Below are 72089 nucleotides of genomic sequence, written 5' to 3'. Positions count from 1 at the left end.
TAGGAGCACAGTATACTGCAGATAGGAGAACAATATACTGCAGATAGGAGCACGGTCACAGTTCAGTATAATGCAGATAGGAGCACAGTCACAGTTCAGTATACCGTAGATAGGAACACAGTCACAGTTCAGTATACTGCAGATAGGAGCACAGTCACAGTTCAGTATACTGCAGATAGGAGCACAGTATACTGCAGATAGGAGCACAGTATACTGCAGATAGGAGCACGGTCACAGTTCAGTGTACTGCAGATAGGAGCACGGACACAGTTCAGTGTACTGCAGATAGGAGCACGGTATACTGCAGATAGGAGCACAGTATACTGCAGATAGGAGCACAGTCACAGTTCAGTGTACTGCAGATAGGAGCACGGTCACAGTTCAGTGTACTGCAGATAGGAGCACGGTATACTGCAGATAGGGGCACGGTATACTGCAGATAGGAGCACGGTCACAGTTCAGTATACTGCAGATAGGGGCACGGTATACTGCAGATAGGGGCACGGTATACTGCAGATAGGAGCACAGTATACTGCAGATAGGAGCACAGTATACTGCAGATAGGAGCACGGTCACAGTTCAGTGTACTGCAGATAGGAGCACGGTCACAGTTCAGTATACTGTAGATAGGAGCACAGTCACAGTTCAGTATACTGCAGATAGGAGCACGGTATACTGCAGATAGGAGCACAGTATACTGCAGATAGGAGCACGGTCACAGTTCAGTGTACTGCAGATAGGAGCACGGTCACAGTTCAGTGTACTGCAGATAGGAGCACGGTCACAGTTCAGTATACTGCAGATAGGAGCACGGTCACAGTTCAGTATACTGCAGATAGGAGCACGGTCACAGTTCAGGGTACTGCAGATAGGAGCACGGTCACAGTTCAGTATACTGCAGATAGGGGCACGGTCACAGTTCAGTATACCGCAGATAGGAGCACAGTATACTGCAGATAGGAGCACAGTATACTGCAGATAGGAGCACAGTATACTGCAGATAGGAGCACGGTCACAGTTCAGTGTACTGCAGATAGGAGCAGGGTATACTGCAGATAGGAGCACGGTCACAGTTCAGTATACTGTAGATAGGAGTAGGGTATACTGCAGATAGGAGCACAGTATACTGCAGATAGGAGCACGGTCACAGTTCAGTGTACTGCAGATAGGAGCACGGTCACAGTTCAGTGTACTGCAGATAGGCGCACGGTATACTGCAGATAGGGGCACGGTATACTGCAGATAGGAGCACGGTCACAGTTCAGTATACTGCAGATAGGAGCACGGTCACAGTTCAGTATACTGCAGATAGGAGCACGGTCACAGTTCAGTGTACTGCAGATAGGAGCAGGGTATACTGCAGATAGGAGCACGGTCACAGTTCAGTGTATTGCAGATAGGAGCAACGGTATACTGCAGATAGGAGCACGGTCACAGTTCAGGATACTGCAGATAGGAGCACAGTATACTGCAGATAGGAGCACAGTCACAGTTCAGTATACTGCAGATAGGAGCACAGTCACAGTTCAGTATACTGCAGATAGGAGCACGGTCACAGTTCAGTATACTGCACATAGGAGCACGGTATACTGCAGATAGGGGCACGGTCACAGTTCAGTGTACTGCAGATAGGAGCACGGTCACAGTTCAGTATACAGCAGATAGGAGCACAGTATACTGCAGATAGGAGAACGGTCACTGTTCAGTATACTGCAGATAGGAGCACGGTCACAGTTCAGTATACCGCAGATAGGAGCACGGTCACAGTTCAGTGTACTGCAGATAGGAGCACGGTATACTGCAGATAGGAGCACGGACACAGTTCAGTGTACTGCAGATAGGAGCACAGTCACAGTTCAGTGTACTGCAGATAGGAGCACGGTCACAGTTCAGTGTACTGCAGATAGGAGCACGGTATACTGCAGATAGGGACACGGTATACTGCAGATAGGAGCACGGTCACAGTTCAGTATACTGCAGATAGGAGTAGGGTATACTGCAGATAGGAGTAGGGTATACTGCAGATAGGAGCACAGTATACTGCAGATAGGAGCACGGTCACAGTTCAGTATACTGTAGATAGGAGCAGGGTATACCGTAGATAGGAGCACAGTATACTGCAGATAGGAGCACGGTATACTGCAGATAGGAGCACAGTATACTGCAGATAGGAGCACAGTATACTGCAGATAGGAGCACGGACACAGTTCAGTGTACTGCAGATAGGAGCACGGTATACTGCAGATAGGAGCACAGTCACAGTTCAGTGTACTGCAGATAGGAGCATGGTCACAGTTCAGTGTACTGCAGATAGGAGCACAGTCACAGTTCAGTGTATTGCAGATAGGAGCACGGTATACTGCAGATAGGAGCACGGTCACAGTTCAGTATACCGCAGATAGGAGCACAGTATACTGCAGATAGGAGCACGGTCACTGTTCAGTATACTGCAGATAGGAGCACGGACACAGTTCAGTGTACCGCAGAAAGAATGTGGCTGTCTGTTTATTGGTATATGGCATCACCAGCTGTAAATGTTTCAGATTGTTTAACTCACTGTATGGAGAAACTCACTGTATGGAGAAACTCACTGTATGGAGAAACTCACTGTATGGAGAAACTCCCTGTATGGTCCTGTATGGTGAAACACACTGTATGATCCTGTATGGAGAAACTCACTGTATGGAGAAACTCACTGTATGGAGAAATTCACTGTATGGTCCTGTATGGAGAAACTCACTGTATGGAGAAACTCACTGTATGGAGAAACTCACTGTATGGTCCTGTATGGAGAAACTCACTGTATGGAGAAACTCACTGTATGGTCCTGTATGGAGAAACTCACTGTATGGAGAAACTCACTGTATGGTCCTGTATGGAGAAACTCACTGTATGGAGCAACTCACTGTATTGTCCTGTATGGAGAAACTCACTGTATGGTCCTGTATGGAGAAACTCACTGTATGGAGAAACTCACTGTATGGAAAAATTCACTGTATGGTCCTGTATGGAGAAACTCACTGTATGGAGAAACTCACTGTATGGAGAAACTCACTGTATGGTCCTGTATGGAGAAACTCACTGTATGGTCCTGTATGGAGAAACTCACTGTATGGAGAAATTCACTGTATGGTCCTGTATGGAGAAACTCACTTTATGGAGAAACTCACTGTATGGAGAAACTCACTGTATGGTCCTGTAAGGAGAAACTCACTGTATGGAGAAACTCACTGTATGGTCCTGTATGGAGAAACTCACTGTATGGAGAAACTCACTGTATGGAGAAACTCACTGTATGGAGAAACTCACTGTATGGAGAAACTCACTGTATGGAGAAACTCACTGTATGGTGAAACTCACTGTATAGCTTTTGACTCAATGTGGCATATAAATTGATGGAAATATGTGTTTGTGGAAAACATACAACATTATAAAAATCCATGTATACAAACAAAGTGTGTGGTTAAAATGGGGCAAACCACACATGTATTTCCTCAGAGCTGTGGGGTGAGACAGGGATGCAGCTTGAGCCCCACACTCTTCAATATTTATATATATATCAATGAATTGGCGAGGGCACAAGAACAGTCTGCAACACCCGGCCTCACACTACTAGAATCTGAAGTCAAATCAAATCAAATTTTATTAGTCACATGCATGTGTTTAGCATATGTTATTGTGAGTGTAGTGAACTGCTTGTGCTTCTAGTTCTGACAGTGCAGCAATATCTAACAAATGTCTACTGTTTTCAGGTGATCTGGCGCTTCTGTCCCCAATCAAGGAGGGTCTACAGCAGCACCTAGATCTTCTGCACAGATTCTGTCAGACCTGGACCCTGACAGTAAATCTCAGTAAGACCAAAATAATGGTGTTCCAAAACAGATCCAGTTGCCAGGACCACAAACACAAATTCCATCCGGACACTGTTGCCCTAGAGCGCACAAAACACTATACATACCTCGGCCTAAACATCAGCGCCACAGGTTAACTTCCACAAAGCTGTGAACGATCTGAGAGACAAGGCAAGAAGGGCGTTCTATGCCATCAAAAGAAACATACAATTTCAACATACCAATTAGGATTTGGCTAAAAATACTTGAATCAGTCATAGAGCCCATTGCCCTTTATGGTTGTGAGGTCTGGGGTCCGCTCACCAACCAAGACTTCACAAAATGGGACAAACACCAAATTGCATGAAGAATTCTGCTAAAATATCCTCACTGTACAACATAAAACACCTAATAATATATGCAGAGCAGAATTCGGAAGATTCCCGCTAATTATCAAAATCCAGAAAATAACGGTTAAATTCTACAACTACCCAATTATTATTCTGAAACCCTCCATAACAAAGCCCTCACCTCCAGAGAGATGAACCTGGAGAAGAGTCCCCTCTGCCAGCTGGTCCTGGGGCTCTGTTCACAAACACAAACAGACCCCACAGAGCCCAAGGACAGCAACACAATTAGACCCAACCAAATCATGAGAAAACAAAAAGATAATTAATTGACACACTGAAAAGAATTAACAAAAAAACAGAGCAAACTAGAATGCTATTTGGCACTAAACAGAGAGTACACAGCGGCAGAATACCTGACCACTGTAACTGACCCAAACTTAAGGAAAGCTTTGACTATGTACAGACTCAGTGAGCATAGCCTGGCTATTGAGAAAAGCCGCCATCTGCCTGGCTCTCAGGAGAAGACAGACTATGTGCTCACTGCCCACCAAATGTGGTGGAAACTGAGCTGCACGTCCTAACCTACTGCCAAACTGGAGACACATATTTCCCTCAGATTACACAGATCCACAAATAATTTGAAAACAAATCCAATTTGGATAAACTCCCATATCTACTGGGTGAAATACCACAGTGTGCCATCATCACAGAAGCAGGATGTGTGACCTGTTGCCACCAGAAAAGGGCAACCAGTGGAGCATAAACATTGTAAATACAACTTACAACTGTTTATTTATTTTCCCTTTCATACTTCCAATTATTTACACATTGTTACAACACTGTACATGGCCTCTATATGTGACCCGTGTCAAGAGACTAGGCGTATGTCACACATCACTAATTGACATGGGAAGCCTCTTATCAAAATATATTTTGGGGGGGCTGAAATACCTTTTTAATAACAAAACTTGTACGCCATCTGCAAATACAAATACAAATGTTAAATAACAAAACCTAGTTAGTTTAGCCATGGAAAAAAATAAAGGAACCTTCTCGTGTAGCAATGATTGGCTAAGATAATTGATGGGGCTGGGCATGCTGAGCGATGAGTTCGGATTGGTCTGCCATGTAAGCATGTTTCTGTCTATAACATGAGCTGCTACGTACTGTATGTTTGGATAATCCTGTCTACCGTAACGCTTTTAGAAAGATATAAAGAACTGAAATAGTTTTGCTACTGTTCTCAACATTGCTGCCCTGAAGTTAATAGCTCTATCGACAAATCTTAGTGAGAAAACTTTGTGCCGATGAAAATGAATCCGAGAATGAGGAAATCCCTGATTTAGTTGTCTTCTTGGTGACTGGGGGGCAGTATTGAGTATCTTGGATGAATAAGGTGCCCAGAGTAAACTGCCTGCTACTCAGCCATTAAAGATAGAATATGCATATTAGTATATTTTGATAGAAAACACTCTGAAGTTTCTAAAACTGATTGAATGATGTCTGTGAGTATAACAGAACTCATATGGCAGGCAAAAACATGAGAAATATCCAACCAGGAAGTGGGAAATCTGAGGTTTGTAGTTTTTCAACTCATTGCCATTCCAATAAACAGTGTCTGTGGGGTCAATTGCACTTCCTAAGGCTTCCACTAGATGTCAACAGTCTTTAGAACGTTGTTTCAGGCTTCTACTGTGAAGGGGGGGGGGGGGGGGGGGGGGGGGTGAGAGGGGATTGAGCCAGGTGTCTGGCAGAGTGCCATGGGCTCGTGACGCGCGTTCACGTGAAAGTTACCTTGCGTTCCATTGCTTTTCTACAGACAAAGGAATTCTCCGGTTGGAACATTATTGAAGATTTATGATAAAAACATCCTAAAGATTGATTCTATACTTCATTTGACATGTTTCTACGGACTGTAACGGAACTTTTTGGACTTTTCGTCCGACCTTTCCGCTGGACTTGCACACGCGTCGTTCAACGCGCTAACAAAAGGAGGTGTTTGGACATAAATGATGATAAATGATGAACAAATCAAACATTTATTGTGGAACTGGGATTCCTGGGAGTGCATTCTGATGAAGATCATCTAAGGTAAGTGCATATTTATAATGCTATTTCTGACTAATGTTGACACCACAACATGGCAGATATCTTTTTGGCTGTTTTGGGCTCGGAGCGGCGTACTCAGATTATTGCATGGTTTGCTTTTTCCGTAAAGTGTTTTTAAAATCTAACACAGCGGTTGCATTAAGGAGAAGTTTATCTAAAGTTCCATGTATAACAGTTGTATCTCTTATCAATGTTTATTATGAGTATTTCTGTGAATTGATGTGGCTCTCTGCAAAATCACTGCATGTTTTGGAACTACTGAACATAACACGCCAAAGTAAAATTGGATTTTTGGATATAAATATGCACTTAAACAAAACATACATGTATTGTGTAACATGAAGTCCTATGAGTGTCATCTGATGAAGAGCATCAAAGGTTAGTGATTCATTTTATCTATATTTCTGCTTTTTGTGACTCCTCTCTTTGATTGGAAAAATGGCTGTGTTTTTCTGTGACTTGATGGTGACCTAACATAATCGTTTGTGGTGCTTTCGCTGTAAAGCCTTTTTGAAAATCAGACACTGTGGCTGGATTAACGAGAATTTTATCTTTAAAATAGTGTAAAATACTTGTATGCTTAAGGAATTTTAATTTTGAGATTTTCGTTGTTTTGAATTTGGCGTCCTGCACTTTCACTGGCTGCTGGCGTTACCATCACACAATCCCAGAGAGGTTAAAAAACATTAACATTTTCCAGACATTGTAGAGTCTTCCGATGACAACGGGTGGGGGACGAAAACAGATTACATCTTCAAACTGAGGGCAACCAATGCATCCATGACAGAAGAGAGGAGAAGCGTCCAAGTATAAATGGGTAAGAGTCAAGCAAAATGTCCTGACAGTTTCTAATTATTATTATTATTATATAACCAAAAGAAGAGAGGTGTAATATAGTGAAAGTATTATATTAAGTATTTAGTAAACGTTGTAAGTGAAGTAAGTAGAACTGGGAATTGACAGGCACCTCGAGATATGACATCATCGCCGTACTCAGGTGCTGACGCGATATGAATTGGGATTCTCACCATTCTATAAGCACTTAGTTTTCGATGATTTTTATTGTGATTTGATGTTCCGAACGTATTAGTCTCTGAGCGGACAAAACATTAGGAACACCTGCTGTTTCCGTGACAGACTGACCAGGTGAATTCAGGTGAAAACCGTGATCCTTTAATGATGTAATTTGTTACATCCACTCCTCTTCCCTTCCCTTCATTCCCATCCCATCCCCTTCCTCTCCTCTCCCCTCCCTTCATTCCCATCCCCTCCCCTTCCTCTCCTCTCCCCTCCCCTCCTCCTTCCTCTCCTTTCCCCATCTCTCCTCTTCTCTCCCCTCCCCCTTCCTCTTCTCTCCCCTCCCCCTGCCTCTCCTCTCCCCTTCCTCTCCTCTTCTCTCCCCTCCCCCTGCCTCTCCTCTCCCCTTCCTCTCCTCTCCTCTCCCCTCCCCCTCCTCTCCCATCTCCTCTCATCTCATCTCCCTCCCTCTCATCTCCTCTCATCTCCCCTCCTCTCCCCTCCCCCTCCTCTCCCATCTCCTCTCATCTCATCTCCTCTCCCTCCCATCTCATCTCCTCTTATCTCCCCTCCTCTCCCCTCCAGAATGACATAAAATGTCTTCTAGTTTTTAACTTCCAGATAGATTTTTTTTTTATATCCATGTTTCATCTGTGTAGTGACCACCCATTACTCCACTGAGAGAAGAACAGAAAGCACAATGGACAGATCAAATTGATTTATAACGTCCATTACTATAACAATAACCTGTGTCCCCCTGTTTTATCCACTAACAGCTACATTACTATAACATTAACCTGTTTTATCCACTAACAGCTACATTACTATAACATTAACCTGTTTTATCCACTAACAGCTACATTACTATAACATTAACCTGTTTTATCCACTAACAGCTACATTACTATAACAATAACCTGTTTTATCCACTAACAGCTACATTACTATAACATTAACCTGTTTTATCCACTAACAGCTACATTACTATAACATTAACCTGTTTTATCCACTAACAGCTACATTACTATAACATTAACCTGTTTTATCCACTAACAGCTACATTACTATAACATTAACCTGTTTTATCCACTAACAGCTACATTACTATAACATTAACCTGTTTTATCCACTAACAGCTACATTACTATAACATTAACCTGTTTTATCCACTAACAGCTACATTACTATAACATTAACCTGTTTTATCCACTAACAGCTACATTACTATAACATGAACCTGTTTTATCCACTAACAGCTACATTACTATAACAATAACCTGTTTTATCCACTAACAGCTACATTACTATAACATGAACCTGTTTTATCCACTAACAGCTACATTACTATAACATTAACCTGTTTTATCCACTAACAGCTACATTACTATAACAATAACCTGTTTTATCCACTAACAGCTACATTAGAGTACAGTACACACACAGTACACATACAGTACACACACAGTACACACACAGTACACACAGTACACACACAGTACACATACACAGTACACACACAGTACACATACACAGTACACACACACAGTACACACACAGTACACACACAGTGCACACACAGTACACATACAGTACACACACAGTACACATAGAGTACACACACAGTACACACACAGTACACATACAGTACACACACAGTACACACACACAGTACACGTACAGTACACACACAGTGCACACACAGTACACACACAGTACACGTACAGTACACATACAGTACACATACAAAACACATACAGTACACACACAGTACACATACAGTACACACTCAGTACACAAACAGTGCACACACAGTACACACACAGTACACATACAGTACACACACAGTACACACACAGTAAACACGCAGTACACACACAGTACACACACAGTACACACACAGTACACACACACAGTAAACACACAGTACACGTACAGTGCACACACAGTGCACACACAGTACATACAGTACACACACAGTACACATACAGTACGTACAGTACACACACAGTACACACACAGTACACACACAGTACACATACAGTACATACACAGTACACACACAGTACACACACAGTAGACATACAGTACACATACAGTACGTACAGTACACACACACAGTAGACATACAGTACACATACAGTACACACACAGTACACACACAATACACATACACAGTACATACACAGTACACATACAGTACACATACAGTACACACACAGTACACACACAGTACACATACAGTACATACACAGTACACACACAGTACACACACAGTACACATACAGTACATACACACAGTAGACATACAGTACACATACAGTACACACACAGTACACACACAGTCCACACACAGTACACATACAGTACATACACAGTACACACACAGTACACACACAGTACACATACAGTACATACACACAGTAGACATACAGTACACACACAGTACACATACAGTACATACACACAGTAGACATACAGTACACACACAGTACACACACAGTACACACACAGTACACATACAGTACATACACAGTACACACACAGTACACACACAGTACACATACAGTACATACACACAGTAGACATACAGTACATACACAGTACACATACAGTAAAGCCCTCCCACAAAATTGATGTCAAAAGTGACTAAATAATATGAACAACATTGAATCATTTAAATGACTGTAAGACATTATTTAAAAAACGAATTGAAGTCAGTATGAACGTCTTGGGATGTGCAGTTCTCCTGCCCGGCTTCCTGTACAACACATTTCATTTCCTCTCTCCGTTCAACTGCCCTCGTCATGTGAAGCCCAATCTGAGCCTCCTGACAAGAGAAGTCATTTCAACTGATGAACTACTGAAAATATTCATTATTTTCCACCACCCCGACCGACCGACAGAACAGGAGAGGGTCAACAATATCTTTCTACGAAGAGTTAATGATTTCAAAGCTGAGCTGAGAACAGAGCCGGACGAGACTTCGGGATGAGGGTTATCGAGATTCTCAACTCAACTAGATGTTCCACTCCTACTGGTCTTCATTCACCTCCTCCACTACACCCCACCGCCCCCTGCCTCTGGGAAGAAAACCCCTCCACTACACCCCAAAGCCCCCTGCCATCTGGGAAGAAAACCAACGCTAAGCTAAACAAACCTCTCCTCTCTTTTCTCTCTCAGTTCTCTCTCTCTCTCTCTCTCTCTGTGTGTGTGTGTTGTACCAGGTAGTCCATCCATATCAATGATAGTACGCAGTAGTGGCTGTACTCTATACATTTGAACTCAGAAAGAGAGAGAGAGAGAGAGAGAGAGAGAGAGAGAGAGAGAGAGAGAGAGAGAGAGAGAGAGAGAGAGAGAGAGAGAGAGAGAGAGAGAGAGAGAGAGAGAGGGAGGGAGAGAGAGAGGGAGAGAGAGAGAGAGAGAGAGAGAGGGAGAGAGAGAGCGAGGGAGAGGGAGAGAGAGAGCGAGGGAGAGAGAGAGAGAGAGAGAGAGAAGCCTGCAGTATGAAGCTGGAGCCCTGGAGGGTTCTATAGACCATCTCATATCCTCTCTCCACCTCTCCTCTCAGCCCTGTAGGGTTTCTATAGACCATCTCATATCCTCTCTCCACCTCTCCTCTCAGCCCTGGAGGGTTCTATAGACCGTCTCATATCCTCTCTCCACCTCTCCTCTCAGCCCTGTAGGGTTTCTATAGACCATCTCATATCCTCTCTCCACCTCTCCTCTCAGCCCTGGAGGGTTCTATAGACCATCTCATATCCTCTCTCCACCTCTCCTCTCAGCCCTGGAGGGTTCTATAGACGTGCATCTCATATCCTCTCTCCACCTCTCCTCTCAGCCCTGTAGGGTTTCTATAGACCATCTCATATCCTCTCTCCACCTCTCCTCTCAACCCTGTAGGGTTTCTATAGACCATCTCATATCCTCTCTCCACCTCTCCTCTCAGCCCTGTAGGGTTTCTATAGACCATCTCATATCCTCTCTCCACCTCTCCTCTCAGCCCTGGAGGGTTTCTATAGACCATCTCATATCCTCTCTCCACCTCTCCTCTCAGCCCTGTAGGGTTTCTATAGACCATCTCATATCCTCTCTCCACCTCTCCTCTCAGCACTGGAGGGTTCTATAGATCATCTCATATCCTCTCTCCACCTCTCCTCTCAGCCCTGGAGGGTTCTATAGACCATCTCATATCCTCTCTCCACCTCTCCTCTCAGCCCTGTAGGGTTTGTATAGACCATCTCATATCCTCTCTCCACCTCTCCTCTCAGCCCTGTAGGGGTTCTATAGACCATCTCATATCCTCTCTCCACCTCTCCTCTCAGCCCTGGAGGGTTCTATAGACCATCTCATATCCTCTCTCCACCTCTCCTCTCAGCCCTGGAGGGTTCTATAGACCATCTCATATCCTCTCTCCACCTCTCCTCTCAGCCCTGTAGGGTTTCTATAGACCATCTCATATCCTCTCTCCACCTCTCCTCTCAGCCCTGTAGGGTTTCTATAGACCATCTCATATCCTCTCTCCACCTCTCCTCTCAGCCCTGGAGGGTTCTATAGACCATCTCATATCTTCTCTCCACCTCTCCTCTCAGCCCTGGAGGGTTTCTATAGACCATCTCATATCCTCTCTCCACCTCTCCTCTCAGCCCTGTAGGGTTTCTATAGACCATTGCATATCCTCTCTTCACCTCTCCTCTCAGCCCTGTAGGGTTTCTATAGACCATTGCATATCCTCTCTCCACCTCTCCTCTCAGCCCTGGAGGGTTCTATAGACCATCTCATATCCTCTCTTCACCTCTCCTCTCAGCCCTGTAGGGTTTCTATAGACCATCGCATATCCTCTCTCCACCTCTCCTCTCAGCCCTGGAGGGTTCTATAGACGTGCATCTCATATCCTCTCTCCACCTCTCCTCTCAGCCCTGTAGGGTTTCTATAGACCATCTCATATCCTCTCTCCACCTCTCCTCTCAGCCCTGTAGGGTTTCTATAGACCATCTCATATCCTCTCTCCACCTCTCCTCTCAGCCCTGTAGGGTTTCTATAGACCATCGCATATCCTCTCTCCACCTCTCCTCTCAGCCCTGGCGGGTTCTATAGACGTGCATCTCATATCCTCTCTCCACCTCTCCTCTCAGCCCTGGAGGGTGTCAGTGGGGCTCTATGAGCATGCAGACATCCTCTCCCCTATAGAGATGTTCACAGCACTACACACTTACAACCATAGAGGTGTTCACAGCACTACACACTACACAGTCAGAGATGTTCACAGCACTACACACTACACAGCCATAGAGATGTTCACAGTACTACACACTACATGGTCATATAGATGTTCACAGCACTACACAGTTACACTCACAGCCAAATAGATGTTCACAGCACTACACAGTTACACTCACAGCCAAATAGATGTTCACAGCACTACACAGTTACACTCACAGCCAAATAGATGTTCACAGCACTACACACTCACAACCATAGAGGTGTTCACAGCACTACACAGTTACACTCACAGCCAAATAGATGTTCACAGCACTACACAGTTACACTCACAGCCAAATAGATGTTCACAGCACTACACACTACACAGCCATAGAGGTGTTCACAGCACTACACAGTCACAACCATAGAGATGTTCACAGTACTACACACTACACAGCCATAGAGGTGTTCACAGCACTACACAGTCACAGCCATAGAGATGTTCACAGCACTACACAGTTACACTCACAGCCAAATAGATGTTCACAGCACTACACACTACACAGTCAGAGATGTTCACAGTACTACACAGTTACAGCCATAGAGGTGTTCACAGTACCCCACAACAGGAGACATACAGTAGGGGAGTGGTTCATTGGTTCAGCTAACAACCCTGATGTAACGTGTTGTAGACTCAAACACCACAACCCCCCCACGCCAAGCTCCGTGCTATTTCTGTCACACCAAGAAAAACAAAGACCTTTTCAACAAGAGGAATTTTGTTGCCCCATAATCTCATAACGCACTTCGATCTAGTTTGAAGGTTACAAACATTCAGCTACAAATACTGGTATACAATGAAAGCCTCTAGAAACATGAAGTCAGTCAGCAGTACACTCCATCTATAAACCTGAAGTCAGCAGAACACTCCATCTATAAACCTGAAGTCAGTCAGCAGTACACTCCATCTATAAACCTGAAGTCAGTCAGCAGTACACTCCATCTCCCTCTCCCTCCCTCCTCCCCCCTCCCTCTCTCTCTCCCTCCCTCTCTCCCTCCCTCTCCCCCTCCCTCTCCCCCTCCCCCCCCCTCCCCCCTCCCCCCTCCCCCTCTCCCTCCCTCCCTCCCCTCTCCCCCTCCCCCTCCCCCTCCCTCTCTCCCTCCCTCTCCCCCTCCCTCCCTCTCCCCCTCCCTCCCTATCACCCTGACAACATTCACAGCTCGTGTCATGTCTTACAACATCAAGGTTATATCATTTTTAAGATGAATGGTCCTCGTTATTTAATCATTAAGGCCTGAGCCCAGAGTCCAGACAGGATATATCCGGGAAGAGGACCAACATTCTAATAGCCAGCTTCCTTTTCCACAACATTATGTTTGCCTTTTCGTTTGTAAGGTCGCCATCATGATTCAACTTAGCAAAATAAGTCATTTTATAGCAGAAAAATACAAAAAAATAAGTTACAGGCCGTGAAGGCTCAATATCTAGCCTTAGAAACGAGTTACAGTAGGTGAAGGCTCAATATCTAGCCTTAGAAACGAGTTACAGTAGGTGAAGGCTCAATATCCAGCCTTAGAAACGAGTTACAGTAGGTGATGGCTCAATATCCAGCCTTAGAAACGAGTTACAGTAGGTGATGGCTCAATATCCAGCCTTAGAAACAAGTTACAGTAGGTGATGGCTCAATATCCAGCCTTAGAAACGAGTTACAGTAGGTGAAGGCTCAATATCCAGCCTTAGAAACGAGTTACAGTAGGTGATGGCTCAATATCCAGCCTTAGAAACGAGTTACAGTAGGTGATGGCTCAATATCCAGCCTTAGAAACGAGTTACAGTAGGTGATGGCTCAATATCCAGCCTTAGAAACGAGTTACAGTAGGTGAAGGTTCAATATCCAGCCTTAGAAACGAGTTACAGTAGGTGATGGCTCAATATCCAGCCTTAGAAACGAGTTACAGTAGGTGAAGGCTCAATATCCAGCCTTAGAAACGAGTTACAGTAGGTGATGGCTCAATATCTAGCCTTAGAAACGAGTTACAGTAGGTGAAGGCTCAATATCTAGCCTTAGAAACGAGTTACAGTAGGTGAAGGTTCAATATCTAGCCTTAGAAACGAGTTACAGTAGGTGAAGGCTCAATATCTAGCCTTAGAAACGAGTTACAGTAGGTGAAGGCTCAATATCTACGCTTAGAAATGAGTTACAGTAGGTGAAGGCTGAATATCCAGCCTTAGAAACAAGTTACAGTAGGTGAAGGCTCAATATCCAGCTTTAGAAACGAGTTACAGTAGGTGAAGGCTGAATATCCAGCCTTAGAAACGAGTTACAGTAGGTGAAGGCTCAATAACTAGCCTTAGATACGAGTTACAGGCCGTGAAGGCTCAATATCTAGCTTTAGAAACGAGTTACAGTAGGTGAAGGTTCAATATCCAGCCTTAGAAACGAGTTACAGTAGGTGAAGGTTTAATATCTAGCCTTAGAAACGAGTTACAGTACGTGAAGATCAGGCGTTCTTAATGTTTTGTACACTCAGTGTATATGGTGGAGTTGAGTTCTCTCAGCTTGGTCCCTTGGGGATCTCTGGCCCCGTCTAATGAAACAGAGAAAGATGAAAGATGGATGGAAATAGAGAGTCACTGATGTAATGGAGGAAATGCTATACCTTCAGCAATTAAAAGGCACAAGGGCTGTTCTTAGGCACGACGCAACGCAGAGTGCCTGGATTCCGGCCCTCAGCCGTGGTATATTGGCCGTTATATCACAAACTCTCGAGGTGCCTTGTTGCTATTATAACCTGGTTACCAACGTAAATAGAACAGGAAGAACAATATGTTGTGTCATACCTGTGGTATACGGTCTGATATACCACGGCTTTCAGACAATCAGAATGCAGGGCTCGCAACCACCCAGTTTATAATATGGAATATTCCAGTAGTTTTCGTCATTCTCTGAACCTAACCCACTAAAACCCCAACATTTGGCTCTGAAGTCTCTCGCTTGCCACTGACCACTAGGACTATGTTGTGGTGAATCTTCCACAGTACGTCCTGTGGATAGACCAGGTATACCCAGGGGTCCTTGTACCCCAGGTGAGGACTACTGGAGTAAGATACAGTACGTCCTGTGGATAGACCAGGTACACCCAGGGGTCCTTGTACCCCAGGTGAGGACTACTGGAGTAAGATGCTGTACTATACAGTATTACACATGTAGTGTTTACAGTATACTGTATGGAGTAAGATACTGTACTATACAGTATTACACATGTAGGATTTACAGTATACTGTATGAAGTAATATACTGTACAGTATTACACATGTAGGGGTTACAGTATACTGTATGGAGTAAGATACAGTACTATACAGTATTACACATGTAGGGGTTACAGTATACTGTATGGAGTAAGATACAGTACTATACAGTATTACATATGTAGGATTTACAGTATACTGTATGGAGTAAGATACAGTACAGTATTACACATGTAGGATTTACAGTATATTGTATGGAGTAAGATACAGTACTATACAGTATTACACATGTAGGGTTTACATAGTATAATAGTATACTAGTATAGTGTAGTATAATAGTTTATAGTACAGTATAATAGTTTATAGTATAGCAGTATAGTATAATAGTATAGTATACTACGTTATACTATAGTATAATAGTTTATAGTATCGTATAATAGTAAAGTGTAGTATACTAGTATAATGTAGTATAATATAATAGTATAATAGTATAGTGCAGTATACTACTTTATACTACTTTATAAAGTATACTGCTTTATACTACTTTATAGTATACTACTTTATACTACTTTATAGTATACTAGTTTATACTACTTTATAGTATACTACTTTATACTACTTTATAGTATACTACTTTATACTACTTTATAGTATACTGGTTTATACTACTTTATAGTATACTACTTTATACTACTTTATAGTATACTACTTTATAGTATACTACTTTATACTACTTTATAGTATACTACTTTATACTACTTTATAGTATACTACTTTATACTACTTTATAGTATACTAGTTTATACTACTTTATAGTATACTACTTTATACTACTTTATAGTATACTACTTTATACTACTTTATAGTATACTAGTTTATACTACTTTATAGTATACTACTTTATACTACTTTATAGTATACTACGTTATACTACTTTATAGTATACTACTTTATACTACTTTATAGTATACTAGTTTATACTACTTTATAGTATACTACTTTATACTACTTTATAGTATACTAGTTTATACTACTTTATAGTATACTAGTTTATACTACTTTATAGTATACTACTTTATACTACTTTATAGTATACTAGTTTATAGTGTAGTATAATAGTATAGTGTAGTATAATAGTTTATAGTATAGTATAGTATACTAGTATGGTGTAGTATAGTGTAGTATAATACGTTATACTATAGTATACTAGTTTATAGTAGTACGGGAAGTCACATTACATAACATCTAACATCCAAAGAGAGTCTATGTTACTGGATGAGGCCTTATATAGAACCATCACTGACATGAAGCCATCCAGTCACGACAGTGGTCTTTATTCCTGACAGTACACTGCTACTATAAGGTCACCCTAAAGCCCCACAGCCCCTCGACCTACCCATGTAGACCTCTTCATCTACTAGGCAGAACTACAGAGTACAGTGATCTTCCTGTCTGGGTTGGCGCCCCCCCCTCTTGGGTTGTGCTGTGGCGGAGATCTTTGTGGGCTATACTCGGCCTTGTCTCAGGATGGTAAGTTGGTGGTTGAAGATATCCCTCTAGTGGTGTGGGGCTGTGCTTTGGCAAAGTGGGTGGGGTTATATCCTTCCTGTGTGGCCCTGTCCGGGGGTATCATCGGATGGGGCCACAGTGTCTCCTGACACCTCCTGTCTCAGCCTCCAGAATTTATGCTGCAGTAGTTTATGTGTCGGGGGGCTAGGGTCAGTCTGTTATATTTGGAGTACTTCTCCTGTCCTATCCGGTGTCCTGTGTGAATTTAAGTATGCTCTCTCTAATTCTCTCTTTCTTTCTCTCTCTCGGAGGACCTGAGCCCTAGGACCATGCCTCAGGACTACCTGACATGATGACTCCTTGCTGTCCCCAGTCCACCTGACTGTGCTGCTGCTCAAGTTTCAACTGTTCTGCCTTATTATTATTCGACCATGCTGGTCATTTATGAACATTTGAACATCTTGGCCATGTTCTGTTATAATCTCCACCCGGCACAGCCAGAAGAGGACTGGCCACCCCACATAGCCTGGTTCCTCTCTAGGTTTCTTCCTAGGTTTTGGCCTTTCTAGGGAGTTTTTCCTAGCCACCGTGCTTCTACACCTGCATTGCTTGATGTTTGGTGTTTTAGGCTGGGTTTCTGTATAGCACTTTGAGATATCAGATGATGTACGAAGGGCTATATAAATACATTTGATTTGATTTACAGTAAAGAGCCTATTTTACTATCCTGAACGGTCAATTTCATTCACAGTTCACACTCTAAATAAAACCTCATTGAACCAAACTGCAGTCTATTCCCTTTCAGATAAAACTAACATCATTTATCAGTGACTCCTCTGCTGACCTCTATAGCTTCTACCAGCTGCAGCCCACTGGGTTCCTCTCCTCTCCTCCCCTCCCCTCCTCTCCTCCCCTCTCCAGCCTCTCCTCTCCTCTCCTCATCTCCTCTCTTCTCCTCCTCTCCTCTCCCCTCCCCTCTTCTCTTCTTTTCTCTTCTCCCCTCTTCTCCTCTCCTCTCCTCTCTTCTCCCCTATTCTCCTCTCCTCTCTCCCCTCACATCTCGCTGCCGTACCCTTCCCCTCCCCCTGTATCTCCATCCACTCCTCTCCGATCTCTCCCACGTATCTCCCTCTACTCCTCCCCTCCTCTCTCTCCCTCGCTCCCTACTCCTCATCCTCCCTCTCGCTCCCTACTCCTTCTCCTCCCCCTCACTCCCTACTCCTCTCCTCCCCCATCACTCCCTACTCCTCCCCTCCTCTCCTCCCCCCGCTCCCTACTCCTTCTCCTCCCCCTCGCTCCCTACTCCTCTCCTCCCCCCTCGCTCCCTACTCCTTTCTTCTCCCCCTCGCTCCCTACTCCTTCTCCTCACCCTCACTCCCTACTCCTCTCCACCCCCCTCACTCTCTACTCCTCTCCTCCCCCCTCACTCTCTACTCCTCTCCTCCCCCCTCAGTCTCTACTCCTCTCCTCCCCCCTCACTCCCTACTCCTTCTCCCCCTCACTCCCTACTCCTCTCCTCCCCCCTCACTCCCTACTCCTCCCCTCCTCTCCCCCCCCTCACTCCCTACTCCTCCCCTCCCCCCTCACTCTCTACTCCTCTCCTCTCCCCCTCTGCTAAATATGACATAGTGCCATTTTCTCCAGTGAGGACTGTTTCAGGCTGAACACACCATCTCTCCATTGTTATGTTACATGACCAGCGTAGCTTTAACTTACGCTGCTGCTGTGAGTGTGTGTGTGCGTGTGTGTGTGTGTGTGTGAGTGTGTGTGAGTGTGTGTGTGCGTGTGTGTGTGTGTGTGTGTGTGAGTGTGTGTGTGCGTGCATGTGTGTGAGTACTGTAGAGTAATAAATCATAATGTTGCCGTGAGAGCACCTCTGACACCTCTGACACCTCTGACACCTCTGACACCTCTGACACCTCTGTCACCTTCATTGTTTATTCTCACACCTCGAACTCCCCCAGGGGGCAGGCGGAGAAAGGGATGGAAGTATTTAGCGAGAGAGAGAGACAGAGAGAGAGAGACAGACAGACAGACAGAGAGAGACAGACAGAGAGACAGAGAGAGACAGAGAGAGAGACAGAGACAGAGAGAGAGAGAGAGAGAGAGAGAGAGAGCGAGAGAGCGAGAGAGCGAGAGACAGAGACAGAGAGACATGGCTCTCAAGAGAAGACAGCCTATGTGATCACTGCCCACAAAATGAGGTGGAAACTGAGCTGCACTTCCTAACCTCCTGCCCAATGTATGACCATAGTAGAGAGACATATTTCCCTCAGATTACACAGATCCACAAAGAATTCGAAAACAAATCCAATTTTGATAAACTCCCATATCTACTGGGTGAAATTCCACAGTGTGCCATCACATCAGCAAGATTTGTGACCTGTTGCCACGAGAAAAGGGCAACCAGTGAAGAACAAACACCATTGTAAATACAACCCATATTTATGCTTATTTATTTTATCTTGTGTCCTCTAACCATTTGTTCATTGTTAAAACACTGCATATATATAATATGACATTTGTAATGTCTTTATTGTTTTGAAACTTCTGTATGTGTAATGTTTACTGTTAATTTTTGTTGTTTATTTCACTTTATATATTCACTTTATATATTATCTACCTCACTTGCTTTGGCAATGTTAACACATGTTTCCCATGCCAATAAAGCCCCTTGAATTGAATTGAATTGAGACAGAGACAGAGAGAGAGAAAGAGAGAGACAGAGAGAGAGAGATAGAAAGAGAACAGGTGTTGTGTATTCCTGGAGGGTTGGAGACCTGTGAAGGACCATGGGGGTGATTGTCACTTCGTTGTGTAAGTGTTGTAACTTTAATGTGTTACAGAGTTAATGTTTAAGTTTATTCTTTGAGCTGTATCTAAAGATATTTCTTTAGATTTATTTGCATATGTAATTGTATTGGGTTGTGTTGAATTACGCTTTTTGACTGCAAGTCCCAGAATGCCTTGCGAGAGGAATGAGTGATAACGCGCCAATTATGTGCAGGTGCGGGTGATTGTGGCTGACTTTCCAACAGCATCTTACCTGCATTGCTCTGTACCAAAACAATTGTTGTTAAATGTAACGTAAACAAGTATTCTTACTAAAATAAGCTTTCGTATCAAACCCGACGTCCCGAGTCATTACTAAGAAGTTAGTTAATCTAAAATTTGGTGCCGAAACCCGGGATATGAGCTGCGACGAAGAAGTGGCTGAAATGGCTGAGGAGGAACGTCGGCATGAAGCAGAAAGAATGAGACGAAAGCGGGGTACCATTCGAGGCGCAACAACGCGGATTTTGAATCAGATTGACGTGGAAATATCCCAGTCAAATCCGGATACCGATCACTTGAGTACATTGTTGGAATTGCTATCCGCTAAGGAGGACAGTTTGTTTGAGCTCGATCGTGGAATTGAACAGTTAACGCCATTGGACGGATTGGAGGCAGAGATTGCATGCACGGAGGATTACAAAGAACGCATTATCATGCTGAAGAGCCGTGCACAAAGAGTGATAACGAAGAAACAGGACGTCAATCCACTACCAGCCCGGGTGAGTGACGCTAACTCAAACATATCACAGAGACAATCAGTAAGGCTACCGAAGTTGATTATTGAGAAATTCTATGGAGATGTCAGTATGTGGCAGGAGTTTTGGAGCCAATATGAGACTGCTATTCACAACAATGATTCCCTGTGTAAAAAAGAGAAGTTTACCTATCTGAAAACATATCTCACTGGACCAGCTGCAAAGGCAGTAGCAGGACTGATGTTAACAGACAGTAACTATGATAATGCAATCACTCTACTCAAGAGCAGATTTGGAAGGAAAGATCTTGTGATTAGTGCTCATATGTCAAAGCTGCTGAATCTCACACCTGTGAAGAAATCCTCTGATCTAAATGCATTGAGGCAGCTATATGATAAATGTGAAATTCAGATTAGGAGCCTGGAATCACTGGGTGTAATGTCAGAAACCTATGGAAGCCTACTATTCCCAATCTTACTGCAGATGATTCCAGAGGACATAGCTCTTGACTATAGTCGTCAGAGGGGAGTAGATGATGAATGGAAAGTGTCTGAGATTATCAGTTTCCTACAGAAAGAGGTTCAGAGCAGGGAGAGAGCGCTACAAATGACAAGATCATACAACCAACAGAAAGAGAGCAAACCATGGAACAAGTCATGCTTCTCCAATGAAATGAAAACAAAAAGACCCAACATGCCCTCTGCTGCAGCACTGCATACAACCAGCCAGAAGGAACAACAAACGTGTCTATTTTGTGACAGTGCAGACCACAAATCAGAAAACTGCACTGACTACAATATTGCTACACGCAAAGAGAAACTAAAGAACATGGGAAGATGCTTTGTATGTTTAGGACAGAGACACATAGCAAAATTCTGTAAAGTCAAAGATGTGTCATGTGCAACATGTGGAAGCAGACATCACATTGCGGTTTGTACCAGTAAGAGGAGGGAGGTGCAACCCCCTACTGTTCCTGTAGATGCTGTTGTTTCCTCAGTTATTCCCCATTCAGTGAAGATGAAACCAGATGGACAGAACACTGTGTTGCTACAAACGGCAAAGGCATGGGTAGAAGGCCCATCGGGCAGGAAGATAGCTCGTTGCTTACTAGATGGAGGCAGTCAGAGAAGCTTCATACATGAAAACCTTGTGAAGGGCTTGAAGCTACCAGTAATCAGACAAGAGGCACTCACTCTTCACACGTTTGGCTCCTCTGCCCCAGCAACATCCCAACGCAACACAGTGAAAGTCATCTTGGAGAATGTCTGGGACAAACAGCAGAGAATAGAGATAGAGGCAATTGAAACCCCACAAGTGTGCACAGCTGTGATGAAGGTTCCTGGTGAACGGATTCAGTATGAGCTCAGTAAAAGGGGACTGCAGCTCGCAGACTTTCCAGGAGATGACAATGATCCTGAACTCTCTGTCCTGATAGGAGCAGACTACTACTGGCAGATAGTATCAGGCAGAGTGGAGCGACTGACGGAGACGCTAGTTGCTTTTGAAGACGCTAGTTGCTTTTTTGGATGGTCGGTGCAGGGACCCGTGTCCATGTCAAGTGTCGCCGAGGCAACTTGCATGTTCATCCCACTTGATGAAGACACACTAGTCTCCAAGCAATTGCATGCATTCTGGGAGCTTGAGTCTCTGGGTATTCTAAGAGAGAAAACACAGAACCCAGAGGAAACCGAGGCTCTACAAAGGTTTGAGGAAACAACCACCTTCAAAGATGGGCGATACCATGTGGAGTTGCCATGGAAACGAGAAATGCCAGAACTCCAAGACAACTATAGAATCGCCAAGAAACGGTTTGTTAATCTAAAAGTAAGTAACGTTCAAATACCGACAAAAAAATCTAGAGACTATACAGGCACAACTACTACAATCTATAACAAACACGCCTCTAGGCTATACAGGCACAACTACCACAATCTATAACAAACACGCCTCTAGGCTATACAGGCACAACTACCACAATCTATAACAAACACGCCTCTAGGCTATACAGGCCCAAATACCACAATCTATAACAAACACGCCTCTAGGCTATACAGGCCCAAATACCACAATCTATAACAAACACGCCTCTAGGCTATACAGGCACAACTACCACAATCTATAACAAACACGCCTCTAGGCTATACAGGCCCAACTACCACAATCTATAACAAACACGCCTCTAGGCTATACAGGCCCAAATACCACAATCTATAACAAACACGCCTCTAGGCTATACAAGCACAACTACCACAATCTATAACAAACAGGCCTCTAGGCTATACAGGCACAACTACCACAATCTATAACAAACACGCCTCTAGGCTATACAGGCACAACTACCACAATCTATAACAAACACGCCTCTAGGCTATACAGGCCCAACTACTACAATCTATAACAAACACGCCTCTAGGCTATACAGGCACAACTACCACAATCTATAACAAACACGCCTCTAGGCTATACAGGCCCAAATACCACAATCTATAACAAACACGCCTCTAGGCTATACAGGCCCAAATACCACAATCTTCAACAAACATTTTTATTTCAATACCTTTGACTAATATTTACAGACAAATATTAAAATGTTGAGTTTGTCTGAACAACATGTTTTACTCATGAGTCTTAAAGTCTTAACCAATCAGCAAATGGCAACCTGACGATATATGAGCAGTGGTCTGTATGCTTAGTCCTGTACTTCCTGTTCACCCACGACTGCATGACTCCACACCATCAAGTTCGCTGATGATACGATGGTAAGGCCTGATCACCGACGGTGACGAGACGGCCAATAGGAAGCAGGTCAGAAACCCTGGCAGTGTGGCGCCGGGACAACAACCTCTCCCTCAACGTCAACAAGGAGCTGATGGTGGAGCTACAGGAAACAGGGGCAGGTCCACATCCACGGGCCCCAGTGGACGGGGCCAAAAGCTTCCTGTTCCTCTGTGTCCACATCACTGAGGATTTACAGACCTGCCATTACACCCTAACTACAGACCTGCCATTACACCCTAACTACAGACCTGACATTACACCCTAACTACAGACCTGCCATTACACCCTAACAACAGACCTGCCATTACACCCTAACTACAGACCTGTCATTACACCCTAACTACAGACCTGTCATTACACCCTAACTACAGACCTGCCATTACACCCTAACTACAGACCTGCCATTACACCCTAACTACAGACCTGCCATTACACCCTAACTACAGACCTGCCATTACACCCTAACAACAGACCCGCCATTACACCCTAACTACAGACCTGCCATTACACCCTAACTACAGACCTGTCATTACACCCTAACTACAGACCTGCCATTACACCCTAACCTGTATAGACCTGCCATTACACCCTAACTACAGACCTGCCATTACAACCTAACTACAGACCTGACATTACACCCTAACCTGTATAGACCTGCCATTACACCCTCACTACAGACCTGCCATTACACCCTAACTACAGACCTGCCATTACACCCTAACTACAGACCTGACATTACACCCTAACTACAGACCCGCCATTACACCCTAACTACAGACCTGTCATTACACCCTAACTACAGACCTGTCATTACACCCTAACTACAGCCCTGCCATTACACCCTAACTACAGACCTGCCATTACACCCTAACTACAGACCTGCCATTACACCCTAACTACAGACCTGCCATTACACCCTAACTACAGACCTGCCATTACACCCTAACAACAGACCCGCCATTACACCCTAACTACAGACCTGCCATTACACCCTAACTACAGACCTGTCATTACACCCTAACTACAGACCTGCCATTACACCCTAACCTGTATAGACCTGCCATTACACCCTAACTACAGACCTGCCATTACAACCTAACTACAGACCTGACATTACACCCTAACCTGTATAGACCTGCCATTACACCCTCACTACAGACCTGCCATTACACCCTAACTACAGACCTGCCATTACACCCTAACTACAGACCTGCCATTACACCCTAACCTGTATAGACTTGCCATTACACCCTAACTACAGACCTGCCATTACACCCTAACTACAGACCTGCCATTACACCCTAACTACAGACCTGCCATTACACCCTAACCTGTATAGATCTGCCATTACACCCTAACTACAGACCTGCCATTACACCCTAACTACAGACCTGCCATTACACCCTAACCTGTATAGATCTGCCATTACACCCTAAATTCAGACCTGTCATTACACCCTAACTACAGACCTGTCATTACACCCTAACTACAGCCCTGCCATTACACCCTAACTACAGACCTGCCATTACACCCTAACTACAGACCTGTCATTACACCCTAACTACAGACCTGTCATTACACCCTAACTACAGCCCTGCCATTACACCCTAACTACAGACCTGTCATTACACCCTAACTACAGACCTGCCATTTCACCCTAACTACAGACCTGCCATTACACCCTAACTACAGACCTGCCATTACACCCTAACTACAGACCTGCCATTACACCCTAACTACAGACCTGCCATTACACCCTAACTACAGACCTGTCATTACACCCTAACCTGTATAGACCTGCCATTACACCCTAACTACAGACCTGCCATTACACCCTAACTACAGACCTGCCATTACACCCTAACTACAGACCTGCCATTACACCCTAACCTGTATAGACCTGCCATTACACCCTAACTACACCACCTGCTGTTTTCCACCTGCTGTTTTCCACCTGCTGTATCCTGTGTAGGTGACAAATAAACAATATAATTTTAAACGTTCCTCAGCACATCATTGTAGTAGAGTCAACTGTCATTACATTAGTGTGTGACGTGTTAGTTGAGTAGCACAACTACCACAATCTATAACAAACAAATGTGACAATATTTAACCAGCGGCCTGCTCAATCTGACACGTTCCTCAGCACATCATTGTAGTAGAGTCAACTGTCATTACATTAGTGTGTGACCTATTTGTTGAGTAGGCATGGCCAGGTGTAAATGGACCCGTGTGGATTAAAACCATGTTGAAACTGTAGGTGTGGTGGTAGGAGCCCTCCCTTCAGAGGTTTATTTAGGACTAACAACATGGACCCCAACCCAGAATCCTCCAGCAGACACAACCTGAGGAGGACTGTATAAAAAGCCCAGGACTGACCAGACAGAATCACACATCAAGACTCTCCAAAGCATCTCCAGGAACCAAGAAGCCATCTAGAGTATCTCCACTGTCAGATCCAAGGAGCCATCCAGAGTCTCTCCTCTCCACACAACTGAAGATGGAGCAAAGCCCCTCTCTCACCTTGCTGCTGCTGCTGCTGCTGGGCCTCTCTCAGGCCAACCCTCTCATGGAGGATGGAAGTGGACCAGAGATCCTAACAGACAACCCTGAGGCTGTAGACATCACTGAGAGAATTCTGACCACTAATAACGGCTCCAGTCAGTTCCTGTTGGAGGGGGACATGGTGGCACCAACAACCAGAAACGCCATGATTTGCTATAGGTACAACCAACACACACTGAAAACAATATTGTGTGAATTCTACTTTTAAAACTATCTGCATCAGCTTATTGAGTATTTCCAACACGAGGTATTTTTATGTTGAATATACATCACGTTTAGTGTTTCAGAAAGTTACATTATCACAAAATATACTTTGCTTCGTTCAAACCTGCATACAAACATTGTGTAGAAAGTAGCATTATAAAGTCAAAAGAATGTGGAATTACCCACAATCCTCTAAAAAACAGAGCCAGGTGTCAAAGTTGTTGCTAGAACTTAAAGTTTGTAAGTTGAGGGAACATTTCCCTTGGAGTTGTTTTTACGTGTATCTTATGTTGATATATTTACATGTTTAAATTTCAGGTTGGTTAAACGAGTGAAGTAGAGTAAAGGACTAATTATATTGAAGTAAAGATAACAAATATATTTTTTTAGGTCAAAATAATTGTATTTTCAAATATAATTGACTAACCAGCTGAGTGTCATTTTACAGTGCAGGGTGCTTCTGGAAAAAAGGCTCCAACGGACTGGTTGAAGTGCCCTACACAGTGAGCAGTAGCTTCAGTTCCTCTGACAAGCAGGGCATTGAAAACGCCCTCCGGGCCTTCCCTTCCAAGACCTGCATTCGCTTCGTGCCTCGGCAGAATCAGGTTGACTTCATCAGCTACGAGCCCAGAGACGGGTGCTGGTCCTCTCTTGGGAGAGTGGGAGGCCAACAGACAGTCTCTCTCCAAATGAACGGGTGTGTTTACTTCGGCATCATTCAGCACGAGACTCTCCACGCTCTGGGCTTCCAGCACGAACAAACCAGGAGCGACCGTGACCAGTACGTCACGATCAACTGGAGTAACATCGACTCTAACAATGCCTACAACTTTGATAGATCAAACACCAACAACCTGAACACTCCCTATGACTACAGCTCTGTCATGCACTATGGAAAAACAGCCTTCTCTGTCAACGGGATGGACACCATCACCCCCATCCCCAACCCCAACGTGCCCATCGGCCAGAGACAGGGGTTGTCCACCACGGACATCCTGAGGATCAACAGACTCTACGGCTGCTGAGAGGAAGACATCAAGTCACAGGAGAAAAGTCTGGAAAAGACCAGATGAAGGAAGTCAAGTCTGACATATATAATGTAATCTTATTGATTTAAAATCATTGTTGAGTTGTAACTTAAAAAAAATGATAATTGCTGTAGTTGTGCAGTTTAATCATATGACTTAATTAATTATCTAAAATAAACAAGATTGAAAGCAGATGCTATTGTGTAATTCCAGTGTTTTATAGTGTGTGCAATGTGTGTGTGAATGAGTGAGTGAGTGAGTGAGTGAGTGAGTGAGTGAGTGATAGTTAACAGACTGGGCACAAGTCCTCCATGTCTGTCCTGATCCAAGACATTCTTCCTCCAATCAGCACTAGAGTTACATCACTTCTGTCACAACTACAATGACATCATTTATCTCACCTAAACACAATAAGACACTAGGAATATTCACAACTACAATGACATGAAAGATAATAATTATTTTTGGAAGAGAATGAAGGAGGCTGACAGAGGACAACATAAATATCTGCACTGGGAATCTGACAACAAAGCAGAAATAAAAATCAACCACACTGTATTTTTTTTGTTAAGATTTATACTGTAGATGTAACTGGTTTGGTCTGACAAAATCATCACTTCAATGTGGAGTCACACGTCCCCCAAAAAATACAGGTTCCTCCTCAAAACTTTTTAAAATGCTGTGCATTGAAGACTAACAAACCAAAACCTTCTGCAGACATGCTGACTACCATCTCTCTCTATTTATCTTGGATCTTGGAGGGCACTATGGTGTTGAACGCTGAGCTGTAGTCAATGAACAACATTCTTACGTAGGTGTTCCTTCTGTCCAGGTGGGAAAGGGCAGTGTGGAGTGCAATAGAGATTGCATCATCTGTGGATCTGTTGGGGCAGAAAGCAAATTGGACTGGGTCTAGGGTTTCTGGGATGATTGTGTTAATGGGTGTCATGCCCAGACTTTCAAATAACTTCATAGCTACAGATGTGAGTGCTACGGGGCGATAATAATTAAAATAGGTTACCATGTTGTTCTTGTGCACAGGGACTATGGTGGTCTGCTTGAAAAATGTAGGTCTTACAGACTGGGTCAGGGAGAGGTTGAAAATGTCAGTGAATACAATTGTCAGCGCATGCTCGGAGAACATGTCCTGGTAATCCGTCTGACCCTACGGGCTTGTGAACTTTCAACTGTTTAAAAAGATCACATCGGCTACGGAAAGCATGAACACAAAGTCATCCAGAACAGCTGGTGTTCTCACGCATGGTTCAGTGTTGTTGCATTTAGCACATCTGGTAGGCTTGTGTCACTGGGCAGCTCGTGGCTGGGTTCCCCTTTGTAATCCTTAATAGTTTGGAAGCCCTGTATTCGCTCGCAAGTTGATTTTGTTCACCCACACCAGACGCAATCAGGAGGAACAATTATATTAATTTGGGGACAGGTCAAAAAGCATTGAACATTTATGGCAATTTAGTTAGCTAGATTGCTGTTGCTAGCTCATGGGATAAAGTACAAGGTCCTCTACTCCGACAATAAATTCACAGAAAAAACGGTAAAGGAAATGAGTTTCTCGTCATCTCTCCTCCTTCCTTCAGACTTCTTCTCCTTTGGACTTTATATGGCGGTTAGCACCACCTTTACAGCATTACTACAACCGACTGAAGTGTCACATATAAAACAACAGATTAAAACAGTGAACTATGTTTGTACTGAATGAACTAAAGATAAAACAATACATCATATAACATCTCTACACAAAGCAAAATGTTCAAAACCACCATACAACAATATCACAATGTATGTGAATGCATGTCTCTGTACCTTGCTGTGTGTCTCTTCACAGTCCCTGTTGTTCCATAAGGTGTATTTTTACCTGCTTTTTAAATCTGATTCTACTGCTTGCATTAGTTACCTGATGTGGAATAGAGTTCCATGTAGTCATGGCTCTATGTAGTACTGTGCACCTCCCATAATCTTTTCTGGACTTGGGGACTGTGAAGAGACCTCTGGGGCATGTCTTGTGGGGTACGCATTGTTGTCCGAGATGTGTGCTAGTATTTTAAAAACAGACAGCTCGGGACATTCAGCTTGTCAATAAAAACTAGTGTCCCGGTCCTAGAAAGCGGCAGCTTTTAGCTCAGTGCGGATGTTGTCTGTAATCAATGCTTCTGGTTTGGAAATGTACGCACGGGTCACTGGAGATGACGTTGTCGGTGCACTCATTAATGAAGCCGGTGACTGATGTGGTGAACTCCACAAAAACATCGGATGAATCCCGCAACATATTCCAGTCTGTGCTAGAGAAACAGTCCTGTCGCTTAGCAACCGCTTCATCGGACCACTTCTGAATTGAGCGTGTCACTGGTACTTCCTGTTGGAGTTCTTGCTTGTAAGCAGGAATCAAGAGGATAGAGTTATGGTCAGATTTACCAAACGGAGGGCGAGAGAGAGTTTTGTATACATCTCTGTGTGTTGAGTAGAGGTGATCTAGAGTCCCCCCCCCTCGTTGCACAGGTGACATGCTGGTAGAAATTAGGACATGCTGGTAGAAATTAGGACATGCTGGTAGAAATCAGGTTTAAAGGATTTCGGTTTTCCTGCATTAAAAAATCACCGGCCACTAGGAGTGCTGCCTCTGGATGAGCATTTTCTTCTTGGCTTATGGCCCTATATATCTCGTTGAGTACCAGCATCTGCTCTTGGTGGTAAACAGACAGCCATGAAAAATATAGATGAAAACTCTCACCATAGTATGGTCTACAGCTTATCATGAGGTATTCTAACTCGGGTGAGCAGAACGCCCAGACTTCCTTAATATTAGAGATTGCGCACCAGCTTTTGTTAGCAAAGAGACACACCCCCCTACCCTTGAGTTTAGGAGATGCTTCCGTTCTGTCCTGCCAATGCAAAAGCTTCACAGCTATCCTAATAGTGGGCCTGTGATTACTTACTGGAAAAGACTCATTCATTGCGTCATTCAAAACACATCAGTTTATCACCTTGTGGAATAGAAGAAACTGGATTTGTTAAGACCTACAGTTGCACTTTTATTAAATAATTCCCTATTTCTTCTCAAATAAGTTGAAATTGAAAACAACTTTTGGTCTCCACACGTTGTTATTAGATTTTCACCAATGCAGAACAAAATGTAGTTTTTTGAAACAACTTCATTTAGAAAATACAAACAAATGGCCAGGACAAAATGAGGAACTAAAACTTGGTTGTGAAGCCTTTGGCCAAGATAACTGCATATAAACAGTTGCTGTAGCCATCAATGTGCTTGATGCACCTGTTAACCCTCGCAAGGCTGCCGACGGCATCCCTAGCCGCGTCATCAGAGCATGTGCAGACCAGCTGGCTGGTGTGTTTACGGACATATTCAATCTCTCCCTATCCCAGTCTGCTGTCCCCACATGCTTCAAGATGGCCACCATTGTTCCTGTACCCAAGAAAGCAAAGGTAACAGAACTAAATGACTATCACAACACTCACTTCTGTCATCACGAAGTGCTTTGGGAGACTAGTCAAGGATCAAATCACCTCTACCCTGCCTGTCACCCTAGACCCACTTCAATTTGCTTACCGCCCCAATAGATCCACAGACGATGCAACCACCATCACACTGCCCTAACCCATATAGACAAGAGGAATACATATGTAAGAATGCTGGTCATTGAATATAGCTCAGCATTCAACACCATAGTACCCTCCAAGTTGATCATTAAGCTTGAGGCCCTGGGACTGAACCCCAGTCCTGTGCAATTGGGTCCTGGAATTCCTGACGGGTATCCCCCAGGTGATGAAGGTAGGAAACAACACCTTCACTTCGCTGATCATCAACACTGGGGCCCCACAAGGGTGCGTGCTCAGTCCCCTCCTGTACTCCATGCTCACCCATGACCTCCAACTCAATCATCAAGTTCGCAGATGACACAACAGTAGTAGGCTTGATTACCAACAATGATGAGACAGCCTGCAGGGAGGAGGAGAGGGCTCTGGGAGTGTGGTGCCAGGAAAATAACCTCTTATTCAAAGTCAACAAAACAAAGGAAATGATCGTGGACTTCAGGAAAGAGCAGAGAGAGCAGCACCCTATTCACATCGACGGGACCGCAGTGGACAAGGTGGAAAGCTTCAAGTTCCTCGGCATACACATCACTGACTAACTGAGATGGGTCACTCACACAGATAGCGTGGTAAGGAAGGCGTAACATCACCTCTTCAACCTCAGGAGGCTAAAGAAATTTGACTTGTCACCTAAAACCCTCACAAACTTCCCGCGTATCCCCGCCTGGTACAGCAACTGCACCACCACCACCCGCAGGGCTCTCCAGAGGGTGACGCGGTCTGCCTTAAGCATCACGGGGGGAAATTACCTGCCCTCCAGGACAACAACCACCCGAGTCACTGCCTGTTCACCCCTCTATCATCCAGAAGGTGAGGTCAGTACAGGTACATCAAAGCTGGGACCGAGAGACTGAAAAACAGCTTCTATCTCAAGGCCATCAGACTGTTAAATAGCCATCACTAGCACATTAGAGGCTGCTGCCCTATATACATAGACTTGAAATCACTGGCCACTTTAATAAATGGATCACGAGTCACGTTAATAACGTCAAAATATCTTGCATTACCCATCTCCTATGTATATACTGTATCCTACACTATCCTGCTGTATCTTATTCTATACCAATCTGACATTGCTCGTCCATATATTTTTATATTCTTGATTCCATTCCTTTACTAGACGTGTGTATTGGTGAATATGTTGTGTAATTGTTAGATATCTTGTTAGATATTAATGCACTCGTCAGAGGTAGAAGAACAAGCATTTCGCTAAACCCACAATGACATCTGCTAAACGCGTGTTTGTGACCAATAACATTTGATTTGATCTATTGGTAGATGGGTAAACAATACAAAAAAGCAGACATTGAATCTCCCTTTGATCATGGTGAAGTTATTAATTCCACTTTGGACGGTGACCTATTTGTTGAGTAGGCATGGCCAGGTGTAAATGGACCTGTATGGATTAAAACCAAGTTGAAACTGTAGGTGTGGTGGTAGGAGATTCTCAGGGACCTGTGCGGGCAGGGAGTGGTTGTTTATATCGATGACATTCTGATCTACTCGGCCACTCACACCGCGCATGTGTCTCCGGTGCGCAAGGTGCTTGGTAGACTGCTGGAGCATGACCTATACGTCAAGGCTGAGAAATGCGTGTTCTCTAAACGAGCCGTCTCTTTTCTGGGATATCACATTTCCACCTCGGGGTAGTGATGGAGGGGGACCGCAATAGGGCCGTGCGTAATTGGCCGACTCCGACCACGGTAAAGGAGGTGCAGCGGTTTTTGGGTTTTGCCAACTACTACCGGAGGTTTATCCGGGGTTTTGGCCAGATAGCGGCTCCCATAACCTCACTGCTGAAGGGGGGCCCAGTGCGGTTGCAGTGGTCAGCAGAGGCGGATGGAGCATTCAACAAGTTGAAGGCGCTGTTCACTGATGCGCCCGTGTTGGCGCATCCGGACCACTCTCTAGCATTCATAGTGGAGGTGGACGCGTCCGAGGCTGGGGTGGGTGCCGTGCTATCACAGCGCTCGGGTACGCCACCAAAACTCCGCCCCTGCGCTTTCTTCTCAAGGAAGCTCAGCCCAGCGGAGCGTAACTATGATGTGGGGGACCGGGAGTTGCTAGCGGTGGTTAGAGCTCTGAAGGTGTGGAGACACTGGCTTGAGGGGGCTAAACACCCCTTTCTCATCTGGAACGACCACCAGAATCTGGAGTATATTCGGGCAGCTAGGAGACTTAACCCACGTCAGGCAAGGTGGGCCATATTCTTCACCCGGTTCCGGTTTACTTTGTCTTATAGACCGGGCTCCCAGAACGTAAAGGCTGACGCACTGTCCCGCCTTTACGACCCGGAGGATGGGTCCACCGAACCTACTCCCATCCTTCCCGCCTCAAAGCTGGTAGCCCCAGTGGTATGGGAGGTGGACTCGGACATCGAGCGGGCGTTACGGGCTGAACCCGCGCCTCCTCAGTGTCCAGCGGGGCGAAGGTACGTGCCGCTTGGTGTTCGGGACAAACTGATTCGGTGGGCTCATGTCCTACCCTCCTCGGGTCATCCTGGGGTGACGAGGACAGTGGGGAGCCTTCAGGGGAGGTATTGGTGGCCTACGTTGGCTAAGGACGTTAAGGGTTATGTCTCCTCCTGTTCAGTGTGCGCTCAGAGTAAGGCTCCTAGGCACCTTCCTAGAGGGAAGCTACAACCCCTCCCCGTTCCACAGCGGCCATGGTCACATCTGTCCATAGATTTCCTGACCGATCTTCCGCCGTCTCAGGGGAACACCACGGTTCTAGTGATTGTGGATCGGTTCTCTAAGTCCTGCCGTCTCCTCCCGTTGCCCGGTATCCCTACAGCCCTACAGACTGCGGAGGCGTTATTCACCCATGTCTTTCGGCACTACGGGGTGCCGGAGGACATCGTTTCTGATCGGGGCCCCCAATTCACGTCTCGGGTATGGAGAGCGTTCATGGAACGCTTGGGGGTCTCTGTCAGCCTGACCTCCGGTTATCACCCCGAGAGTAATGGGCAGGTGGAGAGAGTGAACCAGGAGGTGGGTAGGTTTCTGCGGTCGTATTGCCAGGATCGGCCAGGGGAGTGGGCACGATACATTTCCTGGGCTGAAATGGCTCAGAACTCCCTACGCCACTCCTCTACTAACGTGTCTCCTTTTCAGTGTGTGTTGGGGTACCAGCCAATCCTGGCACCATGGCATCCGAGCCAGACCGAGGCTCCTGCGGTGGAGGAATGGGTGCAGCGCTCCAAGGAGACCTGGAGGGCCGTCCAGGAATCTCTACGACAAGCGAGTGGACGGCAGAAGAGGAGTGTTGACCGCCACCGCAGTGAGGCCCCCGTGTTTGTACCGGGGGACAGGGTCTGGCTCTCGACCCGAAACCTACCTCTCCGCTTGCCCTGCCGGAAGCTGGGGTCACAGTGTGTAGGGCCCTTTAAAGTCCTGAGGAGAATAAACGAGGTGTGTTATCGATTACAACTCCCTTCCTATTATCGTATTAACCCCTCATTTCATGTGTCTCTCCTCAGGCCGGTGGTAGCTGGTCCCCTGCAGGACAGTGAGGTGCCGGAGGTCCCCCCCCCCCCCCCCTCTGGACATCGAGGGGTCCCCGGCGTACACGATCCGGGCCATTCTGGACTCAAGACGCTGGGTGAGGGGCCTGCAGTACCTCGTGGACTGGGAGGGGTACGGTCCGGAGGAGAGGTGCTGGGTACCGGTGGGGGACATCTTGGATCCATCCATGTTGAGGGATTTCCATCGCCTCCATCCGGATCGCCCTGCACCTCGTCCTCCGGGGCGACCTCGAGGCCGGTGTCGGCGCGCTGCGGGAGCCGCGCGTCAGGGGGGGGGGGGGGGTACTGTCACGAGTCCGACCGAGGGTGTTTCCCCTTCCCGGGCGGGTGGCGCTCGGCGGTCGTCGTCACCGGCCTATTAGCTGCCACTGATTGTTTTTCCTCCCCCTCCTTGTATGTTTAGTGGTAGCACCTGTTTATGTTTAATTAGTTTGTCTTTATTAGACAGCCGGCCCGCCTGGTTGTTGTGCGGGATTATTTCAGTGTAACCTTCGGCTCTGTTGTAGAGGTACGTGTTAGTGCCTGGTCGTGATTTTTTCCATTGTACATTTTGATTCCCTGTGTTTGGGAACGTAACTTTTGTGAGCACCCTGTGGTGCGTTGGTGCTATTAAAAGACACACAGCATTGAACTCTCTGTCTCCTGCATTTGACTCCACACCCACGACACCCGGAGCCTTACACTACCACAATCTATAACAAACATAATTCTTCCAATACATTTGATTCATATTTCCAGACAAATATTAAAACGATGAGTTTGTCTGAACAACTTGTTTCCCAGTTCTATAGCATTTGTCAAACAGGACATGGCAAATGTGACAATATTTAACCAGTGGCCGGCTCAATCTGACACGTTCCTCAGCACATCATTGTAGTAGAGTCAACTGTCATTACATTAGTGTGTGACCTATTTGTTGAGTAGGCATGGCCAGGTGTAAACGGACCTGTATGGATTAAAACCATGTTGAAACTGTAGGTGTGGTGGTAGGAGCCCTCCCTTCAGAGGTTTATTTAGGACTAACAACATGGACCCCAACCCAGAATCCTCCAGCAGACACACCTGAGGAGGACTGTATAAAAAGCCCAGGACTGACCAGACAGAATCACACATCAAGACTCTCCAAAGCATCTCCAGGAACCAAGAAGCCATCTAGAGTATCTCCACTGTCAGATCCAAGGAGCCATCCAGAGTCTCTCCTCTCCACACAACTGAAGATGGAGCAAAGCCCCTCTCTCACCCTGCTGCTGGTGCTGCTGCTGCTGGGCCTCTCTCAGGCCAACCCTCTCATGGAGGATGGAAGTGGACCAGAGATCCTAACAGACAACCCTGAGGCTGTAGACATCACTGAGAGAATTCTGACCACTAATAACGGCTCCAGTCAGTTCCTGTTGGAGGGGGACATGGTGGCACCAACAACCAGAAACGCCATGATTTGCTATAGGTACAACCAACACACACTGAAAACAATATTGTGCAAATTCTACTTTTTAAACTATCTGCATCAGCTTTTTTGAGTATTTCCAACATGGAGTATTTTTATGTTGAACATACTACACTTTTAGTGTTTCAGAAAGTTACATTATCACAAAATATACTTATCTTCATTCAAACCTGCATACAAACATTGAAAGTAGCATTATAAAGTCAAAGAATGTGGAATTACCCACAATCCTGTAAAAACAGAGACAGGTGTCAAAGTTGTTGCTAGAACTTAAGTTGAGGGAAAATTTCCCTTGGAGTTGTTTTTACGTGCATCGTATGTTGATATATTTACATATTTACATTTCAGGTTGGTTAAACGAGTGAAGTAGAGTAAAGTACTAATTATATTGAAGTAAAGATAACAAATATATTTTTTTAGGTCAAAATAATTGTAATTTTTAAATATAATTGACTAACCAGCTGAATGTTATTTTACAGTGCAGGGTGCTTCTGGAAAAAAGGCTCCAACGGATTGGTTGAAGTGCCCTACACAGTGAGCAGTAGCTTCAGTTCCTCTGACAAGCAGGGCATTGAAAACGCCCTACTGGCCTTCACTTCCAAGACCTGCATTCGCTTCGTGCCTTGGCAGAATCAGGTTGACTTCATCAGCTACGAGCCCAGAGACGGGTGCTGGTCCCCTCTTGGGAGAGTGGGAGGCCAACAGACGGTCTCTCTCCAAATGGACGGGTGTGTTTACTTCGGCATCATTCAGCACGAGACTCTCCACGCTCTGGGTTTCCAGCACGAACAAACCAGGAGCGACCGTGACCAGTACGTCACGATCAACTGGAGTAACATCGACTCTAACAATGCCTACAACTTTGATAGATCAAACACCAACAACCTGAACACTCCCTATGACTACAGCTCTGTCATGCACTATGGAAAAACAGCCTTCTCTGTCAACGGGATGGACACCATCACCCCCATCCCCAACCCCAACGTGCCCATCGGCCAGAGACAGGGGTTGTCCACCACGGACATCCTGAGGATCAACAGACTCTACGGCTGCTGAGAGGAAGACATCAAGTCACAGGAGAAAAGTCTGGAAAAGACCAGATGAAGGAAGTCAAGTCTGAAATATATAATGTAATCTTATTGATTTAAAATCATTGTTGAGTTGTAACTTTAAAAAAATGATCATTGCTGTAGTTGTGTAGTTTAATCATATTACGTAATTAATTATCTAAAATAAACAAGATTGAAAGCAGATGCTATTGTGTAATTCCAGTGTTTTATAGTGTGTGCAATGTGTGTGTGAATGAGTGAGTGAGTGAGTGAGTGATAGTTAACAGACTGGGCACAAGTCCTCCATGTCTGTCCTGATCCAAGACATTCTTCCTCCAATCAGCACTAGAGTTACATCACTTCTGTCACAACTACAATGACATCATTTCTATCACCTAAACACAATAAGACACTAGGAATATTCACAACTACAATGACATGAAAGATAATAATTATTTTTGGAAGAGAATGAAGGAGGCTGACAGAGGACAAAATAAATATCTGCTCTGGGAATCTGACAATAAAGCAGAAATAAAAATCAACCACACATTATTTTCTTGTTAAGATTTATACTGTAGATGTCACTGGTTTGGTCTGACAAAATCAGCACTTCAATGTGGAGTCACACGTCCCCCAAAAAATACAGGTTCCTCCTCAAAACTTTTTAAAATGCTGTGCATTGAAGACTAACAAACCAAAACCTTCTGCAGACATGCTGACTACCGTCTCTCTCTATTTATCTTGGATCTTGGAGGGCACTATGGTGTTGAACGCTGAGCTGTAGTCAATGAACAACATTCTTACGTAGGTGTTCCTTTTGTCCAGGTGGGAAAGGGCAGTGTGGAGTGCAATAGAGATTCCATCATCTGTGGATCTGTTGGGGCGGAATGCAAATTGGACTGGGTCTAGGGTTTCTGGGATGATTGTGTTAATGGGTGTCATGCCCAGACTTTCAAATAATTTCATAGCTACAGATGTGAGTGCTACGGGGCGATGATAATTTAAATAGGTTACCATGGTGTTCTTGTGCACAGGGACTATGGTGGTCTGCTTGAAAAATGTAGGTCTTACAGACTGGGTCAGGGAGAGGTTGAAAATGTCAGTGAATACACTTGTCAGCGCATGCTCGGAGAACACGTCCTGGTAATCCGTCTGACCCTACGGGCTTGTGAACTTTCAACTGTTTAAAAAGATCACATCGGCTACGGAAAGCATGAACACAAAGTCATCCAGAACAGCTGGTGTTCTCACGCATGGTTCAGTGTTGTTCGACTCAGAGCAAGCGTAGCATGCATTTAGCACATCTGGTAGGCTTGTGTCACTGGGCAGCTCGTGGCTGGGTTCCCCTTTGTAATCCTTAATAGTTTGGAAGCCCTGTATTCGCTCACAAGTTGATTTTGTTCACCCACACCAGACGCAATCAGGAGGAACAATTATATTAATTTGGGGACAGGTCAAAAAGCATTGAACATTTATGGCAATTTAGTTAGCTAGATTGCTGTTGCTAGCTCATGGGATAAAGCACAAGGTCCTCTACTCCGACAATAAATTCACAGAAAAAACGGTAAAGGAAATGAGTTTCTCGTCATCTCTCCTCCTTCCTTCAGACTTCTTGTCCTTTGGACTTTATATGGCGGTTAGCAACCACCTTTACAGCATTACTACAACCGACTGAAGTGTCACATATAAAACAACAGATTAAAACAGTGAACTATGTTTGTACTGAATGAACTAAAGATAAAACAGTACATCATATAACATCTCTACACAAAGCAAAATGTTCAAAACCACCATACAACAATATCACAATGTATGTGAATGCATGTCTCTGTAGCTTGCTGTGTGTGTCTTCACAGTCCCTGTTGTTCCATAAGGTGTATTTTTACCTGCTTTTTAAATCTGATTCTACTGCTTGAATTAGTTACCTGATGTGGAATAGAGTTCCATGTAGTCATGGCTCTATGTAGTACTGTGCGCCTCCCATAATCTTTTCTGGACTTGGGGACTGTGAAGAGACCTCTGGGGCATGTCTTGTGGGGTACGCATTGTTGTCCGAGATGTGTGCTAGTATTTTAAAAACAGACAGCTCGGTACATTCAGCTTGTCAATAAAAACTAGTGTCCCGGTCCTAGAAAGCTCTAGCATTTAGCTCAGTGCGGATGTTGTCTGTAATCAATGGCTTCTGGTTTGGAAATGTACGCACGGGTTACTGGAGATGACGTTGTCGATGCACTTATTAACCTCTCTAGGGTATGTGGGACATCTGGCCATCTGACCAACATCCAGTGAGGTTGCAGAGCGCCAAATTCAATTACAGAAATGCTCATTATAAAAATTCAGAAAACAAAACATGTTTTACATAGGTTTAAAGATGAACTTCTTGTTAAACCAACCACAGTGTCATATTTATAAAATGCTTTTCGGCGAAAGCATACCTAGCCCAGAACATACCTAGCCCAGAACATAGCCCAGTTGACAAAATATTACAAACAGTAACCAGCCAAGCAGAAGCGTTACAAAACTCAGAAATAGAGATAAAATGAATCCCTTAGCTTTGATGATCTTCATATGGTGGCAATCAGAAGACATTAATTTACTCAATAAATGTTCCTTTTGTTCAATGATGTCTCTTTATATCCAAAAACCTCAGTTTTGTTAGCGTGTTTTCTTCAGTAATCCACAGGCTCAAACTCAGTCAAAACAATCAGACAAAAAAATCCAAATTGTATCCGTAAAGTTCATAGAAACATGTCAAACGATGTCTATATTCAATCCTCAGGTTGTTTTTAGCCTAAATGATCTCTAATATTTCAACCGGACAATAACGTTGTCAATATAAAAGGTAAACAAGAAATGCACATGCGCCTGAAAAAACGCTGCGTCACCTTAGGGTCCACTCGTTCAGACTGGTCTTACTCCCTCATTTATAAGAATACAAGCCTGAAACGATTTCTAAAGACTGTTGACATCTAGTGGAAGGCATAGGAACTGCAAACGGAGTCCTAAGTCAATGGATGGAGTAATGGCATTGAATAGAAAACTACAAGACCACAAAAAAAACTACTTCCTGAATGGATTTGTCTTCGCCTGATAAATCAGTTCTGTTATACTCACAGACACTATTGTAACAGTTTTGGAAACTTTAGAGTGTTTTCTATCCAAATCTACCAGTTATATGCATATCATATCTTCTGGGCCCGAGTAGCAGGCTGTTTAATTTGGGCATGCTTTTCATCCAAAATTCCGAATGCTGCCCCCTACCCTAGAGAGGTCAATGAAGCCGGTGACTGATGTGGTGAACTCCACAAAAACATCGGATGAATCCCGCAACATATTCCAGTCTGTGCTAGAGAAACAGTCCTGTCGCTTAGCAACCGCTTCATCGGACCACTTCTGAATTGAGCGTGTCACTGGTACTTCCTGTTTGAGTTCTTGCTTGTAAGCAGGAATCAAGAGGATAGTGTTATAGTCAGATTTACCAAATGGAGGGCGAGAGAGAGTTTTGTATACATCTCTGTGTGTTGAGTAGAGGTGATCTAGAGTTCGTCCGCCCCCCCCTCTCGTTGCACAGGTGACAAGCTGGTAGAAATTAGGACATGCTGGTAGAAATCAGGTTTAAAGGATTTCGGTTTTCCTGTATTAAAAAAAATCACCGGCCACTAGGAGTGCTGCCTCTGGATGAGCATTTTCTTCTTGGCCTTTGGCCCTATATATCTCGTTGAGTACCAGCATCTGCTTTTGGTGGTAAATAGACAGCCATGAAAAATATAGATGAAAACTCTCATCCAGACTTCCTTAATATTAGAGATTGCGCACCAGCTGTTGTTAGCAAAGAGACACCCCCCCCACCCACCCTTGAGTTTAGGAGATGCTTCCGTTCTGTCCTGCCGATGCAAAAGCTTCACAGCTATCCTAATAGTGGGCCTGTGATTACTTACTGGAAAAGACTCATTCATTGCGTCATTCAAAACACATCAGTTTATCACCTTGTGGAATAGAAGAAACTGGATTTGTTAAGACCTACAGTTGCACTTTTATTAAATAATTCCCTATTTCTTCTCAAATAAGTTGAAATTGAAAACAACTTTTGGTCTCCACACGTTGTTATTAGATTTTCACCAATGCAGAACAAAATTGAGTTTTTTGAAACAACTTCATTTAGAAAATACAAACAAATGGCCAGGACAAAATGAGGAACTAAAACTTGGTTGTGAAGCCTTTGGCCAAGATAACTGCTGGCAAACAGTTGCTGTAGCCATCAATGTGCTTGATGCACCTGTTAACCCTCGCAAGGCTGCCGACCCAGACGGCATCCCCAGCCGCGTCATCAGAGCATGTGCAGACCAGCTGGCTGGTGTGTTTATGGACATATTAAATCTCTCCCTATCCCAGTCTGCTGTCCCCACATGCTTCAAGATGGCCACCATTGTTCCTGTACCCAAGAAAGCAAAGGTAACAGAACTAAATGACTATCGCCCCGTAACACTCACTTCTGTCATCACGAAGTGCTTTGGGAGACTAGTCAAGGATCAAATCACCTCTACCCTGCCTGTCACCCTAGACCCACTTCAATTTGCTTACCGCCCCAATAGATCCACAGACGATGCAACCACCATCACACTGCACACTGCCCTAACCCATATAGACAAGAGGAATACATATGTAAGAATGCTGGTCATTGACTATAGCTCAGCATTCAACACCATAGTACCCTCCAAGTTGATCATTAAGCTTGAGGCCCTGGGACTGAACCCCAGTCCTGTGCAATTGGGTCCTGGAATTCCTGACGGGCCTCCCCCAGGTGATGAAGGTAGGAAACAACACCTTCACTTCGCTGATCATCAACACTGGGGCCCCACAAGGGTGCGTGCTCAGTCCCCTCCTGTACTCCATGCTCACCCATGACCTCCAACTCAATCATCAAGTTCGCAGATGACACAACAGTAGTAGGCTTGATTACCAACAATGATGAGACAGCCTGCAGGGAGGAGGAGAGGGCTCTGGGAGTGTGGTGCCAGGAAAATAACCTCTTATTCAAAGTCAACAAAACAAAGGAAAATGTTGTGGACTTCAGGAAAGAGCAGAGAGAGCAGCACCCTATTCACATCGACGGGACCGCAGTGGACAAGGTGGAAAGCTTCAAGTTCCTCGGCATACACATCACTGACTAACTGAGATGGGTCACTCACACAGATGGCGTGGTAAGGAAGGTGTAACATCAACTCTTCAACCTCAGGAGGCTAAAGAAATTTGACTTGTCACCTAAAACCCTCACAAACTTTTACAGATGCACAATCGAGAGCATTCTGTCGGGCTGTATCCCCGCCTGGTACGGCAACTGCACCACCTGCACCTGCAGGACTCTCCAGAGGGTTACGCGGTCTGCCTTAAGCATCACGGGGAGAAATTACCTGCCCTCCAGGACAACAACCACCCGAGTCACTGCCAATTTACTCCTCTATCATCCAGAAGGTGAGGTCAGTACAGGTACATCAAAGCTGGGACAGAGAGACTGAAAAACAGCTTCTATCTCAAGGCCATCAGACTGTTAAATAGCCATCACTAGCACATTAGAGGCTGCTGCCCTATATACATAGACTTGAAATCCCTGGCCACTTTAATAAATGGATCACGAGTCACTTTAATAACGTCAAAATATCTTGCATTACCCATCTCCTATGTATATACTGTATCCTACACTATCCTGCTGTATCTTATTCTATACCAATCTGACATTGCTCGTCCATATATTTTTATATTCTTGATTCCATTCCTTTACTAGACGTGTGTATTGGTGAATATGTTGTGTAATTGTTAGATATCTTGTTAGATATTAATGCACTCGTCAGAGGTAGAAGAACAAGCATTTCGCTAAACCCACAATGACATCTGCTAAACGCGTGTTTGTGACCAATAACATTTGATTTGATCTATTGGTAGATGGGTAAACAATACAAAAAAGCAGACATTGAATTTCCCTTTGATCATGGTGAAGTTATTAATTACACTTTGGATGGTGTATCAGTACACCAAGTCACTACAAAGATATAGTCGTCCCTCCTAACTGAGTTGCCAGAGAGGAAGGAAACCGCTCATGGTGAAGTTATTAATTCCACTTTGGATGGTGACCTATTTGTTGAGTAGGCATGACCAGGTGTAAATGGACCTGTATGGATTAAAACCATGTTGAAACTGTAGGTGTGGTGGTAGGAGATTCTCAGGGACCTGTGCGGGCAGGGAGTGTTTGTTTATATCGATGACATTCTGATCTACTCGGCCACTCACACCGCGCATGTGTCTCTGGTGCGCAAGGTGCTTGGTAGACTGCTGGAGCATGACCTATACGTCAAGGCGGAGAAATGCGTGTTCTCTAAACGAGCCGTCTCTTTTCTGGGATATCGCATTTCCACCTCGGGGTAGTGATGGAGGGGGACCGCATTAGGGCCGTGCGTAATTGGCCGACTCCGACCACGGTAAAGGAGGTGCAGCGTTTTTTGGGTTTTGCCAACTACTACCGGAGGTTTATCCGGGGTTTTGGCCAGATAGCGGCTCCCATAACCTCACTGCTGAAGGGGGGCCCGGTGCGGTTGCAGTGGTCAGCAGAGGCGGACGGAGCATTCAACAAGTTGAAGGCGCTGTTCACTGATGTGCCCGTGTTGGCGCATCCGTACCACTCTCTAGCATTCATAGTGGAGGTGGACGCGTCCGAGGCTGGGGTGGGTGCCGTGCTATCACAGCGCTCGGGTACGCCACCAAAACTCCGCCCCTGCGCTTTCTTCTCAAGGAAGCTCAGCCCAGCGGAGCGTAACTATGATGTGGGGGACCGGGAGTTGCTAGTGGTTAGAGCTCTGAAGGTGTGGAGACACTGGCTTGAGGGGGCTAAACACCCCTTTCTCATCTGGAACGACCACCAGAATCTGGAGTATATTCGGGCAGCTAGAAGACTTAACCCACGTCAGGCAAGGTGGGCCATATTCTTCACCCGGTTCCGGTTTACTTTGTCTTATAGACCGGGCTCCCAGAAAGTAAAGGCTGACGCACTGTCCCGCCTTTACGACCCGGAGGATGGGTCCACCGAACCTACTCCCATCCTTCCCGCCTCAAAGCTGGTAGCCCCAGTGGTATGGGAGGAGTACTCGGACATCGAGCGGGCGTTACGGGCTGAACCCACGCCTCCTCAGTGTCCAGCGGGGCGAAGGTACGTGCCGCTTGGTGTTCGGGACAAACTGATTCGGTGGGCTCACGTCCTACCCTCCTCGGGTCATCCTGGGGTGACGAGGACAGTGGGGAGCCTTCAGGGGAGGTATTGGTGGCCTACGTTGGCTAAGGACGTTAAGGGTTATGTCTCCTCATGTTCAGTGTGCGCTCAGAGTAAGGCTCCTAGGCACCTTCCTAGAGGGAAGCTACAACCCCTCCCCGTTCCACAGCGGCCATGGTCACATCTGTCCATAGATTTCCTGACCGATCTTCCGCCGTCTCAGGGGAACACCACGGTTCTAGTGATTGTGGATCGGTTCTCTAAGTCCTGCCGTCTCCTCCCGTTGCCCGGTATCCCTACAGCCCTACAGACTGCGGAGGCGTTATTCACCCATGTCTTTCGGCACTACGGGGTGCCGGAGGACATCGTTTCTGATCGGGGCCCCCAATTCACGTCTCGGGTATGAAGAGCGTTCATGGAACGCTTGGGGGTCTCTGTCAGCCTGACCTCCGGTTATCACCCCGAGAGTAATGGGCAGGTGGAGAGAGTGAACCAGGAGGTGGGTAGGTTTCTGCGGTCGTATTGCCAGGATCGGCCAGGGGAGTGGGCACGATACATTTCCTGGGCTGAAATGGCTCAGAACTCCCTACGCCACTCCTCTACTAACGTGTCCCCTTTTCAGTGTGTGTTGGGGTACCAGCCGATCCTGGCACCATGGCATCCGAGCCAGACCGAGGCTCCTGCGGTGGAGGAATGGGTGCAGCACTCCAAGGAGACCTGGAGGGGCGTCCAGGAATCTCTACGACAAGCGAGTGGACGGCAGAAGAGGAGTGCTGACCGCCACCGCAGTGAGGCCCCTGTGTTTGTACCGGGGGACAGGGTCTGGCTCTCGACCCGAAACCTACCTCTCCGCTTGCCCTGCCGGAAGCTGGGTCCGCAGTGTGTAGGGCCCTTTAAAGTCCTGAGGAGGATAAACGAGGTGTGTTATCGATTACAACTCCCTTCCTATTATCGTATTAACCCCTCGTTTCATGTGTCTCTCCTCAGCCCGGTGGTAGCTGGTCCCCTGCAGGACAGTGAGGTGCCGGAGGTCCCTCCCCCCCCCCTCTGGACATCGAGGGGTCCCCGGCGTACACGATCCGGGCCATTCTGGACTCAAGACGCCGGGTGAGGGGCCTGCAGTACCTCGTGGACTGGGAGGGGTACGGTCCGGAGGAGAGGTGCTGGGTACCGGTGGGGGACATCTTGGATCCATCCATGTTGAGGGATTTCCATCGCCTCCATCCGGATCGCCCTGCACCTCGTCCTCCGGGGCGACCTCGAGGCCGGTGTCGGCGCGCTGCGGGAGCCGCGCGTCGGGAGGGGGGGGGGGGGGGGTACTGTCACGAGTCCGACCGAGGGTGTTTCCCCTTCCCGGGCGGGTGGCGCTCGGCGGTCGTCGTCACCGGCCTATTAGCTGCCACTGATTGTCTTTCCTCCCCCTCCTTGTATGTTGAGTGGTAGCACCTGTTTATGTTTAATTAGTTTGTCTTTATTAGACAGCCGGCCCGCCTGGTTGTTGTGCGGGATTATTTCAGTGTAACCTTCGGCTCTGTTGTAGAGGTACGTGTTAGTGCCTGGTCGTGATTTTTTCCATTGTACATTTTGATTCCCTGTGTTTGGGAACGTAACTTTTGTGAGCACCCTGTGGTGCGTTGGTGCTATTAAAAGACACACAGCATTGAACTCTCTGTCTCCTGCATTTGACTCCACACCCACGACACCCGGAGCCTTACACTACCACAATCTATAACAAACATAATTCTTCCAATACATTTGATTCATATTCCCAGACAAATATTAAAACGATGAGTTTGTCTGAACAACTTGTTTCCCTGTTCTATAGCATTTGTCAAACAGGACATGGCAAATGTGACAATATTTAACCAGTGGCCTGCTCAATCTGACACGTTCCTCAGCACATCATTGTAGTAGAGTCAACTGTCATTACATTAGTGTGTGACCTATTTGTTGAGTAGGCATGGCCAGGTGTAAATGGACCTGTATGGATTAAAACCATGTTGAAACTGTAGGTGTGGTGGTGGAGCCCTCCCTTCAGAGGTTTATTTAGGACTAACAACATGGACCCCAACCCAGAATCCTCCAGCAGACACACCTGAGGAGGACTGTATAAAAAGCCCAGGACTGACCAGACAGAATCACACATCAAGACTCTCCAAAGCATCTCCAGGACCAAGAAGCCATCTAGAGTATCTCCACTGTCAGATCCAAGGAGCCATCCAGAGTCTCTCCTCTCCACACAACTGAAGATGGAGCAAAGCCCCTCTCTCACCTTGCTGCTGCTGCTGCTGCTGGGCCTCTCTCAGGCCAACCCTCTCATGGAGGATGGAAGTGGACCAGAGATCCTAACAGACGACCCTGAGGCTGTAGACATCACTGAGAGAATTCTGACCACTAATAACGGCTCCAGTCAGTTCCTGTTGGAGGGGGACATGGTGGCACCAACAACCAGAAACGCCATGATTTGCTATAGGTACAACCAACACACACTGAAAACAATATTGTGCGAATTCTACTTTTAAAACTATCTGCATCAGCTTATTTAGTATGTCCAACATGAGGCATTTTTATGTTGAATATACATCACGTTTAGTGTTTCAGAAAGTTGCATGATCACAAAATATACTTCGCTTCGTTCAAACCTGCATACAAACATTGTGTAGGAAGTAGCATTATAAAGTCAAAAGAATGTGGCATTACCCACAATCCTCTAAAAACAGAGCCAGGTGTCAAAGTTGTTGCTAGAACTTAAAGTTTGTAAGTTGAGGGAACATTTCCCTTGGAGTTGTTTTTACGTGCATCTTATGTTGATATATTTACATATTTACATTTTAGGTTGGTTAAACGAGTGAAGTAGAGTAAAGGACTAATTAAATTGAAGTAAAGATAACAAATATATTTTTTAGGTCAAAATAATTGTATTTTCAAATATAATGGACTAACCAGCTGAGTGTCATTTTACAGTGCAGGGTGCTTCTGGAAAAAAGGCTCCAACGGACTGGTTGAAGTGCCCTACACAGTGAGCAGTAGCTTCAGTTCCTCTGACAAGCAGGGCATTGAAAACGCCCTCCGGGCCTTCCCTTCCAAGACCTGCATTCGCTTCGTGCCTCGGCAGAATCAGGTTGACTTCATCAGCTACGAGCCCAGAGACGGGTGCTGGTCCTCTCTTGGGAGAGTGGGAGGCCAACAGACAGTCTCTCTCCAAATGAACGGGTGTGTTTACTTCGGCATCATTCAGCACGAGACTCTCCACGCTCTGGGCTTCCAGCACGAACAAACCAGGAGCGACCGTGACCAGTACGTCACGATCAACTGGAGTAACATCGACTCTAACAATGCCTACAACTTTGATAGATCAAACACCAACAACCTGAACACTCCCTATGACTACAGCTCTGTCATGCACTATGGAAAAACAGCCTTCTCTGTCAACGGGATGGACACCATCACCCCCATCCCCAACCCCAACGTGCCCATCGGCCAGAGACAGGGGTTGTCCACCACGGACATCCTGAGGATCAACAGACTCTACGGCTGCTGAGAGGAAGACATCAAGTCATAGGAGAAAAGTCTGGAAAAGACCAGATGAAGGAAGTCAAGTCTGACATATATAATGTAATCTTAATGAATTAAAATCATTGTTGAGTTGTTACTTTTAAAAAAGATCATTGCTGTAGTTGTGTAGTTCTCAAATTATTTGAATCATATGACTTAATTAATTATCTAAAATAAACAAGATTGAAAGCAGATGCTATTGTTTAATTCTAGTGTTTTCTAGTGTGTGTGTGTGTGTGTGTGTGTGTGTGTGTGTGTGTGTGAGTGAGTGAGTGAGTGAGTGAGTGAGTGAGTGATAGTTAACAGACTGGGCACAAGTCCTCCATGTCTGTCCTGATCCAAGACATTCTTCCTCCAATCAGCACTAGAGTTACATCACTTCTGTCACAACTACAATGACATCATTTATCTCACCTAAACACAATAAGACACTAGGAATATTCACAACTACAATGACATGAAAGATAATAATTATTTTTGGAAGAGAATGAAGGAGGCTGACAGAGGACAACATAAATATCTGCACTGGGAATCTGACAACAAAGCAGAAATAAAAATCAACCACACGTTATTTTCTTGTTAAGATTTATACTGTAGATGTCACTGGTTTGGTCTGACAAAATCATCACTTCAAAGTGGAGTCACACGTCCCCAAAAAAATACAGGTTTCTCCTCAAAATGTTTTAAAATACTGTGCATTTTAAACACTAACAAACCAAAAACGTTCTGCAGACATGCTGACATCTCTCTCTATTTAGTTTGGATCTCTGTCTTTTTATCTCCCTTATACCACCACCAAACAAAACAAAGTTGTGTGATGGGGGATTTCTATTGGAGAAGCAGTTTTCACACTGTACTGTCTATGACGGTAGTCTGAAATGTAGAGAATCACCCTACTGAGACCTTAAAGACGTCCCCCCAGTGATTAGTCCTGTTGAAAAGTAGAGAATCACCCTACTGAGACCTTAAAGACGTCCCCCAGTGATTCGTCCTGTTGAAATGTAGAGAATCACACTACTGAGACCTTAAAGACGTCCCCCAGTGATTCGTCCTGTTGAAATGCAGAGAATCACCCTACTGAGACCTTAAAGACGTCCCTCCAGTGAGACCTTAAAGACGTCCCCCCAGTGAGACCTTAAAGACGTCCCCCCAGTGAGACCTTAAAGACGTCCCTCTAGTGATTAGTCCTGTTGAAAAGTAGAGAATCACCCTACTGAGACCTTAAAGACGTCCCCCCAGTAAGATCTTAATGACGTCCCTCCAGTGAGACCTTAAAGACGTCCCTCCAGTGAGACCTTAAAGACGTCCCCCAGTGAGACCTTAAAGACGTCCCTCCAGTGAGACCTTAAAGACGTCCCCCAGTGAGACCTTAAAGACGTCCCTCCAGTGAGACCTTAAAGACGTCCCCCAGTGAGACCTTAAAGACGTCCCTCCAGTGAGACCTTAAAGACGTCCCCCAGTGAGACCTTAAAGACGTCCCTCCAGTGAGACCTTAAAGACGTCCCTCCAGTGAGACCTTAAAGACGTCCCCCAGTGAGACCTTAAAGACGTCCCCCCAATGAGACCTTAAAGACGTCCCCCCAGTGAGACCTTAAAGACGTCCCCCCCAGTGAGACCTTAAAGACGTCCCCCCAGTGAGACCTTAAAGACGTCCCCCCAGTGAGACCTTAAAGACGTCCCCCCAGTGAGACCTTAAAGAGGTCCCCCCAGTGAGACCTTAAAGACGTCCCCCCAGTGAGACCTTAAAGACGTCCCCCAGTGAGACCTTAAAGACGTCCCCCAGTGAGACCTTAAAGACGTCCCCCAGTGAGACCTTAAAGACGTCCCCCCAGTGAGACCTTAAAGACGTCCCTCCAGTGAGACCTTAAAGACGTCCCCCCCAGTGAGACCTTAAAGACGTCCCCCCAGTGAGACCTTAAAGACGTCCCCCCAGTGAGACCTTAAAGACGTCCCCCCAGTGAGACCTTAAAGACGTCCCCCCCAGTGAGACCTTAAAGACGTCCCCCCAGTGAGACCTTAAAGACGTCCCCCCAGTGAGACCTTAAAGACGTCCCCCCAGTGAGACCTTAAAGACGTCCCCCAGTGAGACCTTAAAGACGTCCCTCCAGTGAGACCTTAAAGACGTCCCCCCAGTGAGACCTTAAAGACGTCCCCCCCAGTGAGACCTTAAAGACGTCCCCCCCAGTGAGACCTTAAAGACGTCCCCCCCAGTGAGACCTTAAAGACGTCCCCCCAGTGATTAGTCCTGTTGAATAGTAGAAATACACTAAAGGGTAAAAACATTTGGTTTTTAGCAAAATAGTGTTTTTTTTTGTTTGTTTGTTGAGTTGGTCTGATGGGGATTTGTGATGAGAACAAAATAAGAAAAGTCCCCCCCCCCCCCCACCACCACCACCTAGACCACCTATTGAGATGTGCCTCTTGTTAACCTCTACGGGGATCGGTGTACCGCGGGACGGTTGAGCTAACGTGCGGTAATGTGATTAGCATGACGTTGTAAGTAAAAAAATATATATAAATTTCCCGGGACATAGACATGTCTGACAACATCAGAAAGCTTAAATTCTTGTTCATCTAAATGCACTGTCCAATTTATTGTTATTTTACCTTTATTTAACCAGGCAAGTCAGTTAAGAATAAATTATTATTTTCAATGACAACCTAGTGGGTTAACATTCTGTTCAGGAGCAGAACGACAGATTTGTACCTTGTTAGCTCGGGGGTTTGAACTTGCAACCTTCGGGTTACGATTCCAACGCTCTAACCACTAGGCTACTCTGCCGCTATTACAGCTATTAGTAGCTATTACAGGAGAGTTGTTTGAGGAGAGTGCACAACAACACACTGTTATCACGGCAACTGGTTTGATACAGTGGTTTAAAGTACTTAAGTAGTACTTAAAAGTATATTTACTTAAGTAGTTTTTGGGGGGGTCTGTACTGTAATCTGTACTTTACTATTTATATTTGACAACTTTTACTGCATTTACATTCCTAAAGAAAATAAGGTACTCCTTACAGTTTCCTTGACAGCCAACAGTACTCGTTACATTTTTTTTAATGATTGGCAGGACAGGAAAATTGTCTAATTCATACACTTATCAAGAGATTATCCCTGGTCATCCCTACTGCCTCTGATCTGGAGGACTCACTAAACAGAGAACATCCCTGGTCATCCCTACTGCATCTGATCTGGAGAACTCACTAAACAGAGATGCTTTGTTTGTAAATTATGTATTTGTGTTGAACTGTGAACCTGGCTATCCGTAAATAAAAAAACAGTTAACAGAGTTAACAGACTGGGCACACAAGTCCTCCATGTCCTCCATGTCTGTCCTGATCCAAGACATTCTTCCTCCAATCAGCACTAGAGTTACATCACTTCTGTCACAACTACAATGACATCATTTCTCTCACCTAAACGCAATAAGACACTAGGAATATTCACAACTACAATGACATCATTTCTCTCACCTAAACACAATAAAGACACTAGGAATATACACAAATACAATGACATGAATAGAGGGCTGGGAAGAAAAAAAAACACTAATAATTATTTAAGGAAGAAAAGAATCAGTGAGGCTGACATGAGAAAAGAAATATATGCAGTGGAAATCCAGCTATTGAGATGCGGCTCTTGTTAAATTAACCAGGTGTTAAAATTAGGTGAAAAGGAGACTGAAACAGGACTTTAAAAAGAGCTTCAGCTGCTGTTTGGACGCAGCTCAGAAGGCCGGAGTCCATCTGGCAACACAGAGACCTGCCTGGTGAATACAACCAGGGGTGGAGGACACAGCTGTATATCCTCTATTTGTTTTGTTTATATTGGCAGAAGTAATGAAATGTACAGTATTCACACGGGGTAGTAGGGTATTCACAGGGGGGTAAAAGGGTAATAGGGTACACACAGGGGGTAATAGAGTAGTAGGGTATTCACAGGGGATAATATGGTATTCCCAGGGGGTAAAAGTGCAGTAGGTTATTCACAAGGGGTAAGAGAGTAGTAGGGTATTCACAGGGGGTAATAGAGTAGTAGGTTATTCACAAGGGGTAAGAGAGTAGTAGGGTATTCACAGGGGGTAATAGAGTAGTAGGGTATTCACAGGGGGTAATAGAGTAGTAGGGTATTCACAGGGGGTAATAGAGTAGTAGGGTATTCACAGGGGGTAATAGAGTAGTAGGGTATTCACAGGGGGTAATAGAGTAGTAGGGTATTCACAGGGGGTAATAGAGTAGTAGGGTAGTCACAGGGGGTAATAGAGTAGTAGGGTATTCACAGGGACTAATAGAGTAGTAGGGTATTCACAGGGGGTAATAGAGTAGTAGGGTATTCACAGGGGCTAATAGAGTAGTAGGGTATTCACAGGGGCTAATAGAGTAGTAGGGTATTCACAGGGGCTAATAGAGTAGTAGGGTATTCACAGGGGGTAACATATTAGTAGGGTATTCACAGGGGGTAATAGTGTAGTAGGGTATTCACAGGGGGTATTAGAGTAGTAGGGTATTCACAGGGGGTAAGAGAGTAGTAGGGTATTCACAGGGGGTAATAGTGTAGTAGGGTATTCACAGGGGCTAATAGAGTAGTAGGGTATTCACAGGGGGTAACATATTAGTAGGGTATTCACAGTGGGTCACAGAGTATTAGCATCCCATGATAGTTGATAATCCCAGTCATATTAACAACCCATGAGAGTTGATAATCCCAGTCATATTAACAACCCATGATAGTTGTTGATAATCTCAGTCATATTAACAACCCATGATAGTTGATGATAATCCCAGTCATATTAGCAACCCATGATAGTTGTTGATAATCCCAGTCATATTAACAACCCATGATAGTTGTTGATAATCCCAGTCATATTAACAACCCATGATAGTTGATAATCACAGTCATATTAACAACCCATGATAGTTGATAATCCCAGTCATATTAATTAACAACCCATGATAGTTGATAATCCCAGTCATATTAACAACCCATGATAGTTGATAATCCCAGTCATATTAACAACCCATGATAGTTGTTACATCTTTAGATCTCCCCTCATTCTATATTCTAACAGATGTTTCCATCTTTGTCCATGAAACCGTGTTTTCCCGGCAAAATGCATTTTGGGACATTTGCGTGTAGTCCTACCGCCGTGTTCACATTGCTGACCTTAAATAGTGAAGAAATAATAGTTTATCAGCATTTTAAGCCAAAACATTCTGATTTGTTCCATCAGCCGTATTAATTGATACAGTGTTTACCTCCACTACACTACTTTGATGTGCATTGTGGGGATTTAAAATGGACTATATGCAATGCCCACCAAAACAAGTGGGTATACAGCATATACCTGCATATACCTTCCATGACAGCAGTGAGTGTAGTACCTTCTGTGTAGTATGAGAGGGGAGCTAACATGGTACAGTCCAGACTCCCAGTGGTTCCTCAGGACAGACTAGAGTCAGTATGAGAGAGGAGCTAACAACTCAGCCCAGCCTCCCAGTGGTTCCTCAGGACAGACTCCCAGTGAGTTCAGTGGTTCCTCAGGACAGACCAGAGTCAGTATGAGAGAGGAGATAACATGATACAGCCCAGTCTCCCAGTGGTTCCTCAGGACAGACTCCCAGTGAGTTCAGTGGTTCCTCAGGACAGACCAGAGTCAGTATGAGAGAGGAGATAACATGATACAGTCCAGACTCCCAGTGAGTTCAGTGGTTCTTCAGGACAGACTAGAGTCAGTATGAGAGAGGAGATAACATGATACAGTCCAGACTCCCAGTGAGTTCAGTGGTTCTTCAGGACAGACTAGAGTCAGTATGAGAGGGGAGATAACATGATACAGTCCAGACTCCCAGTGGTTCCTCAGGACAGACTAGAGTCAGTATGAGAGAGGAGATAACATGATACAGTCCAGACTCCCAGTGAGTTCAGTGGTTCCTCAGGACAGACTATAGTCAGTATGAGAGAGGAGATAACATGATACAGTCCAGACTCCCAGTGAGTTCAGTGGTTCCTCAGGACAGACTAGAGTCAGAATGAGAGAGGAGATAACATGATACAGTCCAGACTCCCAGTGAGTTCAGTGGTTCCTCAGGACATACTAGAGTCAGAATGAGAGAGGAGATAACATGATACAGCCCAGTCTCCCAGTGGTTCCTCAGGACAGACTCCCAGTGTGTTCAGTGGTTCCTCAGGACAGACTAGAGTCAGCATGAGAGAGGAGATAACATGATACAGTCCAGACTCCCAGTGAGTTCAGTGGTTCCTCAGGACAGACTAGAGTCAGAATGAGAGAGGAGATAACATGATATAGTCCAGTCTCCCAGTGGTTCCTCAGGACAGACTAGAGTCAGAATGAGAGAGGAGATAACATGATACAGTCCAGACTCCCAGTGAGTTCAGTGGTTCCTCAGGACAGACTAGAGTCAGTATGAGAGAGGAGATAACATGATACAGCCCAGTCTCCCAGTGGTTCCTCAGGACAGACTAGAGTCAGTATGAGAGAGGAGATAACATGATACAGTCCAGACTCCCAGTGGTTCTTCAGGACAGACTAGAGTCAGTATGAGAGAGGAGCTAACAACTCAGCCCAGTCTCCCAGTGGTTCCTCAGGACAGACTCCCAGTGAGTTCAGTGGTTCTTCAGGACAGACTAGAGTCAGCATGAGAGAGGAGACAACATGATACAGTCCAGACTCCCAGTGGTTCCTCAGGACAGACCAGAGTCAGTATGAGAGAGGAGATAACATGATACAGTCCAGACTCCCAGTGAGTTCAGTGGTTCCTCAGGACAGACTAGAGTCAGAATGAGAGAGGAGATAACATGATACAGTCCAGACTCCCAGTGAGTTCAGTGGTTCTTCAGGACAGACTAGAGTCAGTATGAGAGAGGAGATAACATGATACAGTCCAGACTCCCAGTGGTTCCTCGGGACAGACTAGAGTCAGTATGAGAGAGGAGATAACATGATACAGTCCAGACTCCCAGTGAGTTCAGTGGTTCCTCAGGACAGACTATAGTCAGTATGAGAGAGGAGATAACATGATACAGTCCAGACTCCCAGTGAGTTCAGTGGTTCCTCAGGACAGACTAGAGTCAGAATGAGAGAGGAGATAACATGATACAGTCCAGACTCCCAGTGAGTTCAGTGGTTCCTCAGGACATACTAGAGTCAGAATGAGAGAGGAGATAACATGATACAGCCCAGTCTCCCAGTGGTTCCTCAGGACAGACTCCCAGTGTGTTCAGTGGTTCCTCAGGACAGACTAGAGTCAGCATGAGAGAGGAGATAACATGATACAGTCCAGACTCCCAGTGAGTTCAGTGGTTCCTCAGGACAGACTAGAGTCAGAATGAGAGAGGAGATAACATGATATAGTCCAGTCTCCCAGTGGTTCCTCAGGACAGACTAGGGTCAGAATGAGAGAGGAGATAACATGATACAGTCCAGACTCCCAGACTCCCAGTGGTTCCTCAGTCCAGACTAGAGTCAGCATGAGAGAGGAGATAACATGATACAGCCCAGACTCCCAGTGGTTCCTCAGGACAGACTAGAGTCAGAATGAGAGAGGAGATAACATGATACAGCCCAGTCTCCCAGTGGTTCCTCAGGACAGACTATAGTCAGAATGAGAGAGGAGACAACATGATACAGCCCAGACTCCCAGTGGTTCCTCAGGACAGACTAGAGTCAGAATGAGAGAGGAGATAACATGATACAGTCCAGACTCCCAGTGAGTTCAGTGGTTCCTCAGGACAGACTAGAGTCAGAATGAGAGAGGAGATAGCAGGATACAGTCCAGACTCCCAGTGTGGTTCCTCAGGACAGACTAGAGTCAGTATGAGAGAGGAGATAACATGATACAGTCCAGACTCCCAGTGGTTCTTCAGGACAGACTAGAGTCAGTATGAGAGAGGAGATAACATGGTACAGTCCAGACTCCCAGACTCCCAGTGGTTCCTCAGGACAGACTAGAGTCAGTATGAGAGAGGAGATAACATGATACAGTCCAGACTCCCAGTGAGTTCAGTGGTTCCTCAGGACAGACTAGAGTCAGTATGAGAGAGGAGATAACATGATACAGTCCAGACTCCCAGTGGTTCCTCAGGACAGACTAGAGTCAGCATGAGAGAGGAGATAACATGATACAGTCCAGACTCCCAGTGAGTTCAGTGGTTCCTCAGTCCAGACTCCCAGTGGTTCCTCAGGACAGACTAGAGTCAGTATGAGAGGGGAGATAACATGATACAGTCCAGACTCCCAGTGGTTCTTCAGGACAGACTAGAGTCAGTATGAGAGAGGAGATAACATGATACAGTTCAGACTCCCAGTGAGTTCAGTGGTTCCTCAGTCCAGATTCCCAGTGGTTCCTCAGGACAGACTAGAGTCAGTATGAGAGAGGAGATAACATGATACAGTCCAGACTCCCAGTGGTTCCTCAGGACAGACTAGAGTCAGTATGAGAGAGGAGATACCAACTCAGCCCAGCCTCCCAGTGGTTCCTCAGGACAGACTAGAGTCAGTACGAGAGAGGAGATACCAACTCAGCCCAGCCTCCCAGTGGTTCCTCAGCCCAGCCTCCCAGCCTCCCAGTGGTTCCTCAGGACAGACTAGAGACAGTATGAGAGAGGAGATACCAACTCAGCCCAGTCTCCCAGTGGTTCCTCAGCCCAGTCTCCCAGTGGTTCCTCAGGACAGACTAGAGACAGTATGATTGGAGCAGGCGCGGTGCACTCGCCCTAAAAGGGGACATTGGCTGAGCTGATAAACAGACTTGATCCTCTCTTAAAATCAGTCGTTAACGTGAGACATATTTGATAGAAGTATTGAACTTTTTCATGTTAAGGTATTTGGGAAAAAGTACCAAAGTTTCCGTGACAACATGTAACTCCACTACAGAATTCATATCAAACCACGGAACCAGCCTCTGTCACCAGTGAGGTTCGGGCCGTCCAAGCCAGCCAGCCCACTGAGGGGTTTCACTGCAGCCCAAAATAATTGTGACCCAGAACACTAAACCAGTTCTCAGTTGGTGAGAGGGACACATCACTGGGTTGGGACTCTCTACTGTAGAAGGTACAGAACATCATCACCCAGTTTGAAGTATAAACAAGGTCACCGTGTACCAAGCACACCAAGTACAGCAAACAACTTTTACTGTCACTATGTGGCAACAACTGCATCTAAACTTTTACTGAAGGTCTCAAGCTATATTTAATCATTTTCTAAATGAAAAAACTAGGCTATGTGCATTCAATCAAGACATGGCTACTCAGGCAGGACAGAGAGACAGAGAGACAGCTCCCTATCTGCAGACAGGACAGAGACACAGCTTTCTATCTGCAGGCAGGACAGAGACACAGCTTTCTATCTGCAGGCAGGACAGAGACACAGCTTTTTTAGCTGCAGGCAGGACAGAGACACAGCTTTCTATCTCCAGGCAGGTCAGAGACACAACTTTCTATCTGCAGGCAAGACAGAGACAGAGAGACAGCTTTCTATCTGCAGGCAGGACAGAGACAGAGAGACAGCTTTCTATCTCCAGGCAGGACAGAGATAGAGCTGTCTATCTCCAGGCAGGACAGAGACAGAGACACAGCTTTCTATCTGCAGGCAAAACAGAGACAGAGAAACAGCTTTCTATCTGCAGGCAGAACAGAGACACAGCTTTCTATCTGCAGGCAGGACAGAGACACAGCTTTCTATCTCCAGGCAGGACAGAGACACAGCTTTCTATCTGCAGGCAGGACAGAGACAGAGACACAGCTTTCTATCTGCAGGCAAGACAGACTACCAGCCTGACTGGGAGAGGGCTTTACACCTACCACTGCACCAGCCTGACTAGGAGAGGGCTTTACACCTACCACTGCACCAGCCTGACTACCAGCCTGACTAGGAGAGGGCTTTACACCTACCACTGCACCAGCCTGACTGGGAGAGGGCCTTACACCTACCACTGCACCAGCCTGACCAGGAGAGGGCTTTACACCTACCACTGCACCAGTGTTACTACCAGCCTGACTAGGAGAGGGCTTTACACCTACCACTGCACCAGCCTGACTACCAGCCTGACTAGGAGAGGGCTTTACACCTACCACTGCACCAGCCTGACTAGGAGAGGGCTTTACACCTACCACTGCACCAGCCTGACCAGGAGAGGGCTTTACACCTGCCACTGCACCAGTGTTACTGCCAGCCTGACTAGGAGAGGGCTTTACACCTACCACTGCACCAGCCTGACTAGGAGAGGACTTTACACCTACCACTACACCAGTGTTACCACCAGCCTGACTAGGAGAGGGCTTTACACCTAACACTGCACCAGTGTTACTACCAGCCTGACTAGGAGAGGGCTTTACACCTACCACTGCACCAGTGTTACTACCAGCCTGACTAGGAGAGGGCTTTACATCTACCACTGCACCAGCCTGACTAGGAGAGGGCTTTACACCTACCACTGCACCAGCCTGACCAGGAGAGGGCTTTACACCTACCACTGCACCAGTGTTACTACCAGCCTGACTAGGAGAGGGCTTTACACCTACCACTGCACCAGCCTGACTAGGAGAGGGCTTTACACCTACCACTGCACCAGCCTGACTAGGAGAGGGCTTTACACCTACCACTGCACCAGCCTGACTAGGAGAGGGCTTTACACCTACCACTGCACCAGCCTGACTAGGAGAGGACTTTACACCTACCACTGCACCAGCCTGACTAGGAGAGGGCTTTACACCTACCACTGCACCAGTGTTACTACCAGCCTGACCAGGAGAGGGCTTTACATCTACCACTGCACCAGCCTGACTAGGAGAGGGCTTTACACCTACCACTACACCAGTGTTACTACCAGCCTGACTAGGAGAGGGCTTTACACCTACCACTGCACCAGTGTTACTACCAGCCTGACTAGGAGAGGGCTTTACACCTACCACTGCACCAGTGTTACTACCAGCCTGACTAGGAGAGGGCTTTACACCTACCACTGCACCAGCCTGACTAGGAGAGGGCTTTACACCTACCACTGCACCAGTGTTACTACCAGCCTGACTAGGAGAGGGCTTTACACCTACCACTACACCAGTGTTACTACCAGCCTGACTAGGAGAGGGCTTTACACCTACCACTGCACCAGCCTGACTACCAGCCTGACTAGGAGAGGGCTTTACACCTACCACTGCACCAGCCTGACCAGGAGAGGGCTTTACACCTACCACTGCACCAGTGTTACTACCAGCCTGACTAGGAGAGGGCTTTACACCTACCACTGCACCAGCCTGACTAGGAGAGGGCTTTACACCTACCACTGCACCAGCCTGACTAGGAGAGGGCTTTACACCTACCACTGCACCAGCCTGACTAGGAGAGGGCTTTACACCTACCACTGCACCAGTGTTACTACCAGCCTGACTAGGAGAGGGCTTTACACCTACCACTGCACCAGCCTGACTAGGAGAGGACTTTACACCTACCACTGCACCAGCCTGACTAGGAGAGGGCTTTACACCTACCACTGCACCAGTGTTACTACCAGCCTGACCAGGAGAGGGCTTTACATCTACCACTGCACCAGCCTGACTAGGAGAGGGCTTTACACCTACCACTACACCAGTGTTACTACCAGCCTGACTAGGAGAGGGCTTTACAACCTACCACTGCACCAGTGTTAATACCAGCCTGACTAGGAGAGGGCTTTACACCTACCACTGCACCAGTGTTACTACCAGCCTGACTAGGAGAGGGCTTTACATCTACCACTGCACCAGCCTGACTAGGAGAGGGCTTTACACCTACCACTGCACCAGTGTTACTACCAGCCTGACTAGGAGAGGGCTTTACACCTACCACTACACCAGTGTTACTACCAGCCTGACTAGGAGAGGGCTTTACACCTACCACTGCACCAGCCTGACTACCAGCCTGACTAGGAGAGGGCTTTACACCTACCACTGCACCAGTGTTACTACCAGCCTGACTAGGAGAGGGCTTTACACCTACCACTGCACCAGCCTGACTACCAGCCTGATTAGGAGAGGGCTTTACACCTACCACTATACCAGCCTGACTAGGAGAGGGCTTTACACCTACCACTACACCAGCCTGACTACCAGCCTGACTAGGAGAGGGCTGTACTCTTCTGCACTACCTACATTGGGTTAACTACAGCTTTAACCCGACCCTGTCTCAGTCCATTAGTTACCAATCACACAGTCCCATCCATCTTGTGTCAGTGTTGTGTAAACATATGTAACTCCAGCACTCACTCGTTCCCGTCCATAGACCCACGGTGGTTTCACTTACTACAGTACGTCAGTGTTGTGTAAACATCAATCAATTCGTTCAAAAAGTTTAGCAGCGTAATTGTTACTTTTCTATTGAATTAATTCAGGTATGTTTCTGTATGGTTCCTAATGAATACACCCCCAGCTCTCTCACCAGCTCCCATTTATAGATAGCTATCTGACTGAGGCTGACACTTTATAATGCCTGGTCACAGATCTCTGTTTGGGCTGTCTTGCCAAACATGAAAGCAACCATAGCAGTTGGGAGAAAAAAATAAATAAATCTGGGACCAGGCCAAATATGAGCCAGGCCAAACAGGAAGATGTTTCAGGAATAAAATGAAGCTCAAATATAGAAACCTGTTGTAGATACTGTCAAACTACTGCTGTCCAATACAGTACTACTGTTGTAGATACTGTCACACTACTGCTGTCCAATACAGTACTACTGTAGTAGATACTGTCACACTACTGCTGTCCAATACAGTACTACTGTTGTAGATACTGTCAAACTACTGCTGTCCAATACAGTACTACTGTTGTAGATACTGTCACACTACTGCTGTCCAATACAGTACTACTGTTGTAGATACTGTCAAACTACTGCTGTCCAATACAGTACTACTGTTGTAGATACTGTCAAACTACTGCTGTCCAATACAGTACTACTGTTGTAGATACTGTCACACTACTGCTGTCCAATACAGTACTACTGTAGTAGATACTGTCACACTACTGCTGTCCAATACAGTACTACTGTTGTAGATACTGTCACGCTACTGCTGTCCAATACAGTACTACTGTTGTGGATACTGTCAAACTACTGCTGTCCAATACAGTACTACTGTTGTAGATACTGTTGAACTACTGCTGTCCAATACAGTACTACTGTTGTAGATACTGTCAAACTACTGCTGTCCAATACAGTACTACTGTTGTAGATACTGTCAAACTACTGCTGTCCAATACAGTACTACTGTTGTAGATACTGTCACACTACTGCTGTCCAATACAGTACTACTGTTGTGGATACTGTCAAACTACTGCTGTCCAATACAGTACTACTGTTGTAGATACTGTTGAACTACTGCTGTCCAATACAGTACTACTGTTGTAGATACTGTCACACTACTGCTGTCCAATACAGTACTACTACTGTTGAGAATATAGTACATGCTCCATGCTGTCCAATACAGTACCACTCTGTTGAGAACGTAGTGTCGGCTGCATTATTTTGGTTGCACCTGCTTGTACAGTACAGGCTACATACTATCCAATACAGTACCACTCTGTTGAGAACGTAGTGTCGGCTGCATTATTTTGGTTGCACCTGCTGGTACAGTACAGGCTACATACTATCCAATACAGTACCACTCTGTTGAGAACGTAGTGTCGGCTGCATTATTTTGGTTGCACCTGCTTGTACAGTACAGGCACAGGTCTAGATAGTAGTGTTAACTTTCGCTTCAAGTTCATTCATTAACCCAGCTTGGCCTCGCCGTGACGGCAGGGAACATCTGCAACTTGAAATTGAGCGATTGAATGGGAAAGCCTCTATAGAAGCTATAAACAGCAGATTTCCAAGTGGAATTATTACTTTTTTAAAACTCAGGACTGAGCTTTAAATTTGTCAGTGTTCTGTTTTGTGTTGTAAGATTTAATTCCAATACAGTCTGATGTAACGGATGTGAAACGGCTAGTTTAGTTAGCGGTGGTGCGCACTAAATAGCGTTTCAATCGCTGACGTCACTTGCTCTGAGACCGTGAAGTAGTAGTTCCCCTTTGCTCTGCAAGGGCCGCGGCTTTTTGTGGAGCGATGGGTAACGATGCTTCGTGGGTGACTGTTGTTGATGTGTGCAGAGAGGGTCCCTGGTTCACGCCCGGGTATGGGCGAGGGGACGGTTTAAAGTTATACTGTTACACTGACATAGAATAAAATAGAATATAGAGGGAATACTTCGCCATAACAAAGTTGGTAGAAATGTAACTAACTTCACACATGAACCACGGTCGTATCTACAGTACGTACCACCACGAGCAATGTGGGTTTCTGATTTGATACCGAAGAAAGTAGAAGGTGTACAGAGAAGAAATAAAGAAGAAATATCCCTCAATCAAGATGCTTGTCTAGAATGTTCTCAGAATGTAGGCTAAACCGTGGAAATGTGGGTTAGCAGGTTAGGTGAGACTTCTTCTTCGACGCTGCCAACTCAAAACCTTGTCAACAGTCTCCGTCTTGAGTTCTGGCAGCCTGCCTGAATATCTGTGAAACTGCCTGTAAACCTTGTCAACAGTCTCTGTCTTGAGTTCTGGCAGCCTGCCTGAATATCTGTGAAACTGCCTGTAAACCTTGTCAACAGTCTCTGTCTTGAGTTCTGGCAGCCTGCCTGAATATCTGTGAAACTGCCTGTAAACCTTGTCAACAGTCTCTGTCTTGACAGCCTGCCTGAATATCTGTGAAACTGCCTGTAAACCTTGTCAACAGTCTCCGTGGCAGCCTGCCTGAATATCTGTGAAACTGCCTGTAAACCTTGTCAACAGTCTGTCTTGAGTTCTGGCAGCCTGCCTGAATATCTGTGAAACTGCCTGTAAACCTTGTCAACAGCGTCTTGAGTTCTGGCAGCCTGCCTGAATATCTGTGAAACTGCCTGTAAACCTTGTCAACAGTCTGTCTTGAGTTCTGGCAGCCTGCCTGAATATCTGTGAAACTGCCTGTAAACCTTGTCAACAGCCTGTCTTGAGTTCTGGCAGCCTGCCTGAATATCTGTGAAACTGCCTGTAAACCTTGTTACATAATACAACTAACCATGCTGGTGCTTTTTACACGACCACACAAACGTTACAATCTCTCGGATATGTCCTTGTAGCTAGCTACATGCTGGTTAGAAAATCCTATATTATTTATCACAATTCTTAAGAGACCAAACGTCGTGCAGTAAGAGCCACTATAGAGGATAATAATAAACTGGTTCCTAAACATCTACAGCAGACAGACAGCCCTGGGAGACCTTTCTCCCTCAATGCAATTCTCAACGGGATGTACTGACATGGGAAACACATGTTGACATTGACAAAGCAAGCGGGAATAGATATCTCTTTCTCTCTCTGTGTGATTTTCAGGCGCTGTCAAGGTTGTTACATAACAGCTATCTGCTCTGAACCAGCTGACTGTAGTAAGTCAACGGCCAGGCAATGGAAACAGGAGGATTTTGACATTATATATGAACGGTTGACACATAACCTACAGTACATAAATAACCCCAACGTTATGTCCACATTAAACATATTGTGTCCACTGGAAGCGAACTTGAATTCGCTGCGTAACAGCAAGAACGGGGGGGTGTGTGGCTTTATACTGTCTGTACTGTAAAAACAATATTGTGTCATTTTTAAATACAATACAAATACTCACAATGAAGGGGGGGAAATATACAACCCACGGATAAGAATAAACACTTAGTGAGACTGCAAATGACCATTAGTAACGCCGCAGCAAGGGACTGAGTGTGGACTTTGAAAGTGGGACCGTCAGTCCAGCTGTAATGTGAAACCTGGTTTCAACTTCACGAGTCTTTTTTGAAGTTACATTGTATCACTGAAGGAATGCATGTCACTGTTTGTAAGGATATCCAAAGCAGAATGTCAGAGCAGCTAGCGAGGCGAACTAATAATCTTTATAGCCATAAATCGTGGCTATAACAAGTGATCGGGAAATCTGTCAATCATATATGCATTTTCTTGTTAAATGTTGTCTAATTGTTGTCGAATACAATAAACCATGAACATGTCTGCTAAAAGAACGGAACAGAGAAAGAAGATCCGTCTATAGCGAAACCGAGCTCTCAGTCCCCTTCAAGTCAAGAGGAAAGCACTTTGAAGTTGCCCTTCCACCCTCTCTTCTATTTTCAACAGATTTCACAGCATTTTGTATATAAAATAAAATCATTCTCACGCGGTATTAAATCTAAATATGAGTTATTTACCTTTGTTGGAGCCGGAACGACTCTGTCCTCTAACAGGGGTTTGGTGGTGGTGGTCCGTTTGAAGGGTCTCCAGATTCGCCGGCGTGTCCATGACTGGAGTAGCCGGATTAGAGACGCTGTTTCCCGCGTCACTGGAAGCAGGGTCCGGTGAGGACTCCATATAAATCTCCATAACTATCCTATTGATAAATGTGAACGAGGCGTAGCTACTAACGACGAAATATATAACGTAGCTAGTCAAATAATAACGAGCTGTAAAAGCATGTCAAGCTAATTTACCGAAGGCTGGAACTAGTGCAATATGTTGGTGCGCTACTGTCTTCGTGCAAAGTAGGGTGTACAGATGTGGTTGTCCACATGCAGCGCTGAAGAGAACAGTCCCAGTCACCCTGTAGAGAACAGTCCCAGTCAGCCTGTAGAGAACAGTCCCAGTCAGCCCGTAGAGAACAGTCCCAGTCAGCCTGTAGAGAACAGTCCCAGTCAGCCTGTAGAGAACAGTCCCAGTCAGCCTGTAGAGAACAGTCCCAGTCACCCTGTAGAGGACAGTCCCAGTCAGCCTGTAGAGAACAGTCCCAGTCAGCCTGTAGAGAACAGTCCCAGTCAGCCTGTAGAGAACAGTCCCAGTCAGCCTGTAGAGAACAGTCCCAGTCAGCCTGTAGAGAACAGTCCCAGTCACCCTGTAGAGAACAGTCCCAGTCAGCCTGAAGAGAACAGTCCCAGTCAGCCTGTAGAGAACAGTCCCAGTCACCCTGTAGAGAACAGTCCCAGTCAGCCTGTAGAGAACAGTCCCAGTCAGCCTGTAGAGAACAGTCCCAGTCAGCCTGTAGAGAACAGTCCCAGTCAGCCTGTATGTGATTTTGCGATTTTCTGTGATTTTCTGGATTTCTTTTCTCATTTTGTCTGTCATAGTTTAAGTGTACCTATGATGAAAATTACAGGCCTCTCTCATCTTTTTAAGTGGGAGAACTTGCACAATTGGTGGCTGACTAAATACTTTTTTGCCCCACTGTATATATATTCCCTCCTACTACTCACTATCAGAGTTAAAATCAGGGAACGGGCTTTGTATCCAGGGTGTGGGACTGTCTTCTGAACTCTGATTCTTGTCACGACTTCTGTCGAAGTCGGTCCCTCTCCTTGTTTTGGGCGGCGTTCGGCATTCGGCGTTCGACGTCTCCGGCCTTCTAGCCATCGCCGATCCACTTTTAATTTTCCATTTGTTTTGTCTTTGTCTTACACACCTGGTTTCAATCCCCCCAATTACATGTTCATTATTTAATCCTCTGTTCCCCCATGTTTGTTTGTGAGTGATTGTTTACTGTATTGCGGTCCGTTATTGTGGCCTTGGATTTATTGATGAGTATTGTGATGATTGTTGAGTAAAATTCCTGTACATTACTCATATCTGCTGTCCTGCGCCTGACTCATTTACACCAGCTACACACAGACACATTACAATTCTGTATAATACCAGTCAATTAATAATACAGTCAATTAATACAGAATGACCCTATTCCTTTCTCCTTTCTCATCGTCCTCGGTACGTCTCATTCCTCGTCTGAAAACCGGGTAAACATGGAAGAGCTTCGTCTCCTATTGCGTTACATTTCATCACTTCAATTAGTCGGAGGTAAATATCAGAGATTCCTGTTATGGTTAGAACCCGCAGGGTGTTAAATAGGATCCTCGTTCCCCCTCTGGTGTCTGACTCCACTCTGGGCTGAACAGAGACAGCGCTGTCCCAAACGGCAGCCCTTGTTCCCTACGGGTCTTGTTCACGTGTCGTACCACTATATTAGGGCATTAGGGTGCTATTTGGGACGTATTCAGTGCTCCATGCTGCTCCACGTGACATCACGGAACACTGAGGTCTTGGATCGCTACTTTTAAAACACCTTACTATGACTAGTTAGTGTGTGGTGACCAGACAATGTTGACTAACTTCAGTAGTTAGTGTGTGGTGACTAGACAATGTTGACTAACTTCAGTAGTTAGTGTGTGGTGACTAGACAATGTTGACTAACTTCAGTAGTTAGTGTGTGGTGACTAGACAATGTTGACTAACTTCAGTAGTTAGTGTGTCTAGTAGACAATGTTGACTAACTTCAGTAGTTAGTGTGTCTAGTAGACAATGTTGACTAACTTCAGTAGTTAGTGTGTCTAGTAGACATACTGTGACATTTCATGACAAGGAACCATTGTGGTGTGAACCTGTGTTAACAGGAGGTCCACTTTGCTAAACAATGTTAACAAAATAAATGTGTCACAAGTGTTTTGAACCTGTGTTAACAGGAGGTCCACTTTGCTAAACAAAACTATTGTCCATCTCCTTAACAAACTATTCCATCTCTCTAGAACCTTCTAACGCCTACATAGACCTCTTGGTGTAGTGTACTGTAATCTATTCTAAAGCCTCATCTCTTGGTGTAGTGTACATAAAGCCGACATCAACCTCTTGGTGTAGTGCACTGTAATCTATCTCTCTCTAACCTAAAGCCTGCATGGACCTCTTGGTGTAGTGTACTGTAATCTATCTCTCTAACCTAAAGCCGACATCAACCTCTTGGTGTAGTGTACTGTAATCTATCTCTCTAACCTAAAGCCGACATAAACCTCTTGGTGTAGTGTACTGTAATCTATCTCTCTCTAACCTAAAGCCTGCATGGACCTCTTGGTGTAGTGTACTGTAATCTATCTCTCTAACCTAAAGCCTGCATCAACCTCTTGGTGTAGTGTACTGTAATCTATCTCTCTCTAACATAAAGCCTGCATGGACCTCTTGGTGTAGTGTACTGTAATCTGTCTCTCTAACCTAAAGCCGACATCAACCTCTTGGTGTAGTGTACTGTAATCTATATCTCTCTAACCTAAAGCCTGCATCAACCTCTTGGTGTAGTGTACTGTAATCTATCTCTCTCTAACCTAAAGCCGACATCAACCTCTTGGTGTAGTGTACTGTAATCCATCTCTCTCTAACCTAAAGCCGACATCAACCTCTTGGTGTAGTGTACTGTAATCTATCTCTCTCTAACCTTCTAAAGCCTGCATGGACCTCTTGGTGTAGTGTACTGTAATCTATCTCTCTCTAACCTTCTAAAGCCTACATAGACCTCTTGGTGTAGTGTACTGTAATCTATCTCTCTCTAACCTTCTAAAGCCTGCATGGACCTCTTGGTGTAGTGTACTGTAATCCATCTCTCTCTAACCTAAAGCCGACATCAACCTCTTGGTGTAGCCTGCATGCCTACATAGACCTCTTGGTGTAGTGTACTGTAATCTATCTCTCTCTAACCTTCTAAAGCCTGCATGGACCTCTTGGTGTAGTGTACTGTAATCTATCTCTCTCTAACCTAAAGCCTGCATGGACCTCTTGGTGTAGTGTACTGTAATCTATCTCTCTCTAACCTAAAGCCGACATCAACCTCTTGGTGTAGTGTACTGTAATCTATCTCTCTCTAACCTTCTAAAGCCTGCATGGACCTCTTGGTGTAGTGTACTGTAATCTATCTCTCTCTAACCTAAAGCCGACATCAACCTCTTGGTGTAGTGTACTGTAATCTATCTCTCTCTAACCTAAAGCCTACATAGACCTCTTGGTGTAGTGTACTGTAATCCATCTCTCTCTAACCTTCATGGACCTCTTGGTGTAGTGTACTGTCCTGACAAAGCCTCATGGACCTCTTGGTGTAGTGTACTGTAATCTATCTCTCTCTAACCTAAAGCCTGCATAGACCTCTTGGTGTAGTGTACTGTAATCTATCTCTCTCTAACCTAAAGTCTGCATGGACCTCTTGGTGTAGTGTACTGTAATCTATCTCTCTCTAACCTAAAGCCTGCATGGACCTCTTGGTGTAGTGTACTGTAATCTATCTCTCTCTAACCTAAAGCCGACATCAACCTCTTGGTGTAGTGTACTGTAATCCATCTCTCTAACCAAGACAGGGTACAATGTTCTGGATACCACCCAGAGGACAAGACAGGGAACTGCAGTCCAGGACACAAGCCTGGATACCAGCCTGGGAGGAGGTTTTTTCTTTAGTTCAGTTTGGTCTGGAAAACCCTCAACTGAGTGTAAATCTCTCAGTCATTATGCCTTGTGATGGCCTTGTGCATTTATATTTTACCCCAAGAGATGGCTTCTCCAGATGTGAAATCCTGTGGAAACACTGCCTGCTAAAACTCATTGTTCTGACTTATAAGAATTGTTTTTTTTCTTCATAAAAAATATTAAAATATTTGTTTGATAATCCACCGAGTATAAAACCCATTAGGAACATCACCGTGACAGACTGACCAGGTGAATACAGGTGAAAGCTATAAATCACTTACCGATGTCTCCTAAATCCACTTCAATCAGGGTCTCCCGAGTGGCGCAGTGGTCTAAGGTACTACAGACCCTGGTTCGATTCCAGGCTGTATCACAGCGGTCTAAGGCACTGCATCTCAGTGCTAGAGGCGTCACTACAGACCCTGGTTTGATTCCAGGCTGTATCACAGCGGTCTAAGGCACTGCATCTCAGTGCTAGAGGCGTCACTACAGACCCTGGTTCGATTCCAGGCTGTATCACAGCGGTCTAAGGTACTGCATCTCAGTGCTAGAGGCGTCAATACAGACCCTGTTCGATTCCAGACTGTATCACAGTGGTCTGAGGCATTTCATGTCAGTGCTAGAGGTGTCACTACAGAACCTGGTTCGATTCCAGGCTGTATCACAGTGGTCTAAGGTACTACAGACCCTGGTTCGATTCCAGACTGTATCACAGTGGTCTAAGGCACTGCATCTCAGTGCTAGAGGCGTCACTACAGACCCTGGTTCGATTCCAGGCTGTATCACAGCGGTCTAAGGCACTGCATCTCAGTGCTAGAGGCGTCACTACAGACCCTGGTTTGATTCCAGGCTGTATCACAGCGGTCTAAGGCACTGCATCTCAGTACTGGAGGCGTCACTACAGACCTTGGTTCCAATCCAGGCTTTATCACAACCGGCCGTGATTGGGAGACCCATAGGGCGGCGCACAATTGGCCCAGCGTCATCCGGGTTAGGGTTTGGCCGTGGGTAGGTCGCCATTGTAAATAAGAATTTGTTATTAACTGACTTGCCTAGTTAAACAAAAATCAGTGTAGATGAAGGGGAGGAGACAGGTTTAAGATTTTAAGCCTTGAGACATGGATTGTGTATGTGAGCCATTCAGAGGGTGAAAGGACAAGACAAAAGATTGAAGTGCCTTTATGGTAGAAGGCCTCAGGCGTACCAGTTTGAGTGTCAAGAACTGCAACGCTGCTGGGTTTTTCCACACTCAACAGTTTCCCTGTGTGTATCAAAAATGGTCCACCACCCAAAGGACATCCCAGCCAACTTGACACAACTGTGGGAAGCATTGGAGTCAACATTGTGGAACGCTTTTCGACACCTTGTAGAGTCCATGACCCGATGAATTGAGGCTGTTCTGAGGGGGGAGAGAGAGGGAACAACTCAATATTATAAAATTGCTCCTGTTTTGTAACACTCAGTGTATCTTCATAATACAGTCGTACAATACACTTTAGTCTGTCTTCAGATGAATCCGTAATTACAGTGTCTCAGTCATTTCATCAGAAACCCCCGCCAGACGATCAAAAGGAAAAAGAAAGTACAAAGCCGAGGTTTAACAAAAACGAATAACGCTGCATTTGGTTAACTACACTCTGAATAATAACAATAGTAATGTCAACAGGGTTAATGAGATGTTAATGAGATGTTAATGAGATGCGCTGCATACATTTGCATTAACTCCGGCTACTTTGAATAATATTAGAGGTAACGTTGTTATAATGAATTCCTATGTGCAGCCTCTGTGGGAAGCCAAATTACACTTTAGACCATGTGTCTTCCTCTCTCCTACCTTTCTGACTCGTTGAGATTAATGGAGTTTACGTACACTTGAAATACACCCACAGGTACACCTCCAATTGACTCAAATGATGTCAATTAGCCTTATCAGAAGCTTCTAAAGCAATGACATCATTTTCTGGAATTTTCCAAGCTGTTTAAAGGCACAGTCAACATAGTGTATGTAAACTTCTGACCCACTGGAATTGATGATACAGTGAATTATAAATTAAATAATCTGTCTGTAAACAATTGTTGGAAAAATTACTTGTGTCATGCACAAAGTAGATGTCCTAACCGACTTGCCAAAACTATATTTTGTTTACAAGAAAATTGTGGAGTGGTTTCAATGAGTTTTAATGACTCCAACCTAAGTGTACGTAAACTTCCGACTTCAACTGTAGTTATTTAATCTTTTTACTACTAGTAGGCCCTACCACCACCACATGTATAATGTTTCAGTAGTCTGCTCCATTCCGCTGTTCCTCACCTAGTATAATGTGTTTCAGTCTACTCCATTCTGCTGTTCCTCACCTAGTATAATGTGTTTCAGTAGTCTACTCCATTCTGCTGTTCCTCACCTAGTATAATGTGTTTCAGTAGTCTACTCCATTCTGCTGTTCCTCACCTAGTATAATGTGTTTCAGTAGTCTACTCCATTCTGCTGTTCCTCACCTAGTATAATGTGTTTCAGTAGTCTACTCCATTCTGCTGTTCCTCACCTAGTATAATGTGTTTCAGTAGTCTACTCCATTCTGCTGTTCCTCACCTAGTATAATGTGTTTCAGTAGTCTACTCCATTCTGCTGTTCCTCACCTAGTATAATGTGTTTCAGTAGTCTACTCCATTCTGCTGTTCCTTACCTAGTATAATGTGTTTCAGTCTACTCCATTCTGCTGTTCCTCACCTAGTATAATGTGTTTCAGTAGTCTACTCCATTCTGCTGTTCCTCACCTAGTATAATGTGTTTCAATAGTCTACTCCATTCTGCTGTTCCTCACCAAGTATAATGTGTTTCAGTAGTCTACTCCATTCTGCTGTTCCCCACCTAGTATAATGTGTTTCAGTAGTCTGCTCCATTCTGTTCCTCACCTAGTATAATGTGTTTCAGTAGTCTACTCCATTCTGCTGTTCCTTACCTAGTATAATGTGTTTCAGTAGTCTACTCCATTCTGCTGTTCCTTACCTAGTATAATGTGTTTCAGTAGTCTACTCCATTCTGCTGTTCCTTACCTAGTATAATGTGTTTCAGTAGTCTACTCCATTCTGCTGTTCCTTACCTAGTATAATGTGTTTCAGTAGTCTGCTCCATGCTGCTGTTCCTTACCTAGTATAATGTGTTTCAGTAGTCTGCTCCATTCTGCTGTTCCTCACCTAGTATAATGTGTTTCAATAGTCTACTCCATTCTGCTGTTCCTCACCTAGTATAATGTGTTTCAGTAGTCTACTCCATTCTGCTGTTCCTCACCTAGTATAATGTGTTTCAGTAGTCTACTCCATTATGCTGTTCCTTACCTAGTATAATGTGTTTCAGTAGTCTGCTCCATTCTGCTGTTCCTCACCTAGTATAATGTGTTTCAGTAGTCTGCTCCATTCTGCTGTTCCTGATCTAGTATAATGTGTTTCAGTAGTCTGCTCCATTATGCTGTTCCTCACCTAGTATAATGTGTTTCAGTAGTCTACTCCATTCTGCTGTTCCTCACCTAGTATAATGTGTTTCAGTAGTCTACTCCATTATGCTGTTCCTTACCTAGTATAATGTGTTTCAGTAGTCTGCTCCATTCTGCTGTTCCCCACCTAGTATAATGTGTTTCAGTAGTCTGCTCCATTCTGTTCCTCACCTAGTATAATGTGTTTCAGTAGTCTACTCCATTCTGCTGTTCCTTACCTAGTATAATGTGTTTCAGTAGTCTACTCCATTCTGCTGTTCCTTACCTAGTATAATGTGTTTCAGTAGTCTGCTCCATTCTGCTGTTCCTTACCTAGTATAATGTGTTTCAGTAGTCTGCTCCATTCTGCTGTTCCTTACCTAGTATAATGTGTTTCAGTAGTCTACTCCAATTCTGCTGTTCCTCACCTAGTATAATGTGTTTCAGGAGTCTACTCCATTCTGCTGTTCCTCACCTAGTATAATGTGTT

At 45.2% G+C, this 72089-nt stretch overlaps 3 protein-coding genes across 3 annotated transcripts; all 3 read left to right on the top strand.

Moving 5' to 3' along the window:
- Window positions 1-25764: 25764 nt before the first annotated feature.
- Window positions 25765-27824, top strand: LOC139403927 (hatching enzyme 1.2-like). The gene is made up of 3 exons (XM_071147133.1): window positions 25765-26296; window positions 26425-26427; window positions 26790-27824. The coding sequence occupies exons 1-3, from the start codon at window positions 26073-26075 to the stop codon at window positions 27364-27366; spliced, it is 804 nt and encodes a 267-aa protein (XP_071003234.1). The 5' UTR covers window positions 25765-26072; the 3' UTR covers window positions 27367-27824.
- A 7900-nt stretch (window positions 27825-35724) lies between these two features.
- Window positions 35725-37486, top strand: LOC139403925 (hatching enzyme 1.2-like). The gene is made up of 2 exons (XM_071147131.1): window positions 35725-35960; window positions 36440-37486. The coding sequence occupies exons 1-2, from the start codon at window positions 35734-35736 to the stop codon at window positions 37014-37016; spliced, it is 804 nt and encodes a 267-aa protein (XP_071003232.1). The 5' UTR covers window positions 35725-35733; the 3' UTR covers window positions 37017-37486.
- A 9021-nt stretch (window positions 37487-46507) lies between these two features.
- LOC139403928 (hatching enzyme 1.2-like) lies at window positions 46508-48236 on the top strand. Its single transcript, XM_071147134.1, has 2 exons — window positions 46508-46740; window positions 47232-48236. Exons 1-2 carry the CDS (start codon window positions 46517-46519, stop codon window positions 47806-47808), a joined length of 801 nt encoding a protein of 266 aa, XP_071003235.1. The 5' UTR covers window positions 46508-46516; the 3' UTR covers window positions 47809-48236.
- The last annotated feature ends 23853 nt before the right edge of the window (window positions 48237-72089 follow it).

The sequence above is a fragment of the Oncorhynchus clarkii genome, unplaced genomic scaffold (genome assembly GCF_045791955.1).
Source record: "Oncorhynchus clarkii lewisi isolate Uvic-CL-2024 unplaced genomic scaffold, UVic_Ocla_1.0 unplaced_contig_4810_pilon_pilon, whole genome shotgun sequence".
NCBI classification, from domain to species: Eukaryota; Metazoa; Chordata; class Actinopteri; order Salmoniformes; family Salmonidae; genus Oncorhynchus; species Oncorhynchus clarkii.
Note: the sequence above shows the minus strand (reverse complement) of the source record. Positions and strands in the feature narration are given on the sequence as shown.

Bases quoted from the DNA above. Each gene is read 5' to 3' on its own strand.
- LOC139403927 (XM_071147133.1), top strand. From the start codon at position 26,073: ATGGAGCAAAGCCCCTCTCTCACCTTGCTGCTGCTGCTGCTGCTGGGC.
- LOC139403925 (XM_071147131.1), top strand. From the start codon at position 35,734: ATGGAGCAAAGCCCCTCTCTCACCCTGCTGCTGGTGCTGCTGCTGCTG. The intron at 35,961-36,439 runs GTACAACCAACA...GTTATTTTACAG, and splicing joins AACGCCATGATTTGCTATAG to TGCAGGGTGCTTCTGGAAAA.
- LOC139403928 (XM_071147134.1), top strand. From the start codon at position 46,517: ATGGAGCAAAGCCCCTCTCTCACCTTGCTGCTGCTGCTGCTGCTGGGC. The intron at 46,741-47,231 runs GTACAACCAACA...GTCATTTTACAG, and splicing joins AACGCCATGATTTGCTATAG to TGCAGGGTGCTTCTGGAAAA.